At 46.6% G+C, this 60692-nt stretch overlaps 10 non-coding genes across 10 annotated transcripts; 1 reads left to right on the top strand and 9 right to left on the bottom strand.

Annotated features, from left to right (window-relative positions):
* Positions 1 to 8610: 8610 nt before the first annotated feature.
* Positions 8611 to 8682, top strand: trnag-ucc (transfer RNA glycine (anticodon UCC)). The gene has a single exon. It is a non-coding gene; the product is annotated as a tRNA-Gly (tRNA).
* A 15866-nt stretch (positions 8683 to 24548) lies between these two features.
* trnal-cag (transfer RNA leucine (anticodon CAG)) lies at positions 24549 to 24631 on the bottom strand. Its single transcript has one exon. It is a non-coding gene; the product is annotated as a tRNA-Leu (tRNA).
* A 1153-nt stretch (positions 24632 to 25784) lies between these two features.
* On the bottom strand, positions 25785 to 25856 carry trnag-ucc (transfer RNA glycine (anticodon UCC)). The gene has a single exon. It is a non-coding gene; the product is annotated as a tRNA-Gly (tRNA).
* A 1142-nt stretch (positions 25857 to 26998) lies between these two features.
* On the bottom strand, positions 26999 to 27070 carry trnag-ucc (transfer RNA glycine (anticodon UCC)). The gene has a single exon. It is a non-coding gene; the product is annotated as a tRNA-Gly (tRNA).
* Positions 27071 to 27745: 675 nt separating this feature from the next.
* trnal-aag (transfer RNA leucine (anticodon AAG)) lies at positions 27746 to 27828 on the bottom strand. The gene has a single exon. It is a non-coding gene; the product is annotated as a tRNA-Leu (tRNA).
* A 1160-nt stretch (positions 27829 to 28988) lies between these two features.
* trnag-ucc (transfer RNA glycine (anticodon UCC)) lies at positions 28989 to 29060 on the bottom strand. The gene has a single exon. It is a non-coding gene; the product is annotated as a tRNA-Gly (tRNA).
* Positions 29061 to 31718: 2658 nt separating this feature from the next.
* On the bottom strand, positions 31719 to 31801 carry trnai-aau (transfer RNA isoleucine (anticodon AAU)). Its single transcript has one exon. It is a non-coding gene; the product is annotated as a tRNA-Ile (tRNA).
* Positions 31802 to 47536: 15735 nt separating this feature from the next.
* trnal-aag (transfer RNA leucine (anticodon AAG)) lies at positions 47537 to 47619 on the bottom strand. Its single transcript has one exon. It is a non-coding gene; the product is annotated as a tRNA-Leu (tRNA).
* Positions 47620 to 50359: 2740 nt separating this feature from the next.
* trnam-cau (transfer RNA methionine (anticodon CAU)) lies at positions 50360 to 50431 on the bottom strand. Its single transcript has one exon. It is a non-coding gene; the product is annotated as a tRNA-Met (tRNA).
* Positions 50432 to 56052: 5621 nt separating this feature from the next.
* Positions 56053 to 56124, bottom strand: trnam-cau (transfer RNA methionine (anticodon CAU)). The gene has a single exon. It is a non-coding gene; the product is annotated as a tRNA-Met (tRNA).
* Between the last annotated feature and the right edge of the window lie 4568 nt (positions 56125 to 60692).

The following is a 60692-nucleotide window of genomic DNA, read 5'->3' as shown; positions in this document are numbered from 1 at the left end:
AGAGTGCTGCAGCGGAATGATGGGCCATTACCCCGAGTACGAAGAATCGAGGGTATTCCCTGCTATTTACAATCGCCCTCACAAGAAAGCAAACAGAAACAACGTTCCTGTTTGCTTTACAGCAAATACCTATCAGAATCCTGCTTGCAGTCGCATCCCGACAGTTGTCCCAGGAATGAAGCAGACAGTATTACAATATTGTAAAGGTAAAAATGGGGAACCACAGAGAAAATGCTGTAAAAAGGGATGGGTGAGTAAATTTGCAGATGACACTAAAGTCGGTGGAGGTGTGGATAGTGCGGAAGGATGTTACAAGTTACAGAGGGACCATAAGACCATAAGAAATAGGAGCGGAAGTAAGGCCATTCGGCCCATCGAGTCCACTCCACCATTCAATCATGGCTGATTTCAACTCCATTTACCCGCTCTCTCTCCATAGCCCTTAATTCCTCGAGAAATCAAGAATTTATCAACTTCTGTCTTAAAGACACTCAACATCCCGGCCTCCACCGCCCTCTGTGGCAATGAATTCCACAGACCCACCACTCTCTGGCTGAAGAAATTTCTCCTAATCTCTGTTCTAAAGTGACTCCCTTTTATTCTAAGGCTGTGCCCCCGGGTCCTAGTCTCCCCTGCTAATGGAAACTACTTCCCTACGTCCACCCTATCTAAGCCATTCATTACCTTGCAAGTTTCTATTAGATCTCCCCTCAACCTCCTAAACTCCAATTAATAGAATCCCAGGATCCTCAGACGTTCATCGTATGTTAGGCCTACCATTCTTGGGATCATCCGTGTGAATCTCCGCTGGACCCGCTCCAGTGCCAGTATGTCCTTCCTGAGGTGTGGGGCCCAAAATTGCTCACAGTATTCTAAATGGGGCCTAACTAATGCTTTATAAAGCTTCAGAAGTACATCCCTGCTTTTATATTCCAAGCCTCTTGAGATAAATGACAACATTGCATTTGCTTTCTTAATTACGGACTCAAACCTGCAAGTTTACCTATAGAGTATCGTGGACTAGGACTCCCAAGTCCCTTTGCACTTCAGCATTATGAATTTTGTCACCGTTCAGAAAATAGTCCATGCCTCTATTCTGTTTTCCAAAGTGCAAGACCTCGCACTTGCCCACGTTGAATTTGATCAGCCATTTCTTGGACCACTCTCCTAAACTGTCTAAATCTTTCTGCAGCCTCCCCACCTCCTCCATACTACCTACCCCTCCACCTATCTTTGTATCATCGGCAAACTTAGCCAGAATGCCCCCAGTCCCATCCTCTAGATCGATAATATATAAAGAGAACAGCTGTGGCCCCAACACTGAACCCTGCGGGACACCACTCGTCACCGGTTGCCATTCCGAAAAAGAACCTTTTATCCCAACTCTCTGCCTTGTGCCTGACAGCCAATCGTCAATCCATGTTAGTACCTTGCCTCGAATACCATGGGCCCTTATTTTACTCAGCAGTCTCCCGTGAGGCACCTTATCAAAGGCCTTTTGGAAGTCAAGATAGAGAACATCCATTGGCTCTCCTTGGTCTAACCTATTTGTTATCTCTTCAAAGAACTCTAACACGTTTGTCAGGCACGACCTCCCCTTACTAAATCCACGCTGACTTGTCCTAATCCGACCCTGCACTTCCAAGAATTTAGAAATCTCATCCTTAACAATGGATTCTAGAATCTTGCCAACAACCGATGTTAGGCTAATTGGCCTATAATTTTCCATCTTTTTCCTTGTTCCCTTCTTGAACAGGGGGGTTACAACAGCGATTTTCCAATCCTCTGGGACTTTCCCTGACTCCAGTGACTTTTGAAAGATCATAACTAATGCCTCCACTATTTCTTCAGCTATCTCCTTTAGAACTCTAGGATGTAGCCCATCTGGGCCCGGAGATTTATCAATTTTTAGACCTCTTAGTTTCTCTCGCAATTTCTCCTTTGTGATGGTTACCATATTCAACTCTGCCCCCTGACTCTCCTGAATTGTTGGGATATTGCTCATGTCTTCTACTGTGAAGACTGACGCAAAGTACTTATTTAGTTCCTCAGCTATTTCCTTGTCTCTCATCACCAATTACCAGCGTCATTTTGGAGCGGCCCAATGTCTACTTTTGCCACCCGTTTGTTTTAATGTATTTAAAGAAACGTTTACTATCATTCCTAATGTTACTGGCTAGCCTACCTTCATATTTGATCCTCTCTTTCTTTATTTTTCTCTTTGTTATCCTTTGTTTGTTTTTGTAGCCTTCCCAATCTTCTGACTTCCCACTACTCTTTGCCACATTATAGGCTTTCACTTTTGCTTTGATGCATTCCCTAACTTCCTTTGTCAGCCATGGCTGCCTAATCCCCCCCCCCTCTGATAACCTTTCTTTTCTTTAGGATGAACCTCTGTACTGTGTCCTCAATTACTCCCAGAAACTCCTGTCATTGCTGTTCTACTGTCTTTCCCACTAGGCTCTGCTCCCAGTCGATTTTCGTCAGTTCCTCCCTCATGCCCCTGTAGTTAGCTTTTTTTAACTGTAACACCTTTACATGTACATAGATGACTGCAGCTCTGGGCGGAGAGGTTGCAAATGGAGTTTAATGCAGAAAAGTGTAAGGTGATTCATTTTGGAAGGAATAACAGGAAGACAGAGTACTGGGCTAATGGTAAGATTCTTGGCAGTGTGGATGAGCAGAGAGATCTCGGTGTCCATGTACATAGATCACTGAAAGTTGCCACTCAGGTTGAGAGGGTTGTTAAGAAGGCGTACGGTGTGTTAGTTTTTATTGGTAGAGGGATTGAGTTTCGGAGCTATGAGGTCATGTTGCAGCTGAACAAAACTCTGGTGCGGCTGCATTTAGAGTACTGCGTGCAATTCTGGTCACCGCTTTATAGGAAGGATGTGGAAGCATTGGAAAGGGTACAGAGGAGATTTACCAGAATGTTGACTGGTATGGAGGGAAGATCTTATGAGGAAAGCCTGAGGGACTTGAGGCTGTTTTCGTTCGAGAGAAGAAGGTTAAGAGGTGACTTAATTGAGGCATACAAGATGATCAGAGGATTGGATAGGGTGGACAGTGAGAGCCTTTTTCCTCGGATGGTGATGTCTAGCACGAGGGGACATAGCTTTAAATTCAGGGGAGATTGATATAAGACAGACGTCAGAGGTAAGTTCTTTACTCAGAGAGTAGTAAGCGTGTGGAATGCCCTGCCTGCAACAGCATTGGACTCGCCAACACTAAGGGTATTCAAATGGTCATTGGATAGACATACGGACGATAAGGGAATAGTGTAAATGGGCTTTAGAGTGGTTTCACTGGTCGGCGCAACATCGAGGGCTGAAGGGCTGTACTGCGCTCTAATGTTCTATGTTCTATGTTCTAAATCTCAGCTGCTTTGGCAGCATCTATGGGGAGAGAAAAGAGCTGACGTTTGGAGTCCAGGTGACACTTTGTCAAAGCTGGACACGAAACATTATCCAGTAGTACCACACAGAGGGGCAATATAGATATATAACGATAACCAGTAATACGTCACAAGGGAGCAATAAAGAAATAAAACATTATCGAGGAATAAGTCACAATAGAAACTGAGTGCCCAGCTTCCCCTCTCGGACGGATGCGGACAATCCAACCAGCCAGACTATATGCAACAAGGGAAGAAGGATTTTACCCGGAGTCCTGGGATCATTATTAATTCCTCAACCAGAGTCACTGAACAGGCTATCCAGTCATTCACTGGGCTTTTACCTGTGGGATCATTCTGTGCGAATTTAAGAAGGAATGTCTTGTGCTGAGATCGCCGCTTCCCCATTGAATGGGAGGCATTTGATCTTCGTGGGTTGAACATTTTGCTGGAGAAATGTAACCTCGTGGAGGAAAAGTCAATATCAGGAGGCGGATTCGGATCCACGCCACCAGAGAAGACTGTGACCTTCGACCGCTCGGCCATCCTGACGCGTTGTGGCAAAAGATATGCTCCGTGCAGAAATCGATTTAAATTCCACCTTCATCGTCATTTCATTTCAAACTAGATGTACTTTTACGATTTTTGAACCCCAGCCAGAGGCCTTTATCTGAGTGCCATTCTCTTCCGAGCCGCTGGTGGTTAAGGAGCTTCTCATTGCTGCATTCATCAGTTTGCCCCAATAAACAAGGTCCCAATTCCCGCTCTACCTGTTCCTCACACGAAGGTATTGAGAGTCTAAGATCTAAGCGACGTGAAGGATCCAATAGGAAAGTTGCATCCTGGCGACTGGAATCTCTCTCCACAGCTGATTTCACAGACAAGTAGCCGAAGGCGCCCTCCAGTGTCCAAACAGGAGAAATTCCATCCAGTAGATGCGGCAGCAGACGATTCTGGGAGAAGTCAACTGAGTCACCACGACTGTACTGTGGGTAGCTGAAAAACAGGTGTCAAGGAGCGGATCAGACTGAAAGCAAAACTTTGATACTAATAAAGGTATAGTCAGAATTACAGCTGGGTGACACCAAACTGTTGGCTTTTCGTATGAGTGAACGTATAAATAGCAGAGAATGGTTTCAATCCATCGACCTCTGGGATATGGACCCAGCACGCTTCCGCTGCGCCACTCTGCACCTCGTTGAATGCCTCTGGGCTTGGACTTGAGGCAAAGTTTAAAGAAATTAGTAACAGGTTGATCAATATTCCCAGAGAGGTGAAACTGCCGCCACGAACTTCCTTCCATGAAGGTGTTTCCAGTCACTCCCCACTTCCGCATCAGAACTACGTCACAGAAGAAATCACATCCCCTTCACAGAACAACCATTCAGCACGAAAGTAAAATATCTGAACGATGCTGACCAGAGTCAGTGTGCTCAAACGCGTGTTCTTGGTGAAAGAAAAAATGAGAAAGTGAATAGTTGTGTGGCTACCGCAGGGCAGTAATGTTGTAGCTCCTGGTTTAAGGAGCAGAGTGTCGCAGCGGAAGCGTGCTGGGCCATTAGACCGAGGTCGAGGAATCGAGGCCATTCTCTGCAGTTACATTCACACTGACAAAAACGTAAACATAGCGCACGTTTCTGTTAACTTTGCAACAAATACCTATCAGAATCTTGCTTGCAGTCTCATCCCGACATTTGTCCCAGGAATTAAGGAGACAGCATTACAACACTGTAAAGTTCACAAACAAAGATCCACAGAGAACATGATGTAAAATCTCCAAGCAGGAGGAAGTTGATCCAGCATTGACCCTTTGTCAATGCTGGACTCGAAGCGCTTTCCAGTAGTACCCCACAGACGGGCAAAATAGATATACAACGATTTCCAGTAATACCTCACAGGGGGCCAATAAGGAAATACATCTTTATCGAGCAATGAATCACAATAGAAACCGAGTCCCCAACTTCCCCTCTTGGACGGATGTGAACACTCCAACCAGCCAGACATTTTCCCACAAGAGTAGACGATTTTTCCCCGGAGTCGAGGAATCAATATTTATTCCTCAATCAGAGTTTATGTGCAGATTATGCAGTCATTAACTGGGCTTTTGCCTGTTGCGTCTTGCTGTGCGAATTTAAGCAGGAATCTCATGTCATGAGGTCACCGCTTCCCCATTGAATGGGAGGTACTGGATCTTCCTTGAGTTGAACATTTTGCAGGAGAAATGTAATCTCTTGGAGGAAAACTCAATCTCTGGAATGGTATCCGAAGCCACGAATCCAGAGGTGACGGCGACCTGAACGCAGCGCCTTAGATCGCTCGGCCATCCTGACACTTTGCGGCCGAAGAATTTCTCCGTGCACAAATCGATTTAAATTCTATCTTCATCGTCATTTGATTTGAAACTAAATGTTCTTTTACTATTTTTGTACCATAGCCAGAGTCCTGTATCTGAGTGCCATGCATCTCCAAGCCGCAGATGCTTAAGGAGCATTTTATCGCTGCATTGATCAGTTTGCTCCAATCAACAAGGACCGAATTCCTGCTCTACCTGTTCCTCCCACGAAGGCATTGAGAGTCAAAGATCTGAGCAACGTGCGGTATCCAATTGGACAGTTGAAACCTGGCGACTGGAATCTCTCTCCACAGCTGCTCCTGATGCTGATTTTACAGACGAGTAGACGGAGAACCCCTCCAGTGTCCAACCAGGAGGAATTTCATCCAGCAGATGCCGCAGAAGATCATTCTGGGAGAAGTCAACTGAGTCACCTTGACTGTACTGTGGGTAGCTGAAGAACAGGTGTCAAGGAGCGGATCGGACTGAAAGCAAAACTTTGATACTAATAAACAAAACGGCAGATGTGCTGCTGGGTGACAGCGACTTGTTTGCTTTTGGTGTGAGTGAGAATACACTGGGCCCAGCACGCTTCCGCTGCGCCACTCTCCTCGTGGTTGAGTCTGTCTGTGATCGGACTTGAGGCAAAGTTTGATGAAATCAGTAACAGGTTGATCAATGTTCCCAGAGAGGTGAAACTGCCGCCACGAACTTCCTCCTGTGAAGGTGATTCCAGTCACTCCCACTTTCCCATCAGAACAACGGCACAGAAGAAATCACAGATCCTTCACAGACCAACCATTCAGCACGAAACTAAAATATCTGAACGATGCTGACCAGAGTCAGTGTGCTCAAACGTGTGTTCTTGGTGAAAGAAAAAATGAGGGAGTGCATAGTTGTCTGGCTACCGCAGGGCAGTAATGCCGTAGCTCCTGGTTTAAGGAGCAGAGGACCGCAGCGGAACCGTGCTGGGCCATTAGCCCTAGTTCGAGGTTGTTCTCTGCTGTATACATTCTCACTCACACCAAAAGTAAACATAACGCACGTTCCTGTTGGCTTTGCAGCAAATACCTATCATCCCGACATTTGTCCCAGGAATGAAGGAGACAGCATTACAACATAGGGAACCACGGAGAAAATGCTGTAAAATCTCAACAGGTTAGGCATGTCCTGAGACCTAGGATTTCCCTTGAATGGGAGGTATTAGATCTTCCCAGGTTTGAAAATCTTGCTCGAGAAATGTAACCTCGTGGAACACAAGTCCATATCAGGAGTGGAATTCGAACCCAGAGCACCAGAGTAGGCTTCGACTTTAACACAGCGCCTTTGGCCGCCCAACCATCAGAACACGTTGCGATAGAAGATACAAATCGATTTAAATTATATCTTCAACGCCATTTCATTTCAAGTTAGATCTGCTTTTCCCATTTATTTATTTTTAAAATAAATTTAGAGCACCTAATTCATTTTTTCCAACTAAGCGGCAATTTAGCGTGTTCAATCCACCTACTTGGCACATCTTTGGGTGATAGAACATAGAAAATAGAACATAGAACAATACAGCGCAGTACAGGCCCTTCGGCCCACGATGTTGCACCGAAACAAAAGCCATCTAACCTACACTATACCATTATCATCCATATGTTTATCCAATAAATTTTTAAATGCCCTCAATGTTGGCGAGTTCACTACTGTAGCTGGTAGGGCATTCCACGGCCTCACTACTCTTTGCGTAAAGAACCTACCTCTGACCTCTGTCCTATATCTATTACCCCTCAGTTTAAAGTTATGTCCCCTCGTGCCAGCCATTTCCATCCGCGGGAGAAGGCTCTCACTGTCCACCCTATCCAACCCCCTAATCATTTTGTATGCCTCTATTAAGTCTCCTCTTAACCTTCTTCTCTCCAACGAAAACAACCTCAAGTCCATCAGCCTTTCCTCATAAGATTTTCCCTCCATACCAGGCAACATCCTGGTAAATCTCCTCTGCACCCGCTCCAAAGCCTCCACGTCCTTCCTATAATGCGGTGACCAGAACTGTACGCAATACTCCAAATGCCAACACACCAACACGGGGCGAATGTGTAAGCTCTACGCGGACAACTACCCAGAACAGGATCGAACTTGGGACCTCGGCGCAGTGACGCTTTTCCTATTTCTCAACCCCCACCAGAGTCCTGTATCTGAGTGCCACCCTTCTCCAAGCCGCAGGGCATAAAGGAGCTGCTCAAAGCTGCATTGGTCAGTTTTCACCAATCAGCAAGGAGCGAATTCCCACTCTACCTGTTCCTCACACCAAGGTATTGAGAGTCTAAGATCTGAGCGACGTGACGCATCCAAATGGAGCGTTGCAACCTGGCGACTGAAATCTCTCTCCACAGCTGCTTCCGGTGCTACTTTCACATACTAGTAGCCGAAGAACCCCTCCAGTGTCCAAACAGGAGGGAGTTCATCCAGTAGAATCGTCAGAAGAGAATTATGGGAGAAGTCAATCCGATCACCTCGACTGCACTGTGGGTAGCCGAAGAACTGGTGGCAATGAGCGGTTAAGCCCCAAACACGTCTGCCTCCATTCCTCCCTTGAATCCAACTCGATGCAATCTGGCCTGACAAACTGGAAAGGATTGTCACATCAGTGATTGCAGATCGATCGTGGAAAACTGAATTCCACTTCCGAAAAATGTGTGGATGAAAAATCGAAGAGGACGGGATTCGAACCCACGTGTACACAGCACAAAAGGTAAACAGTCCATCGCTTTAATCACTCAGCCACTTCGTCCCACAGGTTCAGACGCCAATACGTCTCAATTTGTTTTGCATCCATGAACTGATGGAAATTATCTGCCTCGTTCGTTTCAAACTGGTGTTCAACGATGGAAATGAAGCCATGGTGGTATAGTGGTGAGCACAGTTGCCTTCCAAGCAGTTGATTCGGGTTCGATTCCCGGCCATCGCAGTAATTGCTAGCGCGGATGTCTTGACATCGTGAGTTTCAAACTGAGAAAAACTGGTCAACAGTTTCTCACTTGAATGTATGTGTAATTATCTAACTGAGGTATATCAGATGCCAAAAGGTCCGGAAAGGTAGACATGGAGCTGATGCCTCCTCTTGTGGCGCATTCTAAAACGAGAGGTCATGACCTTAGAATAAAAGATCGCAAATTAAAAAAGAGTGGAGGTGAAACTACTTCTCGCAAAGGGTGTGAGTCTGTGGAATTCGGTACCCCAGAGTGTGTTGGATGCAGGGAGACTGAGTAAATTTCATGAGGTGTTAGAGAGATTTTTATTGGTGAGGAGTTGAAGGGTTGTGGAGAACGGGCCAGACGGTGGAGTTGAGGCCAGGATGGGATCAGCCAAGATCACATGAAATGTGTTCGGCTCACGAAGCTAAATTGCCGACTCCAGCTCCGAAGTCTTGTTTTCCAGAGAGGATGTGTTCTGGCGAAAGCGCAATCGACCTCTTCATCTGAAACATTGTCGGTAGCAGATGAGGAACATATCAGCACGATAGAATGGCGGGGCAGACTCGATGTGTCTAATGGCTTAATTCTGCTCCTGATATTTTATGAACGTAACTTTTGCGCGACTTCGTGAGTTTCAAACTGAGGGGCAGAAACAGTTTCCAAATCAGAATTTATGCGCAATTCGAGCAGTGAGTTAAATAAGTAACTTTCTCACCTATTTGTAATGTGATTTCAACATGAATAGTGTTCGACTATTAACCACCCCCAAGCCCTTAAACAAAAGCTAAACATCACAGCATTTTTACTTTATGCTCGTGACATGGACCAAACAGAGACACAGCAGACACGTTTCAGCCGAGGATGGGATTCGAACCCACGTGCGCAGAGCGTAAAGGATTATTGTGCAGCCCCTTAACCACGTGGTACAACTACTTTACTTCATGAAACATTAATGTCCGATTTTCTCACAGACAAGCAGCCGACGCACTCCTCCAGTGGACAAACAGAATGAAATTAATCCAGGAGAGGTAGCAGAATGTAATTGTGGGAGAAGTCAACCCGGTCACCTCGACGAGACTGGGTAGCCGAAGGAGAACTGGTGTCAATGAGCTGTTCAGCCCCAAACACGTCTGCCTCCGTTCCTCCCTCCTCTAACCCAACTGGATGCATTCTGGCCTGACAACTTGTAATAGACTGTCACATCAGTGATTGTGGATCCACCTTGGAAAAATGAGTCACATTTCGCGGAAACAGTGGATACAATTTCGAGGAGTATGGGATTCGAACCCACGTGTGCAGAGCACAATAGATTATCAGTCGATCACCTTTACCGCGGCCCACAAGCGCGCAAGTTAATGTATCTTCACTCGTTTTGCATCCATGAACAGATGGAAAGTATCGGCCTCCATCTATTCCACCTGGTGTTCAAATTTGGAAATGCAGCGATGGTGGTGCAGTGGTCAGCACAGCTTTCTTCCAAGCAGTTGTACCGGGTTCGGATCCCGGCCATCGCAGTAATAGTTGTATCGGATGATTTTGCGCGACACCATGAGTTTCAAACTGAGGAAGACTGGCCATAGTCTCACTCAGAATCTATGCGCAATTATCTAATTGAGGGGTATAAGATGCCAAAAGGTATGGATAAAGTAGACGGGGGGCTGATGCTTCCTCTTATGGGGCATTCTAAAACGAGAGGTCATAGTTTTAGAATAAGAGATTGCAAATTTAAAAAAGATTTGAGGAAAAACTACTTCTCCCAAAGGGTTGTGATTCTGTGGAATTCGCTACCCCAGGGTGCGTTGCATACAGGGAGAGTGAGTAAAGTTAAGGAGGGGTTAGAGAGATGTTTATTGGTAATGAGTTGATGGGTTATGGACAACGGGCAGGATGGTGGAGTTGAGGCCAGGATGGCATAAGCCAGGATCACATGGAAGGTGTTAGGCTCAATAGGCTAAATTGCCTACTCCCGCTCCGAAGACGTGTGTTCTCGGGAGGAGGTGCTCTGGCTGATATTGCAATCGACCACTTCATCTGTAACTTTGTAGGTAGCAGATGAGGAACAACTCAGCCATGATAGAATGGCGTGCAGACTCGATCGGTCTAATGGCTTAATTCTGCTCCTATACCTTATGAACTTATCTTTTGAGCGACTTTGTGAGTTTCAAATTGAGAGGAAGAAGCAATTTCGAACTCAGGATTTATGCGCAATTAGGGCAGGGAGTGAAATAAGTAACTTTCTCACCTTTTTATAACGTGGTATCAACATGGACAGTGTTGGACGAATTCACCACCCTCCAAGCCCTTGAACAAATGCTAAAAATCACAGCATTTTTACTTTTTGCTCATGAAGTGGACCAAACAGAGACACAACAGACACATTACAGACGAGGATGGGATTTCATTCCACGTGTGTAGAGTACAATGGATTATTGTGCATCTCATTAACCACATGATACAACTCCTTTACTTTATTGAATTTTAATACGCGATCTTCTTACAGGCAAGTAGCTAAAGAACCCCTCCCGTCTACAAACAGGAGGAGGTTCATCCTGGAGAGCTGGCTGAAGAGAATTAGTGGAGAAGTCATCCCGGTAACCTCAACTGTACTGTGGGTAGCCGAAGAACTGGTGTCAAGGAGCGGTTCCACTGACAACGTATCCACCGGCACATATAGTGACGAAGACTGACAGGTTCAGATTGTCTCTTTCACTCTCACTCATTACCTGAGAGTGACAGGAATCCCCCATTTACAAACGGGACCAGAGAAGGCCAGAGCGAATGCACCTCACTCCCACATACAACATGTTGCCGGATTCAACACAACCAAAATATAAGAAAAGATCATCACCAAATATTATGTTCTCATAAATCCCACCGTCCCAAGTTCAATATAATATAAACAATTGTTATCAGTTGTGTGTCACTCTGACCTGCGAACTTCGTTCCACCAGAGTGTGCTGACATCTATTGGCCACGACACAGAACCGCAACAGAGCGGGGGAGATTCACATGAACTGTCGGTGTTGCAGAAACAGGTCAACATGAAGAACCGGTGATAGAATGTGATCGGCAGGACTGAGAGGTGTTAGAAGTAAGTAAAAGTTAAACAATCTATATTCATGTATTTCCCAATGGAGGTGGTAGAATTTGGAAGTGTTTATCTTGAGGATCAATTAAGACGAATAGCAGAAATGTTTTTAAGTGAAATCTGGACGAGTACAGGAGTGAGAATGGATTTCAGAGACAAACAAATAATGTTGCATGAAGTAGTCCATAGAATCCACCAATTCTATAGTCTGGGTGTAGGATCTCCTGGAGCACTGTAACAATTAGAGAAGTGTCTGTTTTCAATTATGAGCATTATGGAGAGGACGAATAACAATTTGCAGTATTTTCAGACACTGACAGCAACAGAGACTGACAGAAAGTAACAATCTGACAGGTAAATCACACTCACAGATAAGAACTGAGACTGACAGATACAATCAGACACTTACAGACAGTAACCCACACTGACAGATACAATTGTACATTCACACACAGTGTCTAACACTGAAAGATACAATCACAACTCACATACACTGAAATACACTGATAGCTACAATCACACACAAACAGGCATTAACAGATACTGACAGTTACAATCACAACTCACAGACATTTACACACGCTGATACATCCAATCAGCGTGTGGCTGTTTAGCACAGGGCTAAATCGCTGGCTTTGAAAGCAGACCAAGACAGGCCAGCAGCACAGTTCAATTCACGTGACAGCCTCCCCGAACAGGCGCCGGAATGTGGCGACTAGGGGCTTTTCACAGTAACTTCATTTGAAGCTGACTTGTGACAATACGCGATTTTCATTTCATTTCATTTTCATACACTCACAGACACTGACTGATACAATCGCACACTTACAGACAGTGACAGGCACTGATACACTCGCCCAGAACCCTCCTCTGCCGCCTCCACTGGGTGAAATTCCTCCTGTTTGTCCACTGGAGGTGTTTCTCGGCTACGTGCCTGTGAAAGCAGCCCCGGAAGCAGCGGGGGAGAGAGATTCCAGTCGCCAGGATGCAATTCTCCAATTGGATACTTCACGTTGCTCAGAACTTACACGCTCGTTTAGAGAATCATAGAATGGGTAAAGATCAGCGTGAGTCCATTCCGCCCACCGTGTCCATGTCAGTCGCCTGGAGCTGGCCTGTAGTCCTGTGATGAAGACAGAAAATGCTGTAAAATCTCAACAGGCCTGGCAGCAGATGTGGGGAGGGAAACAGAGAATGGGAAGGAGGGTCAGACTGGATTCGGAACTGTAACTCTCTTTCTCCCTCCACAGGTGTTGCCCGGCCATCCGAGTTATCCACAATTTTCTATTGCTGTTTCAGGATTTTATGAAGAATCCCCATAGCGGCATTGCCCTTGTGCTCGGCGCTTCTAATTATAAAAGCTGGTCCCGTATGTCTATTGTTCTGTTCGCAGTGGAGGACAACGAACCAGAAAGAACCAAATTGACGCAATGATCCCGATAAGAAAAGCAAGGGACAAAGAAGACTTTCTTTTGATTTTACTTTCTCAACCAAACCAAATTCAGCGGGAATTAAGAAGTCCATTGAGTTGCTCAAATAAACTTTGCTTGGGACGTAATGGTAAGGTGGTTTCAGCGGTACGTTGAGCACACCTGGTTCGTTGGTCTAGGGGTATGATTCTCGCTTGGGGTCTTCTGCTGCAATAAAATGCTAGAGGTCACGTGTTCAAATCCTGGACGAGCCTTGCAAAGCACTTTTTAATATCTGTGCGATCGATATGGTGCCATTTACTGAACGAGGTAGAAGTTTGGAGAAAAAGGAGGGTGGGAGCGAGGGTCATGTTTGGGGCTGAACCGCTCTTTGACACCAGTTCTTTGGCTGCCCACAGTGCAGTCGAGGTGACACAGTTGACCACTCCCAGAACCCTCCTCTACCGCCTCCATTGTATGAATTTCCTCCTGTTTGTCCACTGGAGGGATTTTTATGCTAAGTATCTGTGAAGGCTGCACCGTAAACAGCGGGGGAGAGAGATTCCAATCGCCAGGATGCAACTCTCCAATTGGATACTTCACGTTGCTCACACTCGTTTAGAGAATCATTAAATGGTAACAGATCAGGGTGAGTCCATTCCGCCCAACGTGTCCATGACAATCGCCTAGAGCTGGCGTATAGTACCGTGATACAAACAGAAAATGCTGGAAAATCCCAACATGCCTGGCAGCAGCTGTGTTGAGCGAAACAGAGAATGGGAAGCAGGGTCATTCTGAATTCGGAATGGTAACTCTCTTCCTCTCTCCACAGATGTTACCATACCAGACGATTTGTCCAGCAATTTCTATTTGTCTTTCAGGATTTTATGGAGAATCTCCATAGCGGCATTGCCCTTGTGCCCGGCGCTTCTATTTACAAAGACTTGTCCCTTCTGTCTATTGTTCTGTTCCCTGTGGAGGCCAACAAACCAGAAAAAAACAAATTTACCCAATAATCCCGATAAGGAAAGCAAGGGGCAAAAGGGAGTTCCTTTTGATTTTACTTTAACAACCAAACCAAATTCAACAGGAATTAAGAAGTCCGTTGAGTTGATAAAATAAGCTTTGCTTGGGAGGTAATGGTAAGATGGTTTCAGCGGAATACTGATCTCCGGCTTGTTCGTTGATCTAGGGGTATGATTCTCGCTTAAGGTCTTCTGATCGGCAAAATGCGATTAGTCCCGGGTTCAAACCCCCGCCGAGCCCTGCAAGGACTTTATAACATCTGTGCGATCGATGTGGTCTCATTGACTGAACTCGGGAGTAGTTTGGAGGAAAAGGAGGGAGGGGCGAAGGTCATGTTTGGAGCTTAACCGCTCCTTGACATCAGTTCTTCGGCTGTGCACAGTACAGTCGAGGTGACTCAGTTGACCTCTTCCACAATCCTTCTCTGTCGCCTCCACTGGATGAATTCCCTTCTGTTTTGTCCACTGGAGGTGTTCTTCGGCTACATGTCTGTGAAAGTAGCATCGGTAGCAGCTGTGGAGGGAGATTACATACGCCAGGGTGCAACACTCCAATTGGATACTTCCCGTTGCTAACTCTTGTTTAGAGAATCAAAAAATGGTTACAGATCAGGATGAGTCCATTCCGCCCACCGTGCCCATGACAGCCGCCTAGAGCTGGCGTGTAATCCCGTGATAAAAACAGAAAATGCTGGAAATCCTTAACAGGCCTGGCAGCAGCTATGGAGATGGAAACAGAGAATGGGAGGGAGTGTCGTACTGGATTCGGAACTGTAACTGTCTTTCTCTCTCCACAGATGTTGCCATACCAGTCGAGTTATCCAACATTTTCTATTTCTCTTTCAGGATTTTATGAAGAATCTGCATAGCGGCATTGCCCTTGTGCTCGACTCTTCTATTTGTAAAGACTGCTCACTTATGTCTATTGTTCTGTTCGCAGTGGACGCCACCAAACCAGAAAGAACCAAATTGACCCAGTGATCCCGATATAAAACCAAGGGACAAAAAGTCTTTCTTTTGATTTTACATCAGCATGGAAACAAAATTTAACAGGAATTAAGAAGCACATTGACTTGATAAAATAAGCTTTGCTTCGGAGGAAATGGTAAATTGTTTCAGTGGAATGCACAAAGCGATTTAAATTCTATATTCATCGTCATTTCATTTCAAACTTGATGTGCTTTTACTATTTTTGAACCCTGTATCTGAGTGCCAGAGTCACAGATCTGATTATCCAGTCAGTAACTGATCTTTTCCTGTTGGGTTTTGCTGTGCCAATTTAAGCAGGATTCTCACGTCCTGAGGCCGCCTCTTCCCCGGTGAATGGGAGGCATTGGATCTTCCTGGGGTGAACATTTTGCAGGAGAAATGTAACCTCGTGGAGGAAAAGTTAATATCAGCAGTGGGATTCGGACCCATGCCTCCAGAGGAGACTGTGACCTTAACGCAGTGACTTCGAACCCTCGACCATCCTGACGCGCTGTCGCAAGAGATATGCTGCGTGCACAAATCGATTAAAATTCTATCTTCGTCGTCATTTAATTTCAAGCTAGAAACAAGTAGCAGGTGGAAGGTACTGAGGGAGATAGTAAATGGGTGACCAAAAGACAGAGCAAGAGTAGGAAGGCAGTGCAGGTGTCCTCTGCGGTCATCTCCCTGCAAAACAGATATACCGCATTGGATACTGTTGAGGGAGATAGCTCACCAGGGGAAGGCAGCAGCAGCCAGGTTCATGGCACCGTGGCTGGCTCTGCTGCGCAGCTGGGCAGGAAGAAGAATGGCAGGGCTATAGTGATAGGGGACTCAATTGTAAGGGGAATCCCCCAATTTAGCACATTCATCCTCGGACCACTCTTATCCTTGTCCACCAGTACCTTAAAACTTACTGAATTGTGGTCACTGTTACCGAAATGCTCCCCTACTGAAACATCTACCACCTGGCCGGGCTCATTCCCCAATACCAGGTCCAGTACCGCCCCTTCCCTAGTTGGACTGTTTACATATTGTTTTAAGAAGCCCTCCTGGATGCTCCTTACAAACTCCGCCCCGTCTAAGCCCCTGGCACGAAGTGAGTCCCAGTCAATATTGGGGAAGTTGAAGTCTCCCATCACCACAACCCTGTTGTTTTTACCCTTTTCCAAAATCTGTCTACCTATCTGCTCCTCTATCTCCCGCTGGCTGTTGGGAGGCCTGTAGTATACCCCCAACATTGTGACGGCACCCTTCTTATTCCTGATCTCTACCCATATAGCCTCACTGCCCTCTGAGGTGTCCTCTCGCAGTATAGCTGTGATATTCTCCTGAACAAGTAGCGCAACTCCGCCTCCCCTTTTACATCCCCCTCTATCCCGCCTGAAACATCTAAATCCTGGAACGTTTAGCTGCCAATCCTGCCCTTCCCTCAACCAGGTCTCTGTAATGGCAACAACATCATAGTTCCAAGTAGTAATCCAAGCTCTAAGTTCATCTGCCTTACCCGTAATGCTCCTTGCATTAAAACATATGCACTTCAGGCCACCAGACCCGCTGTGTTCAGCAACTTCTCCCCGTCTGCTCTGCCTCAGAGCCACACTGTCCCTATTCCCTAGTTCTCCCTCAATGCTCTCACCTTCTGACCTATTGCTCCCGCGCCCACCCCCCTGCCATACTAGTTTAAACCCTCCCGTGTGACACTAGCAAACCTCGCGGCCAGGATATTTATGCCTCTCCGGTTTAGATGCAACCCGTCCATCTTTTACAGGTCACACCTGCCCCGGAAGAGCTCCCAGTGGTCCAGATAACGGAAACCCTCCCTCCTACACCAGCTGTTTAGCCACGTGTTTGTCTGCTCTATCTTCCTATTTCTAGCCCCACTGGCACGTGGCACAGGGAGTTATCCCGAGATTACAACCCTCGAGGTCCTGTCTTTTAACTTTCTGCCTAGCTCCCTGAACTCCTGCTGCAGGACCTCATGCCCCTTCCTGCCTATGTCGTTAGTACCAATATGTACAACGACCTCTGCCTGTTTGCCCTCCCCCTTCAGGATTCCCTCTACCCGTTCGGAGACATCCTGGACCCTGGCACCAGGGAGGCAACATACCATCCTGGAGTCTCTTTCACGTCCACAGAAGCGCCTATCTGTGCCCCTGACTATAGAGTCCCCTATTACTATTACTCTTCTGCGCTTTGACCCTCCCTTCTGAACATCAGAGCCAGCCGTGGTGCCACTGCTCTGGCTGCTGCTGTTTTCCCCTGATAGGCTATCCCCCCGACAGTATCCAAAGGGGTATATCTGTTCGAGAGGGGGACAACCACAGGGGATTCCTGCACTGACTGCCTGCCCTTTCTGGTGGTCACCCATTTCTCTGCCTGCACCTTGGGTGTGACCACATTTACATAACTGCGATCTATGACGCTTTCCGCCACCTGCATGCTCCTAAGTGCATCCAATTGCTGCTCCAACCGAACCATGCGGTCTGTGAGGAGCTGCAGTTGGGTGCACTTTCTGCAGATGAAGGCATCCGGGACGCTGGAAGCCTCCCGGACCTGCCACATCTCACAGTCAGAGCACAGCACCCCTCTAACTGACATTGCGTCAATTAATTAAAATTAAAATTTGTCTTTTTTTTTTAAATACTTTTTTTTTTAAATTGCAAAGTTACTGTCAACTATCTGTTTCCTAGCACTAGATTTCTAATAGAAACGCGATAGCTAACTATAATACTCTCAGATCTCTGGCTTAGATATCCTCTAAATTATAATTAAGTTATTATGTTTAATTAGTTCCCAAATACTCAATTTTTTTTAAAATTTAGGTTAGAATCCCAACCAGCCACTCAGGTCACAGCTTTTCTGTGATGTCACTTCAGTTTCCCCCCGACACACACAATTTGAAAAAAGGTATAAAAGTAAAAATCACTTACTTACCTTCTGAGTGTCTGAGATGTTCTCAGGTTCTCTCGCTGACAGAGACTGCTCCTCCACCTCCGATCCTTGACCTGCACAATGCTAATAATATAATAATATAATATGGCACTTACCTTACACCAATGGGTCTTATTATTAGGTTAGAGGAGGAGGGCGGGTGGGAGACACTACACGTGTAGTGTCTCGGGTTTCCTCTCCACCAGAATTTATTGGTTGGGGGGGGGGGGGGGGGGGCGGAACTTGCCAGAGGTCGAACTTCCGGTTCCCGCCTTATATAAAAACAAATAAAACAGAAAAGAAGAACAGACACGGGACCAGGAAAGGCTTTTTAAACTCACTACTCACCTCCCAGATTATAACAATATTAGGCGGGAACTGAAGAACATAGATTGGGGGCGGATGTTTGAGGGCAAATCAACATCTGACATGTGGGAGGCTTTCAAGTGTCAGTTGAAAGGAATACAGGACAGGCATGTTCCTGTGAGGAAGAAAGATAAATACGGCAGTTTTCGGGAACCTTGGATGACGAGTGATATTGTAGGCCTCGTCAAAAAGAAAAAGGAGGCATTTGTCAGGGCTAAAAGGCTGGGAACAGACGAAGCCTGTGTGGCATATAAGGAAAGTAGGAAGGAACTTAAGCAAGGAGTCAGGAGGGCTAGAAGGGGTCATGAAAAGTCTTTGGCAAATAGGGTTAAGGAAAATCCCAAGGCTTTTTACACGTACATAAAAAGCAAGAGGGTAGCCAGGGAAAGGGTTGGCCCACTGAAGGATAGGCAAGGGAATCTATGTGTGGAGCCAGAGGAAATGGGCGAGGTACTAAATGAATACTTTGCATCAGTATTCACCAAAGAGAAGGAATTGGTAGATGTTGAGTCTGGAGAAGGGGGTGTAGATAGCCTGGGTCACATTGTGATCCAAAAAGACGAGGTGTTGGGTGTCTTAAAAAATATTAAGGTAGATAAGTCCCCAGGGCCGGATGGGATCTACCCCAGAATACTGAAGGAGGCTGGAGAGGAAATTGCTGAGGCCTTGACAGAAATCTTTGGATCCTCGCTGTCTTCAGGGGATGTCCCGGACGACTGGAGAATAGCCAATGTTGTTCCTCTGTTTAAGAAGGGTAGCAAGGATAATCCCAGGAACTACAGGCCGGTGAGCCTTACTTCAGTGGTAGGGAAATTACTGGAGAGAATTCTTCGAGACAGGATCTACTCCCATTTGGAAGCAAATGGACGTATTAGTGAGAGGCAGCACGGTTTTGTGAAGGGGAGGTCGTGTCTCACTAACTTGATAGAGTTTTTCGAGGAGGTCACTAAGATGATTGATGCAGGTAGGGCAGTAGATGTTGTCTATATGGACTTCAGTAAGGCCTTTGACAAGGTCCCTCATGGTAGACTAGTACAAAAGGTGAAGTCACACGGGATCAGGGGTGAACTGGCAAGGTGGATACAGAACTGGCTAGGCCATAGAAGGCAGAGGGTAGCAATGGAGGGATGCTTTTCTAATTGGAGGGCTGTGACCAGTGGTGTTCCACAGGGATCAGTGTTGGGACCTTTGCTGTTTGTAGTATATATAAATGATTTGGAGGAAAATGTAACTGGTCTGATTAGTAAGTTTGCAGACGACACAAAGGTTGGTGGAATTGCGGATAGCGATGAGGACTGTCAGAGGATACAGCAGGATTTAGATTGTCTGGAGACTTGGGCGGAGAGATGGCAGATGGAGTTTAATCCGGACAAATGTGAGGTAATGCATTTTGGAAGGGCTAATGCAGGTAGGGAATATACAGTGAATGGTAGAACCCTCAAGAGTATTGAAAGTCAAAGAGATCTAGGAGTACAGGTCCACAGGTCACTGAAAGGGGCAACACAGGTGGAGAAGGTAGTCAAGAAGGCATACGGCATGCTTGCCTTCATTGGCCGGGGCATTGAGTATAAGAATTGGCAAGTCATGTTGCAGCTGTATAGAACCTTAGTTAGGCCACACTTGGAGTATAGTGTTCAATTCTGGTCGCCACACTACCAGAAGGATGTGGAGGCTTTAGAGAGGGTGCAGAAGAGATTTACCAGAATGTTGCCTGGTATGGAGGGCATAAGCTATGAGGAGCGATTGAATAAACTCGGTTTGTTCTCACTGGAACGAAGGAGGTTGAGGGGCGACCTGATAGAGGTATACAAAATTATGAGGGGCATAGACAGAGTGGATAGTCAGAGGCTTTTCCCCAGGGTAGAGGGGTCAATTACTAGGGGGCATAGGTTTAAGGTGAGAGGGGCAAGGTTTAGAGTAGATGTACGAGGCAAGTTTTTTACGCAGAGGGTAGTGGGTGCCTGGAACTCACTACCGGAGGAGGTAGTGGAAGCAGGGACGATAGGGACATTTAAGGGGCATCTTGACAAATATATGAATAGGATGGGAATAGAAGGATACGGACCCAGGAAGTGTAGAAGATTGTAGTTTAGTCGGGCAGTATGGTCGGCACGGGCTTGGAGGGCCGAAGGGCCTGTTCCTGTGCTGTACATTTCTTTGTTCTTTGTTCTTTGTTGGAATAGACAGGCGGTTCTGCGGACGCAATCGAGACTCCAGGATGGTATGTTGTCTCCCTGGTGCAAGGGTCAAGGATGTCTCGGAGCGGCTGCAGGACATTCTGGGGGGGAGGGGGGGGGGAGGGTGAACAGCCAGCTGTCGTGGTGCACATATGCACCAACGATATAGGTAAAAAACGGGACAAGGTCCTACAAGCTGAATTTAGGGAGCTAGGAGGAAAACTAAAAAGTAGGACCTCAAAGGTAGTAATCTCAGGATTACTACCAGTGCCACGAGCTAGTCAGAGTAGAAGTGTCAGGATAGAGAGGATGAATACGTGGCTCGAGAGATGGTGCAAGAGGGAGGGATTCAAATTCCTGGGACATTGGAACCGGTTCTGGGGTCGGTGGGACCAGTACAAACCGGACGGTCTGCACCTGGGCAGGACTGGAACTGATGCCCTAGGGGGGGGGGGGAGGGGGGGGTGTTTGCTAGAGCTGTTGGGGAGAGTTTAAACTAATGTGGCAGGGGGATGGGAACTGATGCAGGAAGTTGGAAGGTTGTAAAACAGGGACAGAAATAAAAGGCAGTAATGGGGAAAGTGTAAGGCAGAGAAGCCAGAGTCAAAAATCAAAAAGGGCGACAGTACAAGGTACAGTGACTGAGGGGAGCTCAGTGAATAGGACCACGAATACTAAAAGAAATAAAACGGGAAGTGAAAACATTAATGTTAAGCGACGCGGCAGGTTGTTACAGGAAGATATGGGTTCGATGACAAGGAAAATTAGGAGAAAGGTTAAGAGGAAATATAACTTAGGAGAGGTTACTGATCGAGGTGTTAAGATTCAGAACAGAGGTAAAAAAGCCAACATAAGTGTACTTTACCTGAATGCTCGTATTATTCAGAATAAGGTAAATGAGTTGATGGCGCAAATCGTCGTGAATGACTATGATTTAGTGGCCATTACTGAAACATGGTTAAAGGATGGTCACGACTGGGAGTTAAATATCCGAGGGTATCAAACCTTTCGGAAGGACAGAGTGGATGGTAAGGGAGGTGGTGTAGCTCTGTTATTTAAGGATGACATCCGGGCAACAGTAAGGGGTGACACCGGTGCTATGGAGGATAAGGTTGAATACATTTGGGTGGAAATCAGGAATAGTAAGGCGAAAAAGTCACTGATAGGAGTAATCTATAGGCCACCAAATAGTAACATTATGGTGGGGCAGGCAATAAACAATGAAATAACAGATGCATGTAGAAATTGTACAGCAGTTATCATGGGGGATTTTAATCTACATGTTGATTGGTTTAACCAGGTCAGTCAAGGCAGCCTTGAGGAGGAGTTTATAGAATGTATCCGCGATAGTTTCCTTGGTGGAACCTACGAGGGAACAAGCGGTCCTAGATCTGGTCCTGTGTAATGAGACAGGATTGATTCAGGATCTCATAGTTAGGGAACCTCTCGGAAGGAGCGATCACAATATGATGGAATTTAAAATACAGATGGAGGGTGAGAAGGTAAAATCAAGCACTAGTGTTTTGCGCTTAAACAAAGGAGATTACAATGGTATGAGAGAAGAACTAGCTAAGGTAGACTGGGAGCAAATATTTTATTGTGAAACAGTTGAGAAACAGTGGAGAACCTTCCAAGTGATTTTTCACAGTGCTCAGCAAAGGTAGATACCAACAAAAAGGAAGGGCGGTAAAAAGAGGGAAAATCGACCGTCGATATCTAAGGGAATAAGGGAGAGTATCAAATTGAAGGATAAAACATACAAAGTAGCAAAGATCAGTGGGAGACTAGAGGACTGGGAAATCTTTAGGGGGCAACTGAAAGCTACTAAAAAAGCTATAAAGAAGAGTAAGATAGATTATGAGAGTAAACTTGCTCAGAATATAAAAACAGATAGTAAAGGTTTCTACAAATACATAAAACAAAAAAGAGTGGCTCAGGTAAATATTTGTCCTTTAGAGGATGAGAAGGGAGATTTAGTAATGGGAGATGAGGAAATGGCTGAGGAACTGAACAGGTTTTTTGGGTCGGTCTTCACAGTGGAAGACACAAATAACATGCCAGTGACTGATGGAAATGAGGCTATGACAGGTGAGGACCTTGAGAGGATTGTTATCACCAAGGAGGTAGTGATGGGCAAGCTCATGGGGCTAAAGGTAGACAAGTCTCCTGGACCTGATGGAATGCATCCCAGAGTGCGAAAAGGGATGGCTAGGGAAATTGCAAATGCACTAGTGATAATTTACCAAAATTATCTGGGGCCGTCCCGGCGGATTGGAAATTAGCAAACGTGACACCACTATTTAAAAAAGGAGGGAGACAGAAAGCGGGTAATTATAGGCCAGTGAGCTTAACTTCGGTAGTAGGGAAGATGCTGGTATCTATCATCAAGGAAGAAATAGCGAGGCATCTGGATGGAAATTGTTCCACTGGACAGACGCAGCATGGGTTCATAAAGGGCAGGTCGCGCCTAACTAATTTAGTGGAATATTTTGAGGACATTAACAGTGCGGTAGATAACGGGGAGCCAATGGATGTGGTATATCTGGTATATCTGGATTTCCAGAAAGCCTTTGACAAGGTGCCACACAAAAGGTTGTTGCATCAGATAAAGATGCATGGCATTAAGGGGAAAGTAGTAGCATGGATAGAGGATTGGTTAATGAATAGAAAGCAAAGAGTGGGGATTAATGGGTGTTTCTCTGGTTGGCAATCAGTAGCTAGTGGTGTCCCTCAGTGATCAGTGTTGGGCCCACAACTGTTCACAATTTACATCGATGATTTGGAGTTGGGTACCAAGGGCAATGTGTCCAAGTTGGCATACGACACTAAGATAAGTGGTAAAGCAAAAAGTGCAGAGGATATTGGAAGTCTGCAGAGGGATTTGGATAGGCTAAGTGAATGGGCTAGGGTCTGGCAGATGGAATACAATGTTGACAAATGTGAGGTTATCCATTTTGGTAGGAATAACAGCAAAAGAGGTTATTATTTAAATGATAAAATATTAAAACATGCTGCTGTGCAGAGAGACCTGGGTGTTCTAGTGCATGAGTCTCAAAAAGTTGGTTTTCAGGTGCAACAGGTGATTAACAAGGCAATTGGAATTTTGTCCTTCATTGCTAGAGGGATGGAGTTTAAGACTGGGGAGGTTCTGCTGCAATTGTATAAGGTGTTAGTGAGGCCACACCTAGAGTATTGTGTTCAGCTTTGGTCTCCTTACTTGGGAAAGGACGTACTGGCACTGGAGGGTGTGCAGAGGAGATTCACTAGGTTAATCCCAGAGCTGAAGGGGTTGGATTACGAGGAGAGGTTGAGTCGACTGGGACTGTACTCATTGGAATTTAGAAGGATGAGGGGGGGATCTTATAGAAACATATGAGATTATGAAGGGAATAGAAAGGATAGATGCGGGCAGGTTGTTTCCACTGGCGGGTGAAAGCAGAACTAGGGGGCATAGCCTCAAAATAAGGGGAAGTAGATTTAGGACTGAGTTTAGAAGGAACTTCTTCACCCAAAGCGTTGTGAATCTCTGGAATTCCTTGCCCAGTGAAGCAGTAGAGGCTCCTTCATTAAATGTTTTTAAGATAAGGATAGATAGTTTTTTGAATAATAAAGGGATTAAGGGTTATGGTGTTCGGGCCGGAAAGTGGAGCTGAGTCCACAAAAGATCAGCCATGATCTCATTGAATGGTGGAGCAGGCTCGAGGGGCCAGATGGCCTACTCCTGCTCCTAGTTCTTATATTATCCAGTTATGAATTGGGCTTCTCCCTGTGAGGTCTTGCTGTGCGAATGTAAGCAGGAATCTCATTCCCGGAGGCCACCGCTTACCCATTGAATCTTCCTGGGGTTGCACATTTTGCTGGAGAAACGTAACCACGTGGAGGAAAAGTTAATGTCAGAAGTAGGATTCGAACCCACGCCTCCAGAGGAGACTGCAACCTGAACGCAGCGCCTTCGACCGCTCGGCCATTCTGACGCGCTGCAACCAAAGATATGCTCCATCGGCGAATCGATTTAAATTCAATTTTCATCTTCATTTCATTTCAAACTCGATGTGGTTTTACTATTTTTGAACGCCAGCCAGTCTCTTGTATCTGAGTGCGATCGTTCTCCAACACGCTGTGTGTTAAGGAGCTCTCATTTCTGCATTGATCAGTTTGCTCTATTCAACAAAGTCCGTACTGCCGCCTACCTGTTCCTCACACGAAGGTATTAAGAGTCTAAGATCTGAGCGGCGTGATGGATCCAATTAGACAGTTGCATCTTGGCGACTGGAATCTCTCTGCACAGCTGCTTCTGGTGCTGCTTTCACAGGCTAGTAGCCTAATAACCCCTCCAGTGTCCAAACACGAGGATGTTCATGCTGTAAAGGCGGCAGAAGAACATTCTGGGAGAAGCCAACTTATTTACATCCGCCAATACAACATGCCAGACTATTTACAACAAGGGAAGTGGAAATTTACGCGGAGTCCTGGGATCATTATTAATTCCTGATCCAGAGTTACTGAGCAGATCATGCCGTCATGAACTTGGCTTCTGCCTGTGGGAACTTGCTGTGCGAATTTAAGCACGAATCTCACGTCCCGAGGCCACCGCTTCCCCTTTGAATGGGAGGTATTGGATCTTCCTGGGCCTGAACATTTTGCTGGAGAAATGTAAGCACGTGGAGAAAAGTTAATGTCAGAGGTGGCATTCGAACCCTCGCCTCCAGCAAGACAGTTTGGCCATCCTGACGAGCTGAGGGAAATGTTATGCTCCGTGCACAAATAGACATAGACATAGAACATACAGTGCTGTAGGAGGCCATTCGGCCCATCGAGTCTGCACCGACCCACTTAAGCCCTCAATTCCACCCTATCATCCTCATCCCGCAACCGGATAATCCTTCCTACCTTTGTGGACACGAAGGGCAATTTTGCATGGCCAATTCACCTAGCCTGCACGTCTATGGGATGGAGGAGGAAACCGGCGCACCCGGGGTGAAATTCACGCAGACACAGGGAGAACATGCAGACTCCGCACAGACAGTGACCGAAGCCGGGAATCGAAACTGGAACCCTGGTGCTGTGAAGCAACTGTGCTAACCACGATGCTACCTTGCTGTCCAAAATTTCGAAATAAATTTCTTCTGCGATGGCCGAGAATCGAACACGGGTCAACTGCTTGGAAGGCAACTATGCTCACCACTGTACCACCATCGCTCACAGACCCGCTTTAAATTATATCTTCATTCGCATTTTATTTCTAATCAGTTGTGCTTTTCCTATTTTTGAACACCAGCCATAATCCTGAATCTGAGTACCGTCCTTCTCCAAGCCGCTGGGCGTTAAGGAGCTTCGCATTGATGCATTGATCAGTTTGCTGCAATCAACAAAGACCGAACTCCCGCCGACCTGTTCCTCACACGAAGGTATTGAGAGTCTAAGATCTGAGCGGCGTGAAGGATCCAATTATACAGTTGCATCCTTGCGACTGGAATCTCTCTCCACAGCTGATTCTGGTGCTGCTTTCACAAACAAGTAGCCAGAGAACCCTTCAGTGTCAAAACAGGAGGTCGCTCATGCTGTAAAGGCGGCAGAAGAACTTTCTGGAAGAAGCCAACTGATTCACGTCCGGCAATCCACCAGCCAGACTATTTACAACAAGGGAAGTGGAAATTTACCCGGAGTCCTGAGGTCAGTATTAATTCCTCAACCAGAGTCACTGAGCAGATCATCCCGTCATGAACTGGGCTTCTGACTGTGGGGTCTTGCTGTGCGAATTTAAGTGCCAATCTCACGTCCCGAGGGCACCGCTTCCCCCTTGAATGGGAGGTATTAGATCTTCCTGGGGTTGAACATTTGTTGGAGAAAAGTAACCTCGTGGAAAAAAAGGCAATGTCCGAAGTAGGATTCGAATCCACGCCTCCAGAGAAGACTGCGACGTTAACGCAGCGCCTTCGACCGCTCGGCCAGCCTGACGAGCTGGCGACAACGTTATGCTACGTGCACAAATAGACATAGACAGAGAACATACAGAGCAGAAGGAGTCTATTCGGCCCATCGAGTCTGCACCGACCCACTTAAGACGTCAATTCCATCCGATCACCCTCACCCCGCAACCCAATAATCCTTCCTACTTTTTTGGACACGAAGGGCAATTACGCATGACCAATTCCACTAGCCAGCTCGTCTTTATGCCGTGGGAGGAAACCGGAGCACCCGGGGTGAAATTCACGCAGACATGGGGAGAACGTGCAGACTCCGCACAGACAGTGACCCAAGCCGGGAATCGAACCTGTAACCCTGGAGCTGTGAAACAACTGTGCTACCTTGCTGCCCAAAATTTCGAAATAAGGTTTTTCTGCGATGGCTGGGAATCGAACCCAGGTCAACTGCTTGGAAGGCAGCTATGCTCACCATTATACCACCATCGCTCACTGAAGAACTCTAAATTCTATCTTCATTATCATTTCATTCCTAATCAGTTGTGCTTTTCCTATTTTTGAACACCAGCCAGAGTCCTGTATCTGAGTGCCGTCCTTCTCCAAGCCGCTGGGCGTTAAGGAGCTTCGCGTCGTTGCATTGATCAGTTTGCTGCAATCAACAAAGACCGAACTCCCGCCGACCTGTTCCTCACATGAAGATATTGAGAGTCTAAGATCTGAGCGGCGTGAAGGATCCAATTATACAGTTGCATCCTTGCGACTGGAATCTCTCTCCACAGCTGCTTCTGGTGCTGCTTTCACAAACAAGTAGCCAGAAAACCCTTCAGTGTCCAAACAGGAGGACATTCATCCAGTAAAGGCGGCAGAAGAGTTTTCTGGGAGATGCCGACTGAGACACCTCGACAATCCAACCAGCCAGACTATTTACAACAAGAGACGAGACATTTACCCGGAATCCTGGGATCATTATTAATTCCTCAAATAGAGTCATGAGCAGATTATCCAGTTATGAACTGGACTTCTGCCTGTGGGGTCTTGCTGTGCGAATATCAGCAGGAATCTCATTCCAGGAAGCCACCGCTTACCCATTGAATGGGAGGTATTGGATCTTCCTGGTGTTGCAAATTTTGCAGGAGAAACGTAACCACGTGGAGGAAAAGGGAATGTCAGAAGTGGGATTCGAACCCACGCCTCCAGAGGAGACTGCGACCTTAACGCAGCGCCTTCGACCGCTCGGCCATCCTGACGCACTGTGGCCAAAGATATGCTCCATGCGCAAATCGATTTAAATTTAATTTTCATCTTCATTTCATTTCAAACTAGATGTGGTTTTACTATTTTTGAACGCCAGCCAGACTCTTGCATCTGAGTGCGATCGTTCTCCAACGCGCTGTGTGTTAAGGAGCTCTCATTTCTGCATTGATCAGTTTGCTCCAATCAACAAAGTCCGTACTGCCGTCTAACTGTTCCTTACACGAAGGTATTAAGAGTCTAAGATCTGGGTGGCGGGAAGGATCCAATGAGACAGTTGCATCCTGGCGACTGGAATCTCTCTGCACAGCTGCATCTGGTGCTGCTTTCACAGACAAGTAGTCGAATAACGCCTCCAGTTCCAAACACGAGGATGTTGATGCTGTAAAGGCGGCAGAAGAACTTTCTGGAAGAAGCCAGCTGATTCACGTCCGACAATCCAACCAGCCAGACTATTTACAACAAGGGAAGTGGAAATTTACCCGGAGTCCTGGCATCAGTATTAATTCCTCAACCAGAGTCACTGAGCAGATCATCCAGTCATGAACTGGGCTTCTGACTGTGGGGTCTTGCTGTGCGAATTTAAGTACGAATCTCGCGTCCCGAGGCCACCGCTTCCCCATTGAATGGGAGGTATGAGATCTTCCTGGGGTTGAACAATTTTTGAAGAAATGTAACCTCGTGGAAAAAAAGGCAATGTTAGAAGTAGGATTCTAACCCACGCCTCCAGAGGAGACTGCGTCCTTAACGCCGCGCCTTCGACCGCTCGGCACCCTGACGAGCTGCAGAAACTGTTATGCTCGGTGCACAAATAGACATAGAACATATAGTGCAGAAGGAGTCCATTCGGCCCATCGAGTCTGCACCGATTCACTTAAGACCTCAATTCCATCCTATCACCCTCACCCCGCAACCCAATAATCCTTCCTACCTTTTTGGACACTAAGGGCAATTACGCATGACCAATACCCCTAGCCAGCTCGTCTTTATGCCGTGGGAGGAAACCGGAGCACCCGGGGTGAAATTCACGCAGACATGGGGAGAACGTGCAGACTCCGCACAGGCAGTGACCCAAGCCGGGAATCGAACCTGGAACCCTGGAGCTGTGAAACAACTGTGCTACCTTGCTGCCCAAAATTTCGAAATAATTTTTTTATGCGATGGCTGGGAATCGAACCCAGGTCAACTGCTTGGAAGGCAGCTATGCTCACCATTATACCACCATCGCTCACTGAAGAACTTTAAATTCTATCTTCATTGTCATTTCATTTCTAATCAGTTGTGCTTTACCTATTTTTGAACACCAGCCGGAGTCCTGTATCTGAGTGCCGTCCTTCTCCAAGCCGCTGGGGGTTAAGGAGCTTCGCGTCGTTGCATTGATCAGTTTGCTGCAATCAGCAAAGACCGAACTCCCGCCGACCTGTTCCTCACATGAAGATATTGAGAGTCTAAGATCTGAGCGGCGTGAAGGATCCAATTATACAGTTGCATCCTTGCGACTGGAATCTCTCTCCACAGCTGCTTCTGGTGCTGCTTTCACAAACAAGTAGCCAGAAAACCCTTCAGTATCCAAACAGGAGGAGGTTCATCCAGTAAAGGCGACAGAAGAGTTTTCTGGGAGATGTCGACTGAGACACCTCGACAATCCAACCAGCCAGACTATTTACAACAAGAGACGAGACATTTACCCGGAATCCTGGGATCATTATTAATTCCTCAAATAGAGTCATGAGCAGATTATCCAGTGATGAACTGGGCTTCTGCCTGTGGGGTCTTGCTGTGCGAATATCAGCAGGAAACTCATTCCAGGAGGCCACCGCTTCCCCATTGAATGGGAGGTATTGGATCGTCCTGGTGTTGCAAATATTGCTGGAGAAACGTAACCACGTGGAGGAAAAGGGAATGTCAGAAGTTGGATTCGAACCCACGCCTCCAGAGGAGACTGCGACCTGAACGCAACGCCTTCGATGGCTCAGCCTTCCTGACGCACTGTGGCCAAAACTATGCTCCATGCGCAAATCGATTTAAATTTAATTTTCAACTTCATTTCATTTCAAACTAGATGTGGTTTTACTATTTTTGAACGCCAGCCAGACTCTTGCATCTGAGTGCGATCGTTCTCCAACGCGCTGTGTGTTAAGGAGCTCTCATTTCTGCATTGATCAGTTTGCTCCAATCAACAAAGTCCGTACTGCCGTCTAACTGTTCCTTACACGAAGGTATTAAGAGTCTAAGATCTGGGTGGCGGGAAGGATCCAATGAGACAGTTGCATCCTGGCGACTGGAATCTCTCTGCACAGCTGCATCTGGTGCTGCTTTCACAGACAAGTAGTCGAATAACGCCTCCAGTTCCAAACACGAGGATGTTGATGCTGTAAAGGCGGCAGAAGAACTTTCTGGAAGAAGCCAGCTGATTCACGTCCGACAATCCAACCAGCCAGACTATTTACAACAATGGAAGTGGTAATTTACCCGGAGTCCTGGGATCAGTATTAATTCCTCAACCAGAGTCACTGAGCAGATCATCCAGTCATGAACTGGGCTTCTGACTGTGGGGTCTTGCTGTGCGAATTTAAGTACGAATCTCGCGTCCCGAGGCCACCGCTTCCCCATTGAATGGGGGGTATGAGATATTCCTGGGGTTGAACAACTTTTGGAGAAATGTAACCTCGTGGAAAAAAAGGCAATGTCAGAAGTAGGATTCTAACCCACGCCTCCAGAGGAGACTGCGTCCTTAATGCCGCGCCTTCGGCCGCTCGGCCACCCTGACGAGCTGCAGAAACTGTTATGCTCGGTGCACAAATAGATATAGAACATACAGTGCAGAAGGAGTCAATTCGGCCCATCGAGTCTGCACCGATCCACTTAAGACCTCAATTCCATCCTATCACCCTCACCCCTCAACCCAATAATCCTTCCTACCTTTTTGGACACTAAGGGCAATTACGCATGACCAATACCCCTAGCCAGCTCGTCTTTATGCCGTGGGAGGAAACCGGAGCACCCGGGGTGAAATTCACGCAGACATGGGGAGAACGTGCAGACTCCGCACAGACAGTGACCCAAGCCGGGAATCGAACCTGGAACCCTGGAGCTGTGAAACTACTGTGCCACCTTGCTGCCCAAAATTTCGAAATAAGTTTTTCTGCGATGGCCGGGAATCGAGCGCTGGTCAACTGCTTGGAAGGCAGCTATGCTCACCATTATACCACCATCGCTCACTGAAGAACTTTAAATTCCATCTTCATTGTCATTTCATTTCTAATCAGTTGTGCTTTTCCTATTTTTGAACACCAGCCAGAGTCCTGGATCTGAGTGCCGTCCTTCTCCAAGCCGCTGGGCGTTAAGGAGCTTCGCATTGTTGCATTGATCAGTTTGCTGCAATCAACAAAGACCGAACTCCCGCCGACCTGTTCCTCACACGAACGTATTGAGAGTCTCAGATCTGAGCGGCGTGAAGGATCCAATTATACAGTTGCATCCTTGCGACTGGAATCTCTCTCCACAGCTGCTTCTGGTGCTGCTTTCACAAACAAGTAGCCAGAAAACCCTTCAGTGTCCAAACAGGAGGACGTTCATCCAGTAAAGGCGGCAGTAGAGTTTTCTGGGAGATGTCGACTGAGACACCTCGACAATCCAACCAGCCAGACTATTTACAACAAGAGAAGAGAAATTTACCCGGAATCATTATTAATAGCTCAATCAGAGTCACTGAGCAGATTATCCAGTCATGAACTGGACATCTGCCTGTGGGGTCTCGCTGTGCGAATATACGCAGGAATCTCATTCCCGGAGGACAACGCTTCCCCATTGAATGGGAGGTATTGGATCTTCCTGGCGTTGCAAATTTTGCTGGAGAAATGTAACCACGTGGAGGAAAGGTTAATGTCAGAAGTGGGATTCGAACCAACGCCTCCAAAGGAGACTGCGATATTAACGCAGCGCCTTCGACCGCTCGGCCATCCTGACGCACTGTGGCCAAAAATATGCTCCATGCGCAAATCGATTTAAATTTAATTTTCATCTTCATTTCATTTCAAACTAGATGTGGTTTTACTATTTTTGAACGCCAGCCAGACTCTTGCATCTGAGTGCGATCGTTCTCCAACACGCTGTGTGTTAAGGAGCTCTCATTTCTGCATTGATCAGTTTGCTCCAATCAACAAAGTCCGTACTGCCGCCTACCTGTTCCTCACACGAAGGTATTAAGAGTCTAAGATCTGAGCGGCGGAAAGGATCCAATTAGACAGTTGCATTCTTGCGACTGTAATCTCTCTCCACATCTGCATCTGGTGCTGCTTTCACAGACAAGTAGACGAATAACGCCTCCAGTGTCCAAACAGGAGGAAGTTCATGCTGTAAAGGCGGCAGAAGAACTTTCTGGGAGAAGCCAACGGATTCACCTGCGCCAATCCAAGCAGCCAGACTATTTACAACAAGGGAAGTGAAAATTTACCCGGAGTCCTGTGATCATTATTAATTCCTCAACCAGAGTCACTGAGCAGGTCATCCCGTCATGAACTTGGCTTCTGCCTGCGGGGTCTTGCTGTGCGTATTTAAGCAAGAATCTCACGTCCTGAGGCCACCGCTTCCCCATTGAATCGGAGGTATTGGATTATCCTCGGGTTCAACACTCCGCTGGAGAAATGGATCCTCGCGGATGAAAGTTGAATGTCGGAAGTGAGATTCGAACACACGTCTCCAGAGGAGACTGTGACCGAAACGCAGCACCTTCATCCGCTCGGCCATCGGTACGCGCTGTGGCAAACGGTGTGTTCCGTGCACGAATCGATTTAAATTCTATCGTCATTGTCATTTCATTTCAAATAAGAACAAAGAACAAAGAAAAGTACAGCACAGGAACAGGCCCTTCGGCCCTCCAAGCCCGTGCCGACCATGCTGCCCGTCTAAACTAAAATCTTCTACACTTCCTGGTTCCGTATCCCTCTATTCCCATCCTATTCCTGTATTTGTCAAAATGCCCCTTCCATGTTACTATCGTCCATGGTCCCACCGCCTCCTCCGGCAGCGAGTTCCAGGCACCCACTACCCTCTGTGTAAAAAACGTGCCTCGTACATCTCCTCTAAACATTGCCCCGCGCACCTTAAATCGATGCCGCCCAGTAATTAACACCCCTACCCTGGGCAAATGCCTCTGACTATCCACTGTGTCTATGCCCCTCATAATTTTGTAGACCACTATCAGCTCGCCCGTCAACCTCCGTCGTTCCAGTGAGAACAAACCGAGTTTATTCAACCGCTCCTCATAACTAATGCCCTCCATACCGGGCATCATCCTGGTAAATCTCTTCTGCACCCTTCATAAAGCCTCCACACCCTTCTGGTAGTGTGGCGACCAGAATTGAACACTCTACTCAAAGTGTGGCCAAACTAAGGTTCTATACAGCTGCAACATGACGTGCCAATTCTTGTACTTAGTGCCCCGGCCAATGAAGGCAAGCATGCCGTATGCCTTTCTGACTACCTTCTCCACCTGTGTTGTCCCTTTCAATGACCTGTGGACCTGTTCACCTTGATCTCTCTGACTTTCAATACTCTCGAGTGTTCTACCATTCACTGTATATTCCCTACCTCCATTAGACCTTCCAAAATGCATTACCTCACATTTGTCCGGATTAAACGCCATCTGCCATCTCTCCACCCACGTCTCCAAACGATCTAAATCCTGCGGTATCCGCTGACTGTCCTCATCTCTATCCGCAATTCCACCAACCTGTGTGTCGTCTGCAAACTTACTTATCAGACCAGTTACATTTTCCTCCAAATCATTTATGTTTTCTACGAACATCAAAGGTCCCAGCACTGATCCCTGCGGAACACCACTAGTCACAGCCATCCAATTAGGAAAGCACCCTTCCATTGCTGCACTCTGCCTTCTATGACCTAACCAGTTCTCGATCTAACTTGCCAGCTCACCCCTGATCCCGTGTGACTTCAACTTTTGTGCCGGTCTACCATGAGGGACCTTGTCAAAGGCCTTACTGAAGTCCATATAGATAACATCCACTGCCCTACCTGCATCAATCATCTTTGTGACCTCTTCGAAAAACTGAGTTTACCTTGACAATCCAACCAACCAAACTACTCACAACAAGAGAAGAGGAATTTTACCCGGAGTCCTGGGATCAATGTTAATTCCTCAACCAGAGTCACTGAGCAGATCATCCAGCCATGAATTGGGTTTCTATCTGTACGGTCTTCTTGTGCGAATCGAAGCAGGAATCTCATGTCCTGAGGCGCTTCCCCATTGTATCTGAGTTATTGGACCTTCCTGAGGTTGAACATTTTGCTGCAGAAATTTAACCTCGTGGACGGAAAGTTAATGTCAGCAGTGGGATTCGAACACACGCCTCCAGAGGAAACTGCCACCTGAATGCAGTGTCTACGATCGCTCGGCCATCCTGAGACGCTCTGGCAGAAGCCCTCCTCCGTGCACAAATCGATTTGAGATCTTTCTTAATCATCATTTCATTCTAAACTCGATGTGATTTTCCTATTTTTGAACCACAGCCAGAGTCTTGCATCCGACTGGCATTGTTCTCCAAGCCGCTGGGGGTTATGGAGCTTCTCAACGCTGCATTGACCTGTTTGCTCCAATCAACAAAGACCAAACTGCCGCCGACCTGTTCCTCATTATTGAGAGTCGAAGATCTGAGCGGCGTGAAGGATGCAATTAGACTGTTGCATTCTTGCGACTGGAATCTTTCTCCACAGCTGCTTCTCTTGCTGCTTTCACAGACAAGTAGCCAAAGAACCCCTGCAGTGTCCAAACAGGAGGACGTTCATCCAGTAAAGGCAGCAGAAGAGGATTATGTGAGAGGTTAAATGAGTCACCTCGACAATCCAACCAGCCAGACTATTTACAACAAGTGAAGAGGAATTTTGCCCGGAGTCCTGGGATCCATATTAATTCCTCAACCAGAGTCACTGAGCAGATTATCCGGTCACTAGCTGGGATTTTGCCAGTGGGGTATTGCTGTGCCAATTTAAGCAGGAATCTCACGTCCTGAGGCCAACGGTTCCCCATTGAATGGGAGGTATTGGATGTTTGGTGGTTGAACATTTTGCTGGAGAAATGTAACCTCGTGGAAGAAAAGTTAATGTCAGAAGTGGGAGTCGAACACAGGCCTCAGAGAAGACTGCGATCTTAATGCTGCGACTGGGACCTTAAAGCAGCGCCTTCGAACGTTCGGCCACCCTGCCGCGCTGTGCACAAATCGATTTAAATTCTAGCTTCATCGTAATTTCCTTTCAAACAAGATGTGCTTTTCCTATTTTTGAACCCCAGCCAGAGACCTGCGTCTGAGTGCGATCTTTCTCCAAGCCGCTGGGGGGTTAAGGAGCTTTTCATTGCTGCATTTATCAGTTTGCTCCAATCAACAAAGACCGAGCTGCCGCCTACCTGTTCCTCACGCGAAGGTGTTGAGAGTCTAAGATCTGAGCGGCGTGAAAGCTCCAATTAGACAGTTGCATCCTGGCGACTGGAATCTCTCTCCACAGCTGCTTCTGGGTCCGCTTTCACAGACAAGCCGCCAAAGAACCCCTTCTGTGTCCACACAGGAGGAAGTTCATCTCATGTCCTGAGGCCACAACTTCCCAATTGAACCGAAGGTATTGGATCTTCCTGGGGTTGAACATTTTGTTTGAGGAACATAACCTCGTGGAAGGAATGTTAATGTCAGAAGGGAATTCGAACGCACGCTTCCAGAGGAGACTGCAAACTTAACGCAGCGCCTTCGACCGCTCGGCCATCCTAACGCTTTGTGACAAAACATATGCTCCGTGCACAAATCGATTTAAATTCTATATTCATCGTAATTTCTTTTCACACTTCATGTGCTTTTCCTATTTTTGAACATGGTGTTTAACGAGCTTCTCATTGCTGCATTGATCAGTTTGCTCCAATCAACAAAGACCGAGCTGCCGCCGACCTGTTCCTCACACGAAGGTATTGAGAATCTAAGATCTGAGAGGCGTGAAGGATCCAATATAACAGCTGCAACGTGGCGACTGGAATCTCTCTCCACAGCTGCTTCTGGTGATGATTTCACAGACAAATAGCCTAATAACCACTCCAGTGTTCAAACAGGATGAAGTACATCCAGTTAAGGCGGCAGAAAAGGATTCTGGGAGAAGTCAACTGAATCAGCTCGACAATCCAACCAGACCGGCTATTTACAACAAGGGAAGAGAAATTTTGGCAGGCGCCCTGGGATCAAAATTAATTGCTCAAACAGACTCACTGACCAGATCATCTATCGTGAACTGGGCATCTGCCTGTAGGGTCTTGTTCTGCCAACTAAAGCAGGAATCTCACGTCCTGAGGCCACCACTTCCCCATGGAATCGAAGTAATGGACCTTCCTGGGGTTGAACATTACATGGGGGAAAAGTTAATGTTAGAAGTGGGATTCGAACCCACGCCTCCAGAGGAGACTGCGACCTTAATGCAGCGCCTTTGACCGATCGGACATCCTGACGCGTTGCGACAAAATATATGCCCCGTGCACAAATCTATTTAAATTCTATCTTCATTGACATTTCGTTCCAAACTTGATGTGATTTTACTATTTTTGAACCCCAGCCAGTGTCCTGTATCTGAGAGCCTTCCTTCTCCAAGCCGCTGGGGGTTAAGGAGATTCTCATTGCTTCTTTATCAGTTTTCTCTAATCAAGAAAGTCCGAACTGCCGTCTTACTGTTCCTCACACGAAGGTATAGAGAGTCTAAGATCTGACCGGCGTGAAGGATCCAACTAGACAGTTGCATACTGGCGACTGGAATCTCTCTCCACAGCTGTTTCTGGTGCTGCTTACACAGGCAAGTAGCCGAATAACCCCTCCAGTGTCCAAACAGGAGGAAGTTGATCCAGTAAAGGCGGTAGAAGAGGATTCTGGGAGAGGTCAACTGAGTCATTTCGACAATCCAACAAGACAAGCTATTTACACCAAGAGAAGAGGAATTTTATCGGAGCCCTGGGATCAATATTAATTTGTCAACCAGACTGACTGAGCATATCATCCAGTCATAAGACCATAAGACATAGGAGCGGAAGCAAGGCCATTCGGCCCATCGAGCCACTCCACCATTCAATCATGGCTGATTTCAACTCCATTTACCCGCTCTCAATACATGCCCTTAATTCCTCGAGAAATCAAGAATTTATCAACCTCTGTCTTAAAGACACTCAACGTCCCGGCCTCCACCGCCCTCTGTGGCAATGAATTCCACAGACCCACTACTCTTTGGCTGAAGAAATTTCTCCTCATCTCGGTTCTAAAGTGACTCCCTTTTATTCTAAGGCTGTGCCCCCGGGTCCTAGTCTCCCCTGCTCATGGAAACAACTTCCCTCCGTCCACCCTATCTAAGCCATTCATTATCTTGTAAGTTTCTATTAGATATCCCCTCAACCTCCTAAACTCCAATGAATATAATCCCAGGATCCTCAGACGTTCATCGTATGTTAGGCCTACCATTCCTGGGATCATCCGTGTGAATCTGCGCTGGACCCGCTCCAGTGCCAGTATGTCCTTCCTGAGGTGTGGGGCCCAACATTTCTCACAGTATTCTAAATGGGGCCTAACTAACGATTTATAAAGCTTCAGAAGTACATCCCTGCTTTTATATTCCAAGCCTCTTGAGATAAATGACAACATTGCATTTGCTTTCTTAATTACGGACTCAACCTGCAAGTTTACCTTGAGAGGATCCTGGACTAGGACTGCCAAGTCCCTTTGCTCTTCAGCATTATGAATTTTGTCACCGTTTAGAAAATAGTCCATGCCTCTATTCTTTTTTCCAAAGTGCAAGACCTCGCACTTGCCCACGTTGAATTTCATCAGCCATTTCTTGGACCACTTTCCTAAACTGTCTAAAACTTTCTGCAGCCTCCCCACCTCCTCCATACTACCTGCCCCTCAACCTATCTTTGTATCATCGGCAAACTTAGCCAGAATGTCCCCAGTCCCGTCATCTAGATCGTTAATATATAAAGAGAACAGCTGTGGCCCCAACACTGAACCCTGCGGGACACCACTCGTCACCGGTTGCCATTCCGAAAAAGAACATTTTATCCCAACTCTCTGCCTTCTGCCTGACAGCCAATCGTCAATCCATGTTAGTACCTTGCCTCGAATACCATGGGCCCTTATTTTACTCAGCAGTCTCCCGTGAGGCACCTTATCAAAGGCCTTTTGGAATTCAAGATAGATAACATCCATTGGCTCTCCTTGGTCTAACCTATGTGTTATCTCTTCAAAGAACTCTAACAGGTTTGTCAGGCACGACCTCCCCTTACTAAATACATGCTGACTTGTCCTGATCCGACCCCGTACTGACAAGAATTTAGAAATCTCATCCTTAACAATGGATTCTAGAATCTTGCCAACAACCGAGGATAGACTAATTGGCCTATAATTTTCCATCTTTTTCCTTGTTCCCTTCTTGAACAGGGGGGTTACAACAGCGATTTTCCAATCCTCTGGGACTTTCCCTGACTCCAGTGACTTTTGAAAGATCATAACTAACGCTTCCACTATTTCTTCAGATATCTCCTTTAGAACTCTAGGATGTATCCCATCTGGGCCCGGAGATTTATCAATTTTTAGACCTCTTTGTTTCTCGAGCACTTTCTCCTTTGTGATGGATACCATATTCAACTCTGCCCCCTGACTCTCCTGAATTGTTGGGATATTACTCATGTCTTCGGTGCGCAGGGGCCTTCTGGGAGGTGAGTAGTGAGTTTAAAAACCTTACCTTTACAGGAGCAGCCCATTGGATTTCGGCGGCAGCGGTGCGCAGGGGCCTTCTTGGAGGTGAGTAGTTAGTTTAAAAGCTCTTACCTTTACAGGAGCAGCCCTTTGGATTTCGGCGGCAGCGGTGCGCAGGGGCCTTCTGGGAGGTGAGTAGTTAGTTTAAAAGCTCTTACCTTTACAGGAGCAGCCCTTTGGATTTCGGCGGCAGCGGTGCGCAGGGGCCTTCTGGGAGGTGAGTAGTTAGTTTAAAAGCTCTTACCTTTACAGGAGCAGCCCTTTGGATTTCGGCGGCAGCGGTGCGCAGGGGCCTTCTGGGAGGTGAGTAGTTAGTTTAAAAGCTCTTACCTTTACAGGAGCAGCCCTTTGGATTTCGGCGGCAGCGGTGCGCAGGGGCCTTCTGGGAGGTGAGTAGTTAGTTTAAAAGCTCTTACCTTTACAGGAGCAGCCCTTTGGATTTCGGCGGCAGCGGTGCGCAGGGGCCTTCTGGGAGGTGAGTAGTTAGTTTAAAAGCTCTTACCTTTACAGGAGCAGCCCTTTGGATTTCGGCGGCAGCGGTGCGCAGGGGCCTTCTTGGAGGTGAGTAGTGAGTTTAAAAACCTTACCTTTACAGGAGCAGCCCATTGGATTTCGGCGGGAACCGGAAGTTCGACCTCTGGCAAGTCCCCCCCCCCCCCCCCCCCCCCAATAAATTCTGGTGGAGAGGAAACCCGAGACACTACACGTGTAGTGTCTCCCACCCACCCTCCTCCTCTAACCTAATAATAAGACCCATTGGTGTAAGGTAAGTGCCATATTATATTATATATTATTAGCATTGTGCAGGCCAAGGATTGGAGGTGGAGGAGCAGTCTCTGTCAGCGAGAGAACCTGAGAACATCTCCGAAGGTAAGCAAGTGATTTTTACTTTTATACCTTTTTTTCAAATTGTGTGTGTCGGGGGGGGACAGAAAAGCTGTGACCTGAGTGGCTGGTTGGGATTCTAACCTAAATTTTTTGACTATTTGGGAACTAATTAAACATAATAACTTAATTATAATTTAGAGGATATCTAAGCCAGAGATCGGAGGATATTATAGTTAGCTATCGCATTTCTATTAGAAATCTAGTGCTAGGAAACAGATAGTTGACAGTAACTTTGTAATTTAAAAAAAAAAAAGTATTTATTAAAAAAAAAAGACAAATTTTAATTTTAATTAATTGACGCAATGTCAGTTAGAGGGGTGCTGTGCTCTGACTGTGAGATGTGGCAGGTCCGGGAGGCTTCCAGCGTCCTGGATGGCTTCATCTGCAGAAAGTGCACCCAACTGCAGCTCCTCACAGACCGCATGGTTCGGTTGGAGCAGCAATTGGATGCACTTAGGAGCATGCAGGTGGCGGAAAGCGTCATAGATCGCAGTTATGTAAGTGTGGTCACACCCAAGGTGCAGGCAGAGAAATGGGTGACCACCAGAAAGGGCAGGCAGTCAGTGCAGGAATCCCCTGTGGTTGTCCCCCTCTCGAACAGATATACCCCTTTGGATACTGTCGGGGGGGATAGCCTATCAGGGGAAAACAGCAGCAGCCAGAGCAGTGGCACCACGGCTGGCTCTGATGTTCAGAAGGGAGGGTCAAAGCGCAGAAGAGTAATAGTTATAGGGGACTCTATAGTCAGGGGAACAGATAGGCGCTTCTGTGGACGTGAAAGAGACTCCAGGATGGTATGTTGCCTCCCTGGTGCCAGGGTCCAGGATGTCTCCGAACGGGTAGAGGGAATCCTGAAGGGGGAGGGCAAACAGGTAGAGGTCGTTGTACATATTGGTACTAACGACATAGGCAGGAAGAGGCATGAGGTCCTGCAGCAGGAGTTCAGGGAGCTAGGCAGAAAGTTAAAAGACAGGACCTCGAGGGTTGTAATCTCGGGATTACTCCCTGTGCCACGTGCCAGTGAGGCTAGAAATAGGAAGATAGAGCAGACAAACACGTGGCTAAACAGCTGGTGTAGGAGGGAGGGTTTCGGTTATCTGGACCACTGGGAGCTCTTCCGGGGCAGGTGTGACCTGTATAAGATGGACGGGTTGCATCTAAACCGGAGAGGCATAAATATCCTGGCCGCGAGATTTGCTAGTGTCACACGGGAGGGTTTAAACTAGTATGGCAGGGGGGTGGGCACGGGAGCAAAATGTCAGAAGGTGAGAGCGTTGAGGGAGAACTAGGGAATATGGACAGTGTGGCTCTGAGGCAGAGCAGACGGGGAGAAGTTGCTGAACACAGCGGGTCTGGTGGCCTGAAGTGCATATGTTTTAATGCAAGGAGCATTACGGGTAAGGCAGATGAACTTAGAGCTTGGATTACTACTTGGAACTATGATGTTGTTGCCATTACAGAGACCTGGTTGAGGGAAGGGCAGGATTGGCAGCTAAACGTTCCAGGTTTTAGATGTTTCAGGCGGGATAGAGGGGGATGTAAAAGGGGAGGCGGAGTTGCGCTACTTGTTCAGGAGAGTATCACAGCTATACAGCGAGAGGACACCTCAGAGGGCAGTGAGGCTATATGGGTAGAGATCAGGAATAAGAAGGGTGCAGTCACAATGTTGGGGGTATACTACAGGCCTCCCAACAGCCAGCGGGAGATAGAGGAGCAGATAGGCAGACAGATTTTGGAAAAGAGTAAAAACAACAGGGTTGTGGTGATGGGAGACTTCAACTTCCCCAATATTGACTGGGACTCACTTAGTGCCAGGGGCTTAGACGGGGCAGAGTTTGTAAGGAGCATCCAGGAGGGCTTCTTAAAACAATATGTAAACAGTCCAACTAGGGAAGAGGCGGTACTGGACCTGGTATTGGGGAATGAGCCCGGCCAGGTGGTAGATGTTTCAGTAGGGGAGCATTTCGGTAACAGTGACCACAATTCAGTAAGTTTTAAAGTACTGGTGGACAAGGATAAGAGTGGTCCGAGGATGAATGTGCTAAATTGGGGGAAGGCTAATTATAACAATATTAGGCGGGAACTGAAGAGCATAGATTGGGGGCGGATGTTTGAGGGCAAATCAACATCTGACATGTGGGAGGCTTTCAAGTGTCAGTTGATAGGAATACAGGACAGGCATGTTCCTGTGAGGAAGAAAGACAAATACGGCAATTTTCGGGAACCTTGGATGACGAATGATATTGTAGGCCTCGTCAAAAAGAAAAAGGAGGCATTTGTCAGGGCTAAAAGGCTGGGAACAGACGAAGCCTGTGTGGCATATAAGGAAAGTAGGAAGGAACTTAAGCAGGGAGTCAGGAGGGCTAGAAGGGGTCATGAAAAGTCATTGGCAAATAGGGTTAAGGAAAATCCCAAGGCTTTTTACACTTACATAAAAAGCAAGAGGGTAGCCAGGGAAAGGGTTGGCCCACTGAAGGATAGGCAAGGGAATCTATGTGTGGAGCCAGAGGAAATGGGCGAGGTACTAAATGAATACTTTGCATCAGTATTCACCAAAGAGAAGGAATTGGTAGATGTTGAGTCTGGAGAAGGGGGTGTAGATAGCCTGGGTCACATTGTGATCCAAAAAGACGAGGTGTTGGGTGTCTTAAAAAATATTAAGGTAGATAAGTCCCCAGGGCCGGATGGGATCTACCCCAGAATACTGAAGGAGGCTGGAGAGGAAATTGCTGAGGCCTTGACAGAAATCTTTGGATCCTCGCTGTCTTCAGGGGATGTCCCGGAGGACTGGAGAATAGCCAATGTTGTTCCTCTGTTTAAGAAGGGTGGCAGGGATAATCCCGGGAACTACAGGCCGGTGAGCCTTACTTCAGTGGTAGGGAAATTACTGGAGAGAATTCTTCGAGACAGGATCTACTCCCATTTGGAAGCAAATGGACGTATTAGTGAGAGGCAGCACGGTTTTGTGAAGGGGAGGTCGTGTCTCACTAACTTGATAGAGTTTTTCGAGGAGGTCACTAAGATGATTGATGCAGGTAGGGCAGTAGATGTTGTCTATATGGACTTCAGTAAGGCCTTTGACAAGGTCCCTCATGGTAGACTAGTACAAAAGGTGAAGTCACACGGGATCAGGGGTGAACTGGCAAGGTGGATACAGAACTGGCTAGGCCATAGAAGGCAGAGGGTAGCAATGGAGGGATGCTTTTCTAATTGGAGGGCTGTGACCAGTGGTGTTCCACAGGGATCAGTGCTGGGACCTTTGCTCTTTGTAGTATATATAAATGATTTGGAGGAAAATGTAACTGGTCTGATTAGTAAGTTTGCAGACGACACAAAGGTTGGTGGAATTGCGGATAGCGATGAGGACTGTCTGAGGATACAGCAGGATTTAGATTGTCTGGAGACTTGGGCGGAGAGATGGCAGATGGAGTTTAACCTGGACAAATGTGAGGTAATGCATTTTGGAAGGGCTAATGCAGGTAGGGAATATACAGTGAATGGTAGAACCCTCAAGAGTATTGAAAGTCAAAGAGATCTAGGAGTACAGGTCCACAGATCACTGAAAGGGGCTACACAGGTGGAGAAGGTAGTCAAGAAGGCATACGGCATGCTTGCCTTCATTGGCCGGGGCATTGAGTATAAGAATTGGCAAGTCATGTTGCAGCTGTATAGAACCTTAGTTAGGCCACACTTGGAGTATAGTGTTCAATTCTGGTCGCCACACTACCAGAAGGATGTGGAGGCTTTAGAGAGGGTGCAGAAGAGATTTACCAGAATGTTGCCTGGTATGGAGGGCATAAGCTATGAGGAGCGATTGAATAAACTCGGTTTGTTCTCACTGGAACGAAGGAGGTTGAGGGGCGACCTGATAGAGGTATACAAAATTATGAGGGGCATAGACAGAGTGGATAGTCAGAGGCTTTTCCCCAGGGTAGAGGGGTCAATTACTAGGGGGCATAGGTTTAAGGTGAGAGGGGCAAAGTTTAGAGTAGATGTACGAGGCAAGTTTTTTACGCAGAGGGTAGTGGGTGCCTGGAACTCACTACCGGAGGAGGTAGTGGAGGCAGGGACGATAGGGACATTTAAGGGGCATCTTGACAAATATATGAATAGGATGGGAATAGAAGGATACGGACCCAGGAAGTGTAGAAGATTGTAGTTTAGTCGGGCAGTATGGTCGGCACGGGCTTGGAGGGCCGAAGGGCCTGTTCCTGTGCTGTACATTTCTTTGTTCTTTGTTCTTTGTACTGTGAAGACTGACGCAAAGTACTTATTTAGTTCCTCAGCTGTTTCCTTCTCTCCCATCACTAGATTACAAGGGACATTTTGGAGCGGCCCAATGTCTACTTTTGCCTCCCGTTTGTTTTTAATGTATTTAAATGAACTTTTATTATCAATCCTAATGTTACTTTCTGGCCTACCTTCATAATTGATCCTCTCTTTCCTTATTTCTCTCTTTGTTATCCTGTTTGTTTTTGTAGCCTTCCCAATCTTCTGACTTCCCACTACTCTTTGCCACATTATAGGCTTTCTCTGTTGCTTTGATGCATTCCCTAACTTCCTTTGTCAGCCATGGCTGCCTAATCCCCCCTCTGACAACCTTTCTTTTCTTTGGGACGAACATCTGTACTGTGCCCTCAATTACTCCCAGAAACTCCTGCCATTGCTGTTCTACTGTCTTTCCCACTAGGCTCTGCTCCCAGTCGATTTTCGTCAGTTCCTCCCTCATGCCCCTGTAGTTACCTTTATTTAACTGTAACACCTTTACATCTGATTCTATCTTCTTTCTTTCAAATTGGAGATTGAATTCTACCATGTTATGATCACTGCCTCCTAAGTGTTCCCTTACTTTAAGATCTTTAATCAATTCTGGCTCATTACATATAACTAAGGCCAGAATGGTCTGTCCCCTCGTGGGCTCCATCACAAGCTGTTCCAAAAAGACCCCTCCTGTAAACATTCAATGAATTCCCTTTCCTTGGGTCCACTGGCAGCATTATCTACCCTGTCCACCTGCATATTGAAGTCCCCCATGATCACTGTGACCTTGCCTTTCTGACACGCACTTTCTATTTCGTGGTGCATTTTGTGACCCTGGTCCTGACCACTGTTAGGAGGCCAGTACATAACACCCATTATGGGATTTTTTTGCCTTTGTGGTTCCTCAACTCTACCCACGCAGACTCCACATCATCTGACCCTATGTCGTTTAGTGCTATCGATTTAATTTCATTCCTAATTAACAAGTCAGCCCCGCCCCCTCTGCCCACCTCTCTGTCTCTTCGATAGGTTGTGAATCCCTGGAGGTTTAAATGCCAGTCCTGAACCCCCTGCAACCACGTCTCTGTGATGCCTACCACATCATACCTGCCAGTCACAATCTGGGCCACAAGCTCATCTACCTTGTTCCGTACACTGCGCGCATTTAAATATAGCACCTTTAATTCTCTATTGACCGTCCCTTTTTGTTTTCTTAGTGTGGTGGACCTTGGTTTACTGAGGCTTTCCATACACTGTGTCATATTTTGTGGGACGGGGACTATCGTAACCTCTCCTGAGTTCTGTCTTTTCGTGCGTTTTTGTATTCCTAAGCAGCTACGCTTCCCACTGATTACTTCACCTCATGGTTCCCTGACTCCCCTCGCCCCCCCCCCCCCATTCTCTAGTTTAAAGTCCGACTGACCACCCTATTTACTTTTTTCGCCAGAACACTGGTCCCAGCTCGGTTCAGGTGGAGACCATCCCAACAGTATAGGTCCCCCTGTCCTAAAACTGATGCCAGTGTCCCATGAAAAGGAACCCCTCTTTCCCACACCACTCTTTCAGTCACGTATTATCTTCCCTTATTCTTGCCTCCCTATGCCAATTTGCACGTGGCTCGGGCAGTAATCCGGAGATTATGACCCTTGAGAACCTGTTTTTTAATTTGAATCCTAGCTCTTTATAATCTCTAAACAGGTCCTCTTTTCTAGACTTTCCTATGTTGTTGGTATCGACATGGACCACAACAACTGGGTCCGCCCCCTCCCTCACCCGTATCCTTTCAAGCCGGTCAGAGATGTCCCGCACCCTAGCACCGGGCAGGCAACTTATCATGTGGGACCCTTTATCCTGCTCACAAAGGATACTATCTATCCCCCTGATAATAGAATCCCCTACAACTACAACTTGCCTATTTACTCCCTCCCCTTGAATGGCCTGCTGAACCATGGTGCCTTGGTCAGCTGACTCATCCTTCCTGCAGCCCTGTTCGCCATTCACACAGGGAGCAAGTGCCTCATACCTGTTGGACAGGGTCAAGGGCTATGGCTCCTGAGTTCCTGACTGCTGCTTCCCGTTACCTGCCTGACTTGCAGTCGCACCCTGCTGTCCCTGGCCACCGGCAGGATTTAAACTACTCCTGTCATGAACTGGGCTTCTGCCTTTCGGGTCATGCTGTACGAATTCAAGCAGGAATCCCATGTCCTGAGCTCACCGCTTGCCCATTGAATGTGAGGTATTGGATCTTCCTGGGGTTGAACATTGCGTGGAGGAAAAGTTAATATCTGAAGTGGGATTCGAACCCACGCCTCCAGAAAAGACTGAGACCTTAGCGCAGCGCCTGCGACCGCTCGGCCACCCTGCCACGTTGCGACAAAATATATGCTCCGTGCACAAATCTATTTAAATTCTATCTTCATTGTCTTTACATTCCAAGCTTGATGTGATTTTACTATTTTTGAACCCCAGCAGAGTCTTGTGTCTGAGTGCCATCCTTCTCCAAGCCGGTGGTGTTTAAGAAGATTCTCATTGCTGCATTGAACAGTTTTCTCTAATCAAGAAAGTCCGAACTGCCGCCTTACTGTTCCTCACACAAAGGTATAGAGAGTCTATGATCCGAGCGGCGTGAAGGATCCAACTAGACAGTTGTATACTGGCGACTGGAATCTCTCTCCACAGCTGCTTCTGGTGCTGCTTACACAGACAAGTAGCCGAATAACCCCTCCAGTGTCCAAACAGCAGGAAGTTGATCCAGTCAAGGCGGCAGATGAGGCTTCTGGGAGAGGTCAACTGAGTCACTTCGACCACCCAACAAGACAAGCTATTTACAACAAGAGAAGAGGAATTTTACCCGGAGTCTTGGGATCAATATTAATTTGTCAACCAGACTCGCTGTGAATATCATCCAGTCATGAACTGGACTTCTGCCTGTGGGGTCATGCTGTGCCAATTTAAGCAGGAATCCCATGTCCTGAGCCCACCGCTTGCCCATTGAATGTGAGGTATTGGATCTTCCTGGGGTTGAACATTTCGTGGAGGAAAAGTTAATGTCAGAAGGGGGATTCGAGCCCACGCCTCCAGAGGAGCCTGCGACCTTAACGCTGCGCCTGCCAGGCAAAACATATGCTCCATGCACAAATCGATTTAAATTCTACCCTCGCCGACATTTCATTTCAAACTTGATGCTCTTTTCCTATTTTTAAACCCTAGACAGAATCCTGTATCGGAGAGCCATGCTTCTCCAAGCCCCTGGTCGTTAATGACCTCCTCATTGATCAGTTTTCTCCAATCAACAAAATCCGAACTGCCGCCTACCTGTTCCTCACACGAAGTATTGAGAGTGTAAGATATGAGTGGAGTGAAGGATCCAATTGGAGAGTTGCATTCTGGCGACTCGAATCACTCTCCATTGCTGCTGCTTTCACAGACAAGTAGCCGAAGAACCCTTAAGTGTCCAAACAGCAGGAAGTTCATCCAGTAAAGGCGGCAGAATAGGATTCTAGGAGAGGTCAACTGAGACACCTCGACATTCGAACCAGCCAGACTATTTACAACAAGAGAAGAGAAATGTTACCCGGCGTTCTGCGATCAATATTATTTCCTCAACCAGGCTCACTGAGCAGATCATCCAGTCATGGGCTGGGCTTCTGTCTGTTGGGCCTTGCTTTGCGAATGTGAGCCACCGCTTCCCAATTGAATCGGAGGTATTGGATCTTCCTGGTGTTGAACGCTTTGCTGGAAACACGTAACCTCGTGGAGGAAAAGTTAATGTCAGAAGTGGGATTCGAACCCACGCCTCCAGAGGAGACTGCAACCTTAACGCAGCGCCTTCGACCGCTCGGCCATCCCGACGCGCTGTGATCAAAAATATGCTCCATGGGCAAATCGATTTTAATTCAATTTTCATCTTCATTTCATTTCAAACTAGATGTGGTTTTACTATTTTTGAACGCCAGCCAGACTCTTGTATCTGAATGCCATCCTTCTCCAAGACGCTGTGTGTTAAGGAGCTCTCATTTCTGCATTGATCAGTTTGCTCCAATCTACAAAGTCCGTACCACCACTTGCCCATTGAATGTGAGGTATTGGATATTCCTGGGGTTGAACATTTCGTGGAGGAAAAGTTAATGTCAAAAGTGCGATTCGAACCCACGCCTCTAGAGAAGACTGCGACCTTAACGCAGCGCCATAGCCACTCGGCCATCCTGATGCGCTGCCGTCAAAACTACGCTCCGTGTACAAATCGACTTAAATTCTATCTTCATCGTCATTTCATTTCAAACAAGATATGCTTTCGCTACTTTTGAACCCCACCCAGTGTCCTGTATCTGAGTGCCATCCTTGTCCAAACTGCTGGGGGTTAAGGAGCTTCTCATTGCCGCATTCATCAGTTTGCTCCAATCAACAAGGACCAAAGTCCCGCTCAACCTGTTCCTCGCACGACGGTATTGAATGTCTAAGATCTGAGAGACGTGAAGTATCCAATTGTAGAGTTGCATTCTGGCGACTGCAATATCTCTCCACAGCTGCTCCCTGTGCTGGTTTCAGAGACATGGAGCCGAACAACCCCTCCAGTGTCCAAACAGGTGAACGGTCATCCAGTAGAGGCGCCAGAAGAGTGTTCTGGGAGAAGTCAACTTAGTCACATCGACTACAGTGTGGGTAGCTGAAGAACAGGTGTCCAAGACCGGATCAGACTGAAAGCAAAACTTTGATACCAATAAAGAAAATCGCAGATGTGCTGCTGACCAATAGCAACTTGTTTCCGTTTGGTGTGAGTGAGAACACGAATAGCAGAGGATGGTTTCAATCCATCGACTTCTGGGTTATGGGCCCAGCACGCTTCCGCTGCGCCACTCTGCTCGTGGTTGACTCTCTTCGGGGTCGGACTTGAGGCAAGATTTGAAGAAATCAGTAACAGCGTGATTAATGTTCCCAGAGAGTGAAACTTCCGTCACGAACTTCATTCTATGAAGGTGATTCCAGTCACTCCCCACTTTCCCATCAGAATAACGTCACAGAATCAATCACATCACCTTCACAGAACAACCATTCAGCACGAAAATAAATTATCTGAACTATGCTGACCAGTATTAGTGTGTTCAAAAGTGTGTTCCTGTTGAAAGAAAAAATAAGGAAGTGAATAGTTGTGTGGCTACCGCAGGGCAGTAATGTTGTAGCTCCTGGTTTAAGGAGCAGAGTGCGCAGTGGAAGCGTGCTGGGCCATTAGCCCGAGGTAGAGGAATCGAGGCTATTCTCTGCTATTTACATTCTCCCTCACACCAAAAGTTAACATAACGCAGATTCATGTTTGCTTTGCAGCAAATACCTATCAGAAACTTTTTGCAGTCTCATCCTGATATTAGTCCCAGGAATGAAGGAGGCAGCATGGCACATTACAACATTGTAAAGCTCACACATAGGGAACCACAGAGAAAATTCTTTAAAGTCTCAGACGGTCTGACAGCATCTGAAGGGAGAGAAAAGAGCTAACGTTTCGAGTCCAGGTGACCCTTTGTCAAAGCTGGACGGAAACGTTATCGAACAGTACCCCACAGAGGGGCAATATAGATATAGAACGATATCCAGTAATAACTCACAGGGGGCCTACAAGGAAATAAAGCTTTATCGAGCAATGAATCACAATAGAAACAGATTTCCCATTTTCCCTCTCGGACGGATGTGAACAATCCAACCAGCCAGACTACTTACAAGAAATGAAGACGAATTTGTCCCGGAGTCCTGGGATCAATATTCATTCCTCAACCAGTTTACTGAAGCAGGTTATAGAGTCATTAACTGCGCTTTTGCCTGTGGAGTCTTGCTGTGCGTATTTAAGCGGAATCTGATGCCCTGAGACCAATGTGTTTCCACTGAAAGGGAGCTATTGGATCTTCCTGGAAATATTTAACCACGTGGAGGAAAAGTCAAAATCAGGGGTGTGAGTGGAACCCACGCCTCCAGAAGAGACTGCGACCTGAACGTAGCTCCTTAGCCGCTCGGCCATGCTGATGCGCTCGCGTCAAATTTAAGATCCGTGCACAAATCGACTTAAATTCTATCTTCATCGTCATTTCCTTTCAAACAAGATATGCTTTTCCTAATTTTGAACCCCAGGCAGTCCTGTATCTGAGTGCCATCGTTGTCCAAACTGCTGGGGGTTAAGGAGCTTCTCATTGCTGCATTCATCAGTTTGCTCCAATCAACAAGGACCAAAGTCCCGCTCAACCTGTTCCTCGCACGACGGTATTGAATGTCTAAGATCTGAGAGACGTGAAGTATCCAATTGGAGAGTTGCATTCTGGCGACTGCAATATCTCTCCACAGCTGCTCCCTGTGCTGGTTTCAGAGGCATGGAGCCGAACAACCCCTCCAGTGTCCAAACAGGTGAACGGTCATCCAGTAGAGGCGCCAGAAGAGTGTTCTGGGAGAAGTCAACTTAGTCACATCGACTGCAGTGTGGGTAGCTGAAGAACAGGTGTCCAAGACCGGATCAGACTGAAAGCAAAACTTTGATACCAATAAAGAAAATCGCAGATGTGCTGCTGACCAATAGCAACTTGTTTCCGTTTGGTGTGAGTGAGAATATAAATAGCAGAGGATGGTTTCGATCCATCGACCTCTGGGTTATGGGCCCAGCACGCTTCCGCTGCGCCACTCTGCTCGTGGCTGACGCTCTTCGGCGTCGGTCTTGAGGCAAAGTTTGAAGAAATCAGGAACAACGTGAACAACGTTCCCAAAGAGGTGAAACTTTCTTCCCGAACTTCATTCTATGAAGGTGATTCCAGTCACTCCCACTTTCCCATCAGAACAACGTCACAGAAGAAATCACATCACCTACACAGAACAACCACTGAGCACGAAGGTAAATTAACTGAAATATGCTGACCAGAATCAGTGTGCTAAAAAGTGTGTTCTTGTTGAAAGAATAAATGAGGAAGTGAATAGTTGTGTGGCTACCGCAGGGCAGTAATGTTGTGTCTCCTGGTTTAAGGAGCAGAGTGCCGCAACGGAAGCGTGCTGGGTTATTAGCCTGAGGTCGAGGTTTCGAGGCTGTTCTCTGCTATTTACATTCTCCCTCACACCAAAAGTAAACATAACACACGTTCCTGTTTGCTTTGAAGCAAATACCTATCAGAATGTTTCTTGCAGTCTCATCCCGACATTAGTCCCATGAATGAAGAAGACATAAGAACATAAGAACTAGGAACAGGAGTAGGCCATCTGGCCCCTCGAGCCGGCTCCGCCATTTAATGAGATCATGGCTGATCTTTGTGGACTCAGCTCCACTCTCCGGCCCGTTCACCATATCCCCGAATCCCTTTATTCTTCAGAAAGGCATTAATCTTTTTCTTAAAAACGTTTAAAGAAGGAGCCTCAACTGCTTCACTGGGCAAGGAATTTCAGAGATTCACAACCCTTTGGGTGAAGAAGTTCCTCCTACACTCCGTCCTAAATCTACCTCCCCTTATTTTGAGGCTATGCCCCCTGATTCTGCTTTCCCCGACCAGTGGAAACAATCTGCCCACATCTATCCTATCTATTCCCTTCATAATTTTATATGTCTCAATAAGATCCCCCCTGCATCCTTCTAAACTCCAATGAGTACAGTCCCAGTCAGCTCAACCTCGCGTCATAATCTAATCGCCTCAACTCTGGGATCAACCTAGTGAATCTCCTCTGCAGTCCCTCCAGTGCCAATATGTCCTTTCTCAGGTAAGGAGACCAAAACTGAACACAATACTCCAGATGCGGCCTCACCAACACCCTATACAATTGCAGCATAAACTCACTAGTCTTGAACTCCATCCCTCTAGCAATGAAAGACAAAACTCGATTAGCCTTCTTAATCACCTATTGCACCTGCACACCAACTTTTTGCGACTCGTGCACCAGCACACCCTGGTCCCTCTGCACAGCAGCATGTTTTAACATCTTACCGTTTAAATAATAATCCATTCTGCTGTTATTCCTCCCAAAATGGATAGCCTCAGACTTGGCAACATTGAACTCCATCTGCCAGACCCTATCCCATTCACCTAACGTATCCAAATCCTTCTACAGACTTCCGGTATCCTCTGCACTTTTTGCTTTACCACTCATCTTCGTGTCGTCTGCAGATTTTGACACATTGCACTTGGTCCCCAACTCCAAATAGTCTATGTAAATTGTGAATAACTGCGGGCCCAACGCTGATCCTTGAGGGACCCCACTAGTTACAGGTTGCCAACCAGAGAAACACCCCTTTGATCCCCACACTCTGCTTTCTGTTAGTTAACCAATCCTCTACCCATGCTACCACTTTACCCTCAATGCCATGCATCTTTAGTTTATGCAGCAACCTTTTGTGCGGCACCTTGTCAAAAGCTTTCTGGAAATCCAGATATACCACATCCATTGGCTCTCCATTATCTACTGCACTGGTAACGTCCTCAAAAAATTCTACCAAATTAGTCAGACACGAACTATCCTTTACGAACCCATGCTGCGTCTGCCCAATGGGACAATTTCCCTCCAGGTGCCCCGCTATTTCATCCTTAATGATAGATTCCACCATTTTCCCTACAACCGAAGTTAAGCTTACCGGCCTATAATTACCCGCTTCCTGCCGACCTCCTTTTTTAACCAGTGGTGTCACGTTTGCTACTTTCCAATCCTCTGGGACCACCCCAGAGTCTAGTGAATTTTGGTAAATTAGCACTAGTGCGTTTACAATTTCCCTAGCCATCGCTTTTAACACTCTGGGATGCAGCCCATCAGGGCCAGGAGACTTGTCTACCTTTAGCCCCATTAGCTTGCCCAATACTGCCTCCTTAGTGATTACAATCATCTCAAAGGTCCTCACCTATCATATCTTTATTTCCATCAGTCACTGGCATGTTATTTGTGTCCTCCACTGTGAAGATTGACCCAAAAAACCTGTTCAGCTCCTCAGCCATTTCCCCGTCTCCTATTATTAAATCTCCCTTCTCGTCTTCCAAAGGACCAATATTTACCTTAGCCACTCTTTTTTGTCTTATATATTTGTAGAAGCTGTTACTATCTGCTTTTATGTTCTCAGCCAGTTTACTTTCATAGTCTACCTTACTCTTCTTTATGCCTTTTTTTAGTAGTTTTCTGTTGTCCCCTAAAGACTTCCCAGTCCTCTAGTCTCCCACTAATTTTTGACACTTTGTATGTTTATCCTTCAATTTGATACTCTCCCTCACCTCCTTAGATATCCACGGTCGATTTTTCCCCTTTCTACCGTCATTCTTTTTTGTTGGTATGAACCTTTTCGAAACACTGTGAAAGATCGCTCGGAAGGTTCTCCACTGTTCCTCAACTGCTTCACCATGAAGTCTTTGCTCCCAGTCTACCTTAGCTAGTTCTTCTCTCATCCCATTGTAATCGCCTTTGTTTAAGCACAAAACACTAGTGTTTGATTTTACCTTGTCATCCTCCAACTGTATTTTAAATTCCACCATATTCTGGTCGCTCCTTCCAAGAGGATCCCGAACTATGAGATCATTAATCAATCCTGCCTCATTACACAGGACCAGATCTAGGACCGCTTGTTCCCTTGTAGGTTCTATTACATACTGTTCCAGGAAATTATCCCGGGCACATTCTATAAACTCCTCCTCAAGGCTGCCTTTACCAACCGGGTTAAACCAATCGATATGCAGATTAAAATCTCCCATGATAACCGCTGTACCATTTCTACATGCATCTGTTATTTCTTTGCTTATTGCCTTCCCTACCATCCTGTTACTATTTGGTGGCCTATAGACTACTCCTATCAGTGCCCTTTTCGCCTTACTATTCCTGATTTCCACCCAAATTGATTCAACCTTGTCCTCCATAGCACCAATATCATCTCTTACTATTGCCCGGACGCCATCCTTAAACAACAACGCTACACCACCGCCCTTACCGTCCATTCTATCCTTTCGTATAGTCTGAATCCCTTGAATATTTAACTCCCAGTCGTCACCATCTTTTAACCATGTTTCAGGAATGGCCACTAAATCATAGTCATTCACGATGATTGGCGCCATCAACTCATTTACCTTATTTCGTATACTACGAGCATTCAGGTAAAGTACACTTATGCTGTTTCTTACGTCTTTGTTATGAATCCTAACACCTTGATCAATAACTTTTCGCAATTTATTTTTCCTCTTACCATTTCTCCCATTTTTCCTTGTCTTTGAACCCATATCTCTACATAATAACCTGTCACGTAACCTGCTGCCTTCATCTCCATTAACCATCATACTGTCCATAGCTTTACATTTCCCTTCCCCCCAACTTGCTAGTTGAAAGTCCTTGTGACCAACCTATTTATCCTATTCGCTAGAACACTGGTCCCAGAATGGTTCAGGTGAAGTCCGTCCCAATGGTACAGGTCCCTCCTGCCCTATTGCTGATGCCAATGCCCCATGAAATGGAATCCCTCTTTACCGCACCACTCCTTTAGTGCGGGAAACTTCTCTAATTTTCTCAACCCGATGCCAATTGGCACGTGGCTCGGGTAGTAATCCAGAGATTATAACCCTGGAAGACCTGTTCTTTAATTTAGTCCCTAGTGTTTGATAATCCCCAAACAGGTGCTCTTTCCTAGTCTTACCTATGTTGTTAGTCCCCACGTGGACCACAACAACTGGATCCTCCCCCTCCCTCTCCAAAATCATTTCAAGCCGATCAGAGATGTCCCTCACCCTGGCATCGGGCAGGCAACATACCATGTGGGACTCTCGATCTGGCTTACAAAGGATGACATCAATCCCCCTAATTATAGAATCCCCTACAACTACCACTTGTCTTTTTGCTCGCCCCTCCTGAATGGCTTCCTGTACCACGGTGCAGTGGTCAGTCAACGCATCCTCCCTACAGCCCTCTTCCTCATCCACACAGGGAGTAAGTACCTCCTGCCTGTTGGACAAGGTCAAGGGCAGAGGCTCCTCAACTCCTAAACTCAGGATCCTCCTACATGCCTCCCTTGCAGTCACACCACTCTGTCCCTGACCACTGTCCGAATTAACAGTACTTATTCTACCGGGTGTGACTGCCTCCTGAAACAAAGCGTCCAGCATGAAACATTGCAACATTGTAAAGCTCACACAGAGGGAACGACGGAGAAAATGTTTTAAAGTCTCAGCAGGTCTGAAAGCATCTGCAGGGAGAGAAAAGAGCTAACGTTTCGAGTCCACGTGACAATTTGTCAAAGCTGCACGGGAAACGTTATCCAGTAGTACCCCATAGAGGGGCAATATTGATATATAACGATATCCAGTAATACCTAACAGTGGGGCAATAAGAAAATAAAGCTTATCGAGCAATAAATCACAATAGAAACCGAGTTCCCAACTTCCCCTCTCGGACGCATGTGAACAATCCAACCAGCCACACTATTTATAAGATGAGAAGACGAATTTTACCCGGGGTCCTGAGATCAATATGAATTCCTCAACCAGAGTCACTGAAGCAGGTTATCGAGTCATTAACTGGGCTTTTGCCTGTGGGGTCTTGCTGTGCATATTTGAGCAGGAATCTCATGACCTCAGGCCAACGCTTTTCCAATGAAATTCCTGAGGTTGAAAATCTTGCTGGAGAAATTAAATCTCGTGGAGGAAAAGTCAATATCAGGAGTGGGATTCTAACCCACGTCTCCAAAAGCGACTGCGAGCTGAACGCAGCATTCTAGACCGCCTGGTCATCCTGATGCGTCGTCGTCAAAACTAAGCTCCGTGCACAAATCGACTTAAATTCAATCTTCATCGTCGTTACATTTCAAACAAGACATACGTTTCCTCCTTTTGAACCCCAGCCAGAGTTCTGTATCTGAGTGCCATCCTTCTCCAAGCCGCTGGGGGTTAAGCAGCTTCTCATTGCTGCATTGATCAGTTGCTCCGATCAACAAGGACCGAATTCCAGCTCTATCCGTTCCTCACACGAAGGCACTGAGAGTCTATGATCGGAGCGACGTGAAGTATCCAACTGGAGAGTTGCATCCTGACGACTGGAATTTCTCTCCACAGCTGCTTCCGGTGCTGCTTGCACAGACAAGTCGCCGAGAGAAATCCTCCAGTGTCCAAACAGGTGAACGTTCATCCAGTAGAGGGAGAAGAGTGTTCTGGGAGAAGTCAACTTAGTCACCTCGCTGCACTGTGGGTCGCTGAAGAACAGGTGTCAAGGAGCGGATCAGGCTGAAAGCAAAACTTTGATACTAATAAAGAAAAAGGCAGATGTGTTGCTGACAAATAGCGACTTGTTTGCTTTTGGTGTGAATTAGAAAATAAATAGCAGAGAATGGTTTCGATCCATTGACCTCTGGGTCATGGGCCCAGCACGCTGCCGCTGCGCCACTCTGCTCGTGGTTGATTCTCTGCGGGGTCGGACTTGAGGTAAAGTTTGAAGAATTCAGTAACAACGTGATCAATGTTCCCAGAGCGGTGAATCTGTCGCGCCGAACGTCATTCTATGAAGGTGATTGCAGTCATTCCCCACTTTCCCATCAGAACAACGTCACAGAAGAAATCACGTCACCTTCACAGAACAACCATTCAGCACGAAACTGAATTATCTGAACTGTGCTGACCAGAATCAGTGAGCTCAAACGTGTATTCTTGTTGAAAGAAAAAATGAGGAAGTGAATAGTTGTGTGGCTGCCGCAGGGCAGTAATGACGTACCTCCTGGTTTAAGGAGCAGAGTGCGGTAGGGAAACCGTGCTGGGCCATTACCCTGAGAACGAGGAATCGAGGCTGTTCTCTTCTATTCACATTCTACCTCGCACCAAAAGTAAACATAACTCACGTTTCTGTTTGCTTTGCAGCAAATACCTATCAGAAATTTCTTGCAGTCTCATCCCGACATTAGTCCCAAGAATGAAGGAGACAGCATGACACAGTGCAACATTGTAAAGCTCACACATAGGGAACCACGGAGAAAATGCTTTAAAGTCTCAGCAGGCCTGGCAGCATCTGCAGGGAGAGAAAAGAGCTAACGTTTCTAGTCCACGTGACAATTTGTCAAAGCTGCACGGGAAACGTTATCCAGTAGTACTCCACAGAGGGGCAATATTGATATATAACGATATCCAGTAATACCTCACAGTGAGGCAATAAGGAAATAAGGTTTATGGAGCAATAAATCACAATAGAAACTGAGTTCCCAACTTCCCCTCTCGGACGCATGTGAACAATCCAACCAGCCACACTATTTATAAGTTGAGAAGACGAATTTTACACGGGGTCCTGGGATCAATATGAATTCCTCAACCAGAGTCACTGAAGCAGATTATCGAGTCATTAACTGGGCTTTTGCCTGTGGGGTCTTGCTGTGCGTATTTAAGCAGGAATCCCATGACCTCAGGCCAACGCTTGTCCAATGATCTTCCTGAGGTTGAAAATCTGTCTGGAGAAATTAAATCTCGTGGAGGAAAAGTGAATATCAGGAGAGAGATTCAAACCCACGTCTCCAAAAGAGACAGCGAGCTGAACGCAGCATCTTAGACCGCCTGGCCATCCTGATGCGTCGTCGTCAAAACTAAGCTCCGTGCACAAATCGACTTAAATTCAATCTTCATCGTTGTTTCATTTCAAAAAAGACATGCGTTTCCTCCTTTTGAACCCCAGCCAGAGTCCTGTATCCGAGTGCTCCAAATATGGCCTTACCAAAGTTTTGTACAGCTGCATCATCACCACACGGCTCTTAAATGCAACCCCTCTGTTAATGAACGCTAGCACACCATTGGCCTTCTCCACAGCTCTATCCACTTGAGTGGCAACTTTCAAACATCTATGAACATAGCCCCCAAGATCTCTCTGCTCCTCCACATTGCCAAGAACCCTACCGTTAACCCATTATTCCGCATTCATATTTGTCCTTCCAAAATGGACAACCTCACACTTTTCAGGATTAAACTCCATCTGCCACTTCTCAGCTCAGCTCTGCATCCTATCTATGTCTCTTTGCAACCGACAATAGCCCTCCTCACTAGCCACAGCTCCACCAATCTTCGTATCGTCTGCAAATTTACTGACCCACCCTTCAATTCCCTCATCCAAGTCATTAATGAAAATCACAAACAGCAGAGGACCCAGAACTGATCCCTGCAGTACGCCACTGGTAACTGGGATCCAGGCTGAATATTTGCTATCCATCACCACTCTCTGACTTCTATCGGTTAGCCAGTTCGTTATCTAACAGGCCAAATTTCCCACTATCCCATGCCTCCTTACTTTCTGCATAAGCCTACCATGGGGATCATTATCAAATGCCTTAGTAAAATCCATGTACACTACATCCACTTCTTTACCTTCATCCACATGCTTCATCACCTCCTCAAAGAATTCAATAAGACTTGTTAGGCAAGACCTACCTCTCACAAATCCATGCTGACTATCCCTAATCAAGCAGCGTCTTTCTAGATACTCAGAAATCCTATCGCTCAGTGCCCTTTCCATTACTTTGCCTCCCACCGAAGTAAGACTAACTGGACTGTAATTTCCAGGGTTATCCCTATTCCCTTTTTTGAACAGGAGAACGACATTCGCCACTCCCCAATCCCCTGGTACCAGCCCTGCTGACAGTAAGGACGAAAAGATCATTGCCGACGGCTCTGCAATTTCATCTCTTGCTTCCCATAGAATTCTTGTATATATTCCGTCAGGCCCGGAGAACTTGTCTATCCTCAACTTTTACAAAATGCCCAACACATCTTCCTTCCTAACAAGTATTTCCTCGAGCTTACTGTTTCACACTATCCTCTCCAACAATATGGCCCCTCTCATTTGTAAATACTGAAGAAAAGTACTCGTTCAAGACCTCTCCTATCTCTTCAGACTCAATACACAATCTCCCGCTACTGTCCTTGATCGGACCTACCCTCGCTCTAGTCATTCTCATATTTCTCACATATGTATAAAAGGCCTTGGGATTTACCTGGATCCTACCCGCCAAAGATTTTTCTTGCCCTCTCTTAGCTCTCCGAATCCCTTTCTTCAGTTCCCTCCTGGTTATCTTGTATCCCTCCAGCGCCCTGACTGAAACTTGTTTCCTCAGCCTTACAGATGTCTCCTTCTTCCTCTTAACAAGACATTCAACCTCTCTTGTCAACCATGGTTCCCTCACTCGACCATCTCTTCCCTGCCTGACAGGGACATACATATCAAGGACACGTAGTACCTATTCCTTGAACAAGTTTCACATTTCACTTGTGTCCTTCCCTGCCAGCCTATGTTCCCAACTTATGCACTTCAATGCTTGCCTGACAACATCGTATTTACCCTTCCCCCAATTGTAAACCTTGCCCTGTTGCACGCACCTATCCCTCTCCATTACTAAAGTGAAAGTCACAGAATTGTGGTCACTATCTCCAAAATGCTCCCCCACTAACAAATCTATCGCTTGCCTTGGTTCATTACCAAGTACCAAATCCAATATGGCCTCCCCACTGGTCGGACAATCTACATACTGTGTTGGAAAAGCTTCCTGAACACACTGCACAAACACCACCCCATCCAAACTATTTGATTACTCATGGACAAAGACGAGAGTGGTCCTAAAGAAAGAGTGCTAAATTGGGGAAAGGCCACGTATAACAAAATTCGGAAGGAACTAGGGAATGTGGATTGGGAGCAGCTCTTTCAGGGTAAATCCACATTTGAAATGTGGGAGTATTTTAAGGAAAGGTTGATTCGAGTGCAGGACAGACATGTCCCTGTGAAATTGAGGGATCGAAATGGCAAGATTAGGGAACCATGGATGACGGGTGGAATTGTGAGACTTGCGAAGATGAAAAAGGAAGCATACATAAGATCTAGGCGACTTAAATCTGATGAAGCTTTGGAGGAATATCGGGAAAGTAGGACACATCTCAGACGCGCAATAAAGAGTTCTAAAAGGGGTCATGACATATCTTTGGCTAACAGGGTTAAGGAAAATCCCAAAGCCTTTTATTCGTAGAAAGGAGCAAGAGGGTAACTAGAGAAAGGATTGGCCCACTCAAAGACAAAAGAAGGAATTTATGCGTGGAGTCAGAGGAAATGGGTGAGATTCTTAATGAGTACTTTGCTTCGGTATTCACCAAAGAAAGAGACATGACGGATGTTGAGGCTAAGGATGGATGTTTAAATACTCTAGGTCAAGTCGGCATAAGGAAGGGGGAAGTTTGGGTATTCTAAAAGGCATTAAGGTGGACAAGTCCCCAGGTCCGGATGGGATCTATCCCAGGTTACTGAGGGAAGCGAGGGAAGAAATAGCTGGGGCCTTAACAGATATCGTTGCAGCACCCTTGAGCACTGGTGAGGTCCCGGAGGACTGGAGGTTTGCTAATGTTGTCCTTTTGTTTAAGCAGGGTAGCAGAGATAATCGCGGGAATTATAGACTTGTGAGCTTGACGTCAGTGGTAGGCAAACTGTTGGAGAAGATACTGCGTGATAGGATCTATTCACATTTGGAAGAAAATAGACTTATCAGTGATAGGCAGCATGGTTTTGTGCAGGGAAGGTCATAACTTAGAAACCTAATAGAATTCTTTGAGGAAGTGACAACGTTAATTGATGAGGGAAGGGCTGTAGATGTCATATACATGGACTTCAGTAAGGCGTTTGATAAAGTTTCCCATGGCAGGTTGCTGGAAAAAGTGAAGTCGTATGGGGTTCAGGCTGTACTAGCTAGATGGATAAAGAACTGGCTGGGCAACAGGAGACAGAGAGTAGTGGTGGAAGGGAGTGTCTCAAAACGGAGAAAGGTGACTAGTGGTGTTCCACAGGGATCCGTGCTCGGAGCACTGTTGTTTGTGATATACAGAAATGATCTGGACGAAGGAATAGGTGGTTTGATTAGCAAGTTTGCAGATGATATTAAGATTGGTGGAGTTGCAGATACCGTGGAGGACTGTCAGAGAATACCGGGAAATACAAATAGATTGGAGAGT

This window comes from Scyliorhinus torazame, chromosome 24, assembly GCF_047496885.1.
Source record: "Scyliorhinus torazame isolate Kashiwa2021f chromosome 24, sScyTor2.1, whole genome shotgun sequence".
NCBI lineage: Eukaryota > Metazoa > Chordata > Chondrichthyes > Carcharhiniformes > Scyliorhinidae > Scyliorhinus > Scyliorhinus torazame.
This window is presented reverse-complemented; position numbering and strand designations above follow the sequence as displayed.